We start from the raw sequence: 72,089 nt of genomic DNA, 5'->3' as shown, positions 1-72,089 counted from the left end.
ATCCATACCAAAACCATGCTTGCACTTGTTTTTTATGAATCCATACAATCATTTTTAAACTGATATACGGGCTGACATGGAAGTTGCGATGGCTATGCCGGTTCCAAAAGGTGAACAACCAAAGTCTGATGTTGAGGGTTGTTGCAAAAGTTCTTGCCAAGGATCGCCCATAGAACACATTCTTGAAGAATATTGGCCTCTAGTCAGGCTGCAAGAACAAGTTCAAGAATTCCAATGCAGTTGTATCTGCGCATGTCCTTCATCCCGAAGATCAGCTGAAGAGATCTGAAGAGACATGTGAAGAATTGACTGCCATCAAGAAGAAGTCAGATGAAGCTAAAACCGCACAAGCTCAACGTGACAAGGATTACCAGCAGCTGCTCAAGCGGATGGAAGAGAATGATGCAAGGTTTGGTCACATGCTGGCTTTGTTTGGAACTAACATGTCTGGGAACTATATGGGAACTTGGTGGTCCTTCCGCAAAACTTGGTGATATTTTGGTCCTGGAAATTTGGTGATTATTTTGGTGAACTTGCTATTCCGGGGAGTTGTCTTATGTTATCATGGGTACATTTTGATGAACAAGTTGCCGTGAAGTTGAACCTATCGGTCATTTTGGTCTGTTGGTCATCTTCTTGTTAACATGTTAATTAACTTATTGCGATGAATTTGAAGGTGATGTGACCAATATATTATGATATTGGTGTGAACATTGTGTTATGATATTGCCGTGAATTTGAAGATTTGCTGATTATGTGTATACTAGCACTATGCCTGCGCTTTGCTGCATGCCCAAAAAACAAATAGTTGAGAGAATATTTATACGGTATGCGCTTCACCAAAACTGCCTGCAAGATACATGCACGTCATAAGAAAGAAGTTAGGCCTCACCTTTTCAACAGTGCATGTTAGTCACTTATTCGAATTAGAAGCCTAATTATTGAGAAGCAGTTGCGTGGGCTGGCCCTGTAAATCAGATTTTAACACTATAAGATCCCTTCATTATAACAGTCTAACGATATGATTTGAATCATATCTCCTTAAAATAGGCAAATGCTTGACATGCTTGTATGTTGAATTAGCTAGGGGGTTAATCCAAGTTGTTATTTGCATACCAATACAGTTTACCTATATTTATTTTCTGCATATACCATTGCTTAAGTTCTGTAGAATGACTGACAAAGCTATGACTGAGAACACAAGAAAAATGCGACACGTAATAATAATTTGTGACAGAGGGTTAATTTGTTTTGAATTCCTGAATTTATATCCATAATGTATTCAAATCCCTAGCAGTTTACATTTTAATTTTGAGCACAGGAGGATTGAAAAACCAGAGTCCTATTCATGGGAAACACCATGAAAATCAGTGAGGCAACAACGAAATACCATAATTTGTGACAGTTGGACCACTTGCTTAATGGCTAGAAGGTCTGAAGATTATATAATGAGTTGTGATGACGAGTCAAAGAAGGTTACTCGGCTCTCCTTCTCTGGTCATCTCATGATCCATTGGAAGCAAAATCTCAAGTTCAGAACATGCAACATCCACTGGGACGCCGCCTGCTGCTAGCTCGCGTCCTGTTCGGATGTTTCGACCACGCTGCCGCTTCCCCAATGGCCTTCACCGACGCCTTCAGGCTGCCCTTTGCCACCATCCTCTCACCAGCTGTTTACGAGCTCCCATTCCTCGAAATAGGCTTTCGCCCCGCTTTATAAATAAAGCCACCACAGTCATACAAGATCCAGATACAACACGACGAGCACAGCACACACAACAACAGTCTGCTGGGGCAACAGCACAACACGCCCAGAAGAACTAGAAAAGCGATACAACCCCCATAGGAAGAGGCCACTCAGAGGCTAGACGACGTAGAAATGCGACGGGCCGCCGCAAGAAGATCCTCCAACATGTCGTCCAGGCGCTCCCTGTCCCGCTGTCTACACAGCGGGTACCACTGCTGCAACAAAGCCAAGAAAGAGAATAAGGAGTCAGAAGCGCGTCGAGGCAGGATACGCTCAATGACCAACTTATTACGCACAGTCCACAAGGTCCAGGTCAAGGCCGCGAACAATAACCAGAAGAGGCGCCTCCTCCTACCGGTGTTGTTCGCATGGGCCTCGATGAACTCCCCGAGGTCTGAGGCCTGCCACTCAGGCCCCAGCGCCTCCCGGAGGAAGCACCAGAGGAAACGGGCCGCAGGGCAAGAGAAGATTATGTGGGTCGTCGTCTCCGGGACCGCACACAATGGACAAAGCCCGTCGCCCGGCCCGTGCCTCTTCGCAACCTCCACCCCAGAGGGAAGGCGATCCCTAAGCAACTGCCAAAGAAACATCTTCGTCTTAAGCGGGATAGGCGCTTTAAAAAGAGGGGTCGTCCAAGGCAGCGAGGGACCCCTGAACAAGGCCCTATAGGCCGTCCGTACGGAGAACGAGCCGGATGGCGACAAGCGCCAAGAGGGCGAGTCTAGTCCTCCCGGCAGAGCGTCCGGGAGGAGGTTCCGCAGCAGAGTCAGGCTCAGGGCCTCTCCCTGGGTAAGAGCGCGACGGAACAAGATATCCCAGCCCCCCTCGGCGGTGTCGACGACAAGAATAGGGGGGTCGGCGCATATGGCGAAGAGGTCCGGGAAGTCAAGGCAAATGGGGCGCTCACCCAGCCACGGGTCAAGCCAGAACATGGTCCCTCTACCATCGCCTATGGAGAGGGAAAGTCCCGCTCTAATCTCCTGCTTAATGTCCTGAAGGGCTCTCCAAAACTGAGATCCCTCCCGGCGGTCACAAGCAAGAAGTGGCCGGCCCCGTAGGTATTTAGCCTTAATTAACTTAAGCCACCCGACCAGATCCTCCTTCGGCCAAGCTTCTGTTATCCCGACCTCCTCTTTTCCCCTATGCTGCGAACGGTTCGTCGCCGGCGTAAGATACTTGAAGATGTCGCTGCCACAAAGACACGACACACCTGTCAGGCATTGCCCTGGACCGCGCCAGCCACCACGACGTCCCCGACACCTCGCTGCAGATTGCCGGAATCGCCAGCGCCTAGCTTGTGGTCGGCCGACAACGGCATGAACATGCTGCCCCACCACCCTTCTGCTGATGCATCACACTTGTCGACGACGAAGTGGTGCGGGTGGTTCGGCATGTGCTCCACCACGGCCGTGGGCTCGCGTCCGCACCCTCCCGTCCGCTATCACCAGCCGCCACCGGCCGCCCAAGATTGGATTGTTCAATCCTTAATGGTTTATTTAAGGTCTCGGTGCAGGGAAGCGTTTTTTCTTCGGATAGGACAGGCACCAGCGTACGTCGCCGGGCTTTTTCTTCCGCGTCCCGTTCTTTTTGACGTACCAACACTACCGATCAGTAACTTGTTAGTAAAAATTTAGCTATGGAATATGCAATTTTACCTACTATTTTGATGATATATTTAGTGAATCTTAGCTGTAGATTTTGTTTTCACGTGAACCATGTCGGACCGAACCTCGAGGAACGTAAATAGGAACAATGGTTGTGACAACTTCGTCTTATTTCCACTTCGCAAACTGCGCGTCCCTGTTTGTATCTGTTAGAAGGTCATGGCCTGAATTAACATGTTGAAAGTTCACGACCCAAACTGCCAATTTCCAGGATTGGAAATCCAAGGTTTAATTTGGACTACATCTGCCAACCCACTTTTTTTTTTATTTGGTGAGACGGACACGTATTACCCAGGCCAGGTCGGTTTGTGTACTCCCTCCCATATAGCCATCTCTATCTCTATCTCTATCTCTACTATATAAAAAGGAGGAACTGGTTCTGTTTCCTCTGGTCCCAACTTTCGTCAAGCATATTTTTTTAGACCATTTTACCCTCCAACCAATTGACATACTACTACACTTGCCTTTACCTGTTCGCTAAATTCCCTCCCCTTTTCTCCTCAAACAACGGGTGCCCTCCCGGACGAACCGCCGACAAGACCCGCTCCGGGATCATGGCTCAGCCTGGTCGCGCTCGTCATCGCGTCAAACGAGCGTGACCCATCGTACCGGTCATCCTTGCCGCGGACGCATCCACTGCCCCATCCCACGATGCCGCCGCAGTGTGCACCTCCGCGTCGCCCGAGCTCTCCTTCCTCGGTCGCTCCCCGCGGGCGACCTGCGTGCCAACCCTAGCCGTCGGGAGCAGCTCCACCTCCACCCTCCTCCCCCACCGTCGCCGCCGGCAAGCGTTGCCGGGCAAAGCCCACGCAACGTGGGCGGCGACGAGATCTCCCTTCCCCGCTCGTGAGGCGGGCTGCGCGGGACACTTCGTCGAACGGAGGAGCGGGCGGCGCCTGAATTTGGCATAGGACGGCGCGGCGGAGTCATGCGAAGAGGTGCAGGCGTGGCTGTGGCGCGGGGATCGCTGCGTTCGGGTCCGATCTGGGCTTCGGCGGGCCTGCGTCCGGGACGACGTCGTCGTGGCCTGGGCTCCAGGCGGAGTGGCGGTTGGTGACCGGATCTGCCGCCTCCTACTGCGGTCTGGCCGGGACGAGCAACTCCGGCGAGTGTTGGGCATTTGGTGGTCGGCAACTAGGTCCCCTGCTAGGCTTGTCCATACCTCCACCACCAACCTACTGGATCCTCCGACCTGTGTGCAGCTGCTACCGCCATCACCCTCCCCGCCGATCTCGTCATGATGCGGCCATCGTTTCCTCCGGTCCCGCAATGTTGGGCACCCACGGCGTCACTCTCTACATCACCGACTTTCAGGGAAACCAGGTACTGCCGTACTGGTACAGGTAATCCTCGCGTGATTGTGGATTTCGGTGGTTCGTGTTGTGGCTCGCCATTGGATCGTCCCTGGAAGCTTTCCTCTCACGGGACCAGTATCATTGGTACTCTTCCGTTCTGTAAAACTAACTTGCTAGCAAATTGTCTAACAGGTGTCGCTGATGTTGAATTTTGTGGGATGGGTGTACGTGTTAGAGCTATGAATATGATGAACGAAATCATGGACGATTACTTGTGATGACTTATGCTGAAATTCAAATTAAATTCTGAGATCGAGTCAAGGAAAATGTGCTAAAAAGAGTTGAGGTACCTGTAAAACTAACTCTGAACTTTTTTAGTAAGCTTTGGTTGTACCTATATGCAATGATGATGACGGAGTCGGACATCCGGCCAGCCAAGTTCTGGATGTCGCCTCCAATGAGTGCTCGCCCAGTCTGCAATGTTGTCGTTCTGAGTGCCACCCACATGAAGATCCTGATTTCCCCTTACAAGGTTAGCCTTCATATTTGATATCTCATTTGATTTTGCTGAGAAATTTTATTTATTCATTAACCATCTGCTGGCCCTTTATTGCTAAATCAAACATCGGAAGATCAGCCCAACAATCAGTCATTGTCTCTTCGCCAAAAATTTCATGAGCCTGCAGACCTGGCCGCCATTGCGAGTCAAGAAAAAAAAAGATAACACTGGTTATCAATATTGACAATGGCTATACTCCTCTGAAACATCTCAATTAACTAGATCTTGCATTTGCAAAACTGTAGATGGCAAATGTATTGATGTGGTGCTTTAATGCGACGGGAAGATCCAAAGACTAGGCAGAGACAACAGAGATTATGTCTTAAATTCATCTAACCTGGAAGTTGATGGCAAAGTATTTGGCGGTATTTTCAATATTTTTTCAAACCACTTTAATGTAGAGAAATGCTGGAACGCAATATCAATTATACAAAAAAGACCCATTGTGTTCTAATTTCTAGATCCGGTATGGAATCCAATTCAAAACAGATCTATGTATTTTAGTTTGGCTGCCACTACTATCAATTATACGTGCTGAAAATGCTTTGCAGTGAGCTTGATAAGATTTCAGTAGTTTGGTGAGATATCAGTGTGACATTAGTGAAATCTCCAATAGACGATGGCAGGTAAATATATAGTAATGTATTTCTTTAAGCATTACTTAGTTGAAGCTGGCGATTCAGCCTCAGTGGAAAACCATTATATGCGTTATGCACTTTTTTTTTAGAACCAGCTCAATAAGTATATTTCCGCCACTGTTTTTGAAATGCCCCAGGGTCACATCATTCTCTCTAGAATCATGAACATGTCCAACTTAAGTATATTTTGTCCAGTGCATTCGAAATAATTGAATTAATGCAGATTGTTACAGATATGGTTCTATACTGATTGTTACATAATCATGGACATATACATCGCTCTGTTGATATGGTTCCATCTTAATACACTCTTTTTTTGCTAAATGTTGTATACATATTGATAGTTGTTGAACATCGTGGTCTATGCCATTTGGGCACTTGCTCTCATTCTACTTATTGATCTGGTTACATGAGAGTCTAATTGCCACGATGTATGACTATTCTCTTATATTTTGTAGAGTCATATGGGGTGCTTTTCAAAACAGATCTCCAAAGTATGTACCATAGAAACTAAAATATTGGGAATTATGTTCGAGTTAGTTTGGTGGTTTAAAAATCAGGTGAATGTCTTGTATATGCATGTAATGCATTACCTCTGCAAGAATTCTATTTGGCTGTGAACAATTTTTTTTCCTTTCTGAGGTAAAATTGTATTCTATTTGTGAACACTCGTGGATATTCTATTTATGTCAGATTATCTTTGTCTCATTATTCTTCATGATTCCATGTAGTCTAGCTTGGATTTTATGGTTTTTGTTTTGTATCAGGTATCAAATCCTCTCTGAGTTCATCAACTGCATGGAAAGCTATCCATTTGATCAAATAAATTCAATCAAGCCAACTGTTCTAATGCCATCATTTTCTTCTTTTGAGCAGCAACTTGTTGTGTTATCACATATGTCACCTTACGTTAAAATAAGGTTCTCACATGAATATATATGCATTTAACAATTACTTAATCAAATTCAGCGATCTAATGGTAAAGGAGACACTGCTCTTCTATGTTTTGTTCATGAAACAATCAGTGCGCAATTCTGCCAACACTGTTAGCTCATTTTTAAATCTCGAAGCTTCTGAAAGACTTCTAATTTTTATAGAATGATGTCCTACGTGAGTAAGTTTTTATGGAGGAACTCTGTAAAATAATGCACCAAAACAAAAAATTCTCTTTACTACATGTAGACTAATTCCAGTGTTTCAGTGTCATTGGAAGATTAGTATTTCAGTGTCAACTTTCGAGCATAATCTCTCTAAAGATAATTTATTTGATTAATCCAGGCATTATGAATCACTCTTGTGATGGTACTTTGGCCCCTTGGTCCTGGCCGTGACATTGACTACGACGGGGATGATTATATTGTGCCTGCGAGGTTGCCTCTCCTATGAAACCAGACCTTTTGAACCTAACTTACTTCGCTGGAGATATTCGTGTACTGTGTGAATCTTATATGAAGTTAGATGCTTCCCGGCAAGTTTTTCTTCCTTCTTCACAGAGGTTTGTTGTCAATTTGTTAATCGTTAATAAAGCCTTGCAATTGTTTCATTCCAGGCTGATAAATAAGCTTTTTTCTGACCATTGGTGAAACCTTTGGATGTAGCACCAATATGTTCTAAGCTCTGATTGTTGAGGGTCACATCGAATCTTCAGCTGCAGCTGAGCCGAGGTACCATTCATTTAGCCTGTATGCACTTCTTCTTTTCATAATCTAAAAGGCAAAAAGGAAAGCCTGAAAATGTGATTTTATAGCAGTAGATTGCACTACATAGTGGGCTTGAACAGATTATTTCAACCAGAACAACAATTTACATAGAAACGTCAGTTTGGACGTATTCCTGGTTTTCAACACGTTAGTACCTCAAATATTAATGCAAGTGTAACTAATCAGAGTAGTCGCGCATCAGTAGCTACTTAGGCTAGAAGAAATGCTCGCTCTACACCCTTGTCCACCTGTAGGTTCACCCAGGCGGGCACCCTTCCAGTTTCAAGGTAATCTAGCATTTATTGCTTTTACCTGAAAGATTGCATCCCTTTATATGCATTGAGAAAAGATATAGTTATGCTCTTTTAGAATCATGGTGCATTTGATCAGCTTGTGTTTGACACAATGATCATGCGAATTCCTCCAGTGATAGTGTGATTACATCATATCATTTCCGAATGAATTCGATTTGTCTCATTTTAGTGTTCATACTTTGCCAAAGCATCAGTGCTAGATGACCTAACATTCAATTGTTGCACTTGTTGTTTCCGTCCTTTTGGCCATTGCCTACTCCTGGCTGTTAGATAATTTCAAATTATTTTGGTCAGTATGCTTGCTCAACCATTTATTTATTTCCAGGGTGCAGTACCACATATTCTGATCGTTTACCAAGTGTGGTGTACTATACTCTTCAGTTCTTCAGAAATTTTTGAACTCGAGTGAGATTCTCCGACGAAAAAAGTTAAGGAGACAATGCTCAGTATCTACTTCGATCTCAATTATAAAGACAACATAATTGTGTGTTGTCAAGTCCAAACCTCTTGAGATTGATTTTATTGTCATGCAATACTTAAGGATCAAGGTTTTTGGTTGATACATTAAAATTCCGCTCTTTTGCTTATGGTGACATCCCATTGTAAATGGATCATTAGGTTTGTTATGTGCACTACCATGACCTCCATCGATAATGCTACCATCTCATACAAATTTACTATTGTCAGTCGAGTTATGCACATAGATCGGCAACAAAGGTGGAGTGTTGGAGCTGAAGGTTGATGTGAGTGGCACACACAAGAGAAATGAATGGAAATGGAGGCAAATCTGTTAGGAATATATACATTATTTTTAATTCAGGTTAGCGCTAGAGTGACTGGAGCTAGGTAATGTTGAGCCGCATCACCTGCTATATATATGTGTATAGCAGAGACGTTGGAATATCTTTCATGAGATTAATTAAGATATGTTCAAAATTATGAATTCATTTGTGTCATAAACTTTGAACCAGTGGATATGGAATTTTGTTTCTTCACTGCAGGTTTGAATCTATACCTAATCTGGTATGCTGGTATTGCAACTTTCTATCAAAGGATGTTGCTTTAATTATATATGAGATGTGGCCACATTCTTTGTTTCTTTTTTGGATGATAAGTAGGTGGGATCTTACCGAGGAGACATTTGCACAACACCACATGAAAGGAGCAATATTTATACCAACAAACTAAAAACCAATGTCTCGAGGAGAGAGTATTGAATGAGATGTCCATGTAAATATTTTGGATGTGGCGCTTGATGTTATACGATTAAATGTTTTTATATCCCGTGGCAACGCACGGGCATTTTTACTAGTACAAAAACAAGTCAGCCGTTCGCCGGCATCTCGAGAAACAAAATCAATCTAGTGAGGCGCGCCGATTGAACTTGAAGCGATGGAGATCGCCACCGACGCCGCCAAAGCCAAACTACGGAGGCGCGAGGACCGCATCGGCAAGCTCGGCGACGACGTGCTGGGCCACATCCTATCCTTCCTCCCGTCCCAGGAGGCCACGCGTGCGGCCGCCCTCTCGACCCGGTGGCGCGACGTCTTCGCCAGTGTCAACACCCTCTCGCTGGAGGAGCCGGAGATCCCCATCGCCGACGACAACGACGACGACAACTACTGCTACAGCCCCGAATACGGGCGGCCGCCCAAGGCCATGGACCCCGACCCGCCGACGCGATACACGGCCACCGTCACCGCCGCCATCGCCGCCCGCCACCGCGGTCCGGCCGCCGCGCCGCCTCTGCGCGCGCTCCGCGTGGCCTTGAACGAATACAGAAGCCGCGATTTCCACGCCGTGGACCAGTGCGTCTCCTACGCCATGAAGCAGGCCGGGCCCAGTCTCGCGCTCGACCTCTGCCTCCGCCGCGCTCCGCTCCAATGCGACGGCGCACCTTACAGGCAGCCCTGCTTCGCTGAAGCCTCCGTGATTGGCCAGAATACCCAAACCAGTTGTGAGGTCAGCAGCGGCGATGCTGTCGCGCTCAGCCCGGAGAAGGATCGCACCGTCGACGACGACGACGACGACGACGGAGATGACGCCGTCTCCTCCGAAGACGAGGGGGGTGAGCTGCCACCTGCAGAGTACGCCGTTCCGAGGGGGCTGTTCGCCTGTGCCGTGCTGCGATCACTCCGCATCGGGCCCTGCAGGCTCTCCCCGCCGCACACAATCAGCCTGCCGTCTCTCCAGGAGCTTCTTCTCTCGGGCGTATCCGACGACGGGCAACAAGTGACGAGGCTCATCTCCGCATGCCCGCGCCTCGCCGACCTCACGCTCGAAACCTGCCACACGGTGACCGGCCTCTCCCTCTTCGACACGCGCCTCCGCAGGCTCGCCGTCCGGTGCTGCCACAATCTGGCCACCGTCAGCCTGGACGTATCGGAGCTTGACGCATTTGAGTACCGCGGCGCCGTCCCTCGCAATCATCTCCTGGAAACGTACATAGTCAGCAGCGTGTCCGGCCGTTGGTTCACCGCACTGCCGTTGCTCAGTACGTGCACTATCGACATCTGCCGCCAGGAACCCATCTCCTCCTGGGAGGAGGTCGCCAACCTCAGCTGGTTCGTGCACAACCGCTTCCACTGCGCGAGGCACCTGCACCTCCGGTCTGCTCGCTTTGGCTTTGGCTCCGGCATCGGCGCTTTGCCAAGACAGTCGGCCTTCTTGGGCCTCCAACACCTCGAGCTGCAAGGGCACTTATTTCACCAAGACACCGCCACCATCGCCGCCGTCATGTATGGGATCCTCAGCCATGCTCCGAACCTGGAGGTGCTCTCGCTCATCTTCGAAACACAGCCTCCTCAGGTCAGCCATGCCCCGAACCTGTGCAATGAGAGGGTGTTCCTCGACGCGCACCACCTCGAGTACAACCAGTACAGCGTCATCAACGCGCCAAGCGCCATGATCACTTGCTTGACGTACAGCGTGAGCGAGATCAACTTCGTGCACTACCAAGGGGGTGAAGCCCAGAGGACATTGGCCAAGTTCTTGCTCTCCAACGCTCCGCTTCTTGATCGACTGTTTTGCCAGTTCGCCGAGGGGCCCTTGTGGATCCAGACCCAGTTAATGCACGAGATGAAAGGTTGGGTGATGAACAATGAAGCTAACATTATGTTCCGTTGATGGAAATTGATCCTTAAGGCTGCTCATAGTGGGGAGTAACATAGAGTACTAAATGCACGCGTTACTACTCTATGTTATTACATCTATAGTAGGTACGTACTAACATATGTGTGGTATCATGTAAGGTCATATTTATTAGGTTGTAGACTCATCTTATCTTGGGAAGTATGATGTTACGATAAGAAAGTTAGTTACATCTTAGTCTTTTTCTTCATTTATTGTCCCACTATGAGTCAGCTCATAGTGAAGAGTAGCTTAGACTAGTTACATATGTCATGTTACTAGTCTGAGTTACTACATCCATAGTGGGTAGTAACTTAGATGTGGTTTAATGCAATGTGTCATTAATTATATTGTAGACTCATATTGCTTTGTAATGTGTGATATGGTAACATAGCTAGTTATCACATCACTTTTTTTTCATTATTGTCATACCATAATCACCAAAATACCTTAAAATATGTGATTTTACCACCTATGTTACCCCGACTATGAGTAGTCCGAGTAAATGGGAGCTAAAAAAAATAAGACTTTGGAGTTGGTAACCAATTCTCTATAATTGTCTATTTTCCAAGTCTCTTCTTTCTTGTAGTCTTCCCATTTTCCCAAAACATATTCGTTGATCTTTACGATGGGCTCGTTTGCGACTCCATAGCAGAAAATAAAAATAAAATCCTTAAGAGCATTGAAGAAATAAACAACTTATATTTTTTCACACGTGATTTGTATCCAAGATAGATGCACTTAACAACCTTTAGCTCGAGGCGCCCTAGGTTTTCGAACAGGCGCGGGAGCTCGGTCCGCTCGGCGGCGGTAACAACAGCGACGTCCTCGAGGTTAAGGGTGTCAAGTGGGATCCCACTTTTGTCCCACTTGTAGTATAATTTGACTTTTTTAGTACAAATTTTGACATTAAAATTTAAACTACATAGTACAAAATGGCATCCCACCGGGATCCCACCTTGACACCCTACTCGAGGTGGTGGTTCAACTTCATCTCCTTGGCGTTGGTGAAGTTGTGAAGGAATTTCCAGAAAACCGCGCGTCCTAGTTTCTTGTCTATGATGTTATATCTAAGGAACATATCATGGAAAATGTGCACGTCCACACGTGCCAAATCTGGCGCGCGCGAGCTCAGCGAGATCTGCCGGAGAAACCCCCTGTACGTGAAACACCGCAGCCTCGGCGCGTCGATCTCCACGGGCGTTACTCTGTCAAGGATTTTGAATTTTTTTTTTGTAAAATTACATCCTAATTGATTGATGACAAACCTTTTGTCTTCATCCACACATGAAAAGCTAGGTACACCTACACCCTCCTGATTTTTTTGTGTACTGGAATTCGGTGTAAAAAAATTAGACGTGTTGTGGCATAAAGTTTTATTTATCTGTGAGGTTTGAGGTTAATAAATTGTGCTTTTTGAGAGAAACAAAAGAGATAAATCTACTGCATTTTGTATTCACATATACAACGTGTTAAGTTTATTTTGCAGACCACATATTATAAGTTTTCTCTTAATATTTTTGTGTGACATGGTATAATCTTGTAGTACACTCACCCTTTTAAACTTTTTTTGTTATAATTTATTTCCAAAACACATCAAAAAGTAGTGAGGGTCTAGATGTGCTCGCTCACAACTTTTCAACTAGGAAAAAGATGGAAAGGCCGCTGAGAAACCAGCAGATGACCCTGAATTATAATCATGAAACTTCCTTAAGAGCTCAAATGAGAGAAGTCCAATTTACTCCCCTAAACTCATCTCAAAGTTCAGATTACAACCATCAACTTTATTTTGATTCAATCTTCAACCCTGAATTCTATAATTAGTTTGGAATTGGACCTTATACCCTTTTTTGACATGTTTTGAACTGGTTTTTCTCGCTAGTTAGCGGGTTTTCTTCATATATACTGTACCAACTCATGAATATACAACATACACGGTACAAGAAAAACCAACTTAATACAATGCAAGGGGTGATTCTGAACCGTTTCTAGAATTTAAGGTTGAAAGTTGAACCAAATTAAAGTTAAGGGTTGAAAGCTGAACTTCGAGACAAGTTTAGGGAGGTAAATTGGACTTCTCTCGGCTCAAATTAACACGAAACAGCATGATGGAAAAAGGTCAAACTTTTGGCTTCCATTGAATAGTGAAACAAGTATTTTCTTCAAAGCTAGATCTAACTAGCAAAGTTGGACCACGAACCTGCGAGAACCTTCATTATCGGAACCATATATATCATGTTAGTTTTGCCTTTCTAGGGGCAAGACTCTCAAGCCCGTTTTACTCTTTTTGGGTGATGAATGAGCAACCCATCTTTGAACCTCGCAGTTCATGTGCTCGCACATCTTACCATTCCCACTGTCGATACGAATCTCTTCAAGAAGCAGCGCATTTTCAACAAAGAATTCGATCAACTTGCGCCCGAAGCATTTTGTCTTCTCCTGCCGGAATCGTATGCGCAGACATCTCAAGCTACTTTGCAAACAGGGGAAAACTCGTCCGCTCAAGGCAGGGAGATGAGGAACCTGATCGAGGACAGCATCATCATCGGTATCCTCATCATCTATGGAAACCATTGGCTCTATCATGCGGCGCTTGTAACCATGGATCGACTTGTCAAGATCATGCCGAAATTTTCTCTCCAAGAAGCAGGTCCAATAGTGAGGGTTTCTGAAGGAATGTGCCTGCGCCGGCCGTGGTCAGGCTGATCCGGAGGTCACGGACAACGGGGCAGCACCGGAGCAGGTTAGCGATCGCCACGGCGGCAGTCTTGCCTTTGGGCCTGTGCAATCCTTGTAGCTCGAGGCGCCCTAGGTTGTGGAACGGGCGCAGGAGCTCGGTCCGCTCGGCGGCGGTAACAACGGCGATGTCCTCGAGGTGGTGGTCCAACCTCAGCTTCATCTCCTTGGCGTTGCTGAAGTTGTGAAGGAATTTCCAGAAGACCGCGCGTCCTAGATTCTTGTCTACGCTGTTACATCCAGGGAGCATATCATCGAAAATGTGCACGTCCACCCGTGCCAAATCTGGCGCGCGCGAGCTCAGCGAGATTTGCCGGAGAAACCCCCTGTACGTGAAACACCGCAGCCTGGGCGCGTCGATCTCCACGGGCGTGCGCCGGTCTGCGTCGAACTCGCCCTTCCCGTAGATGTACTTCTCTAGCAGTAGCGCTGTAACCGACGGGCAACGGAGGCGCAGCAAGCCCTGTTCTTCCACCTTGAGATTGACGGACTGGAGGTGTAAAGTGGTGAGCGCCGGCGCGGCGTCGATGAAGCTCTGGAGATGTTGGATCAGGAATTCGCAGGAGCTTAGACGAAGCGACCCTAGCATCGGGAACACGCCGGCAGGCGGCTTGAATTTGAGGCCTTTACAACCGACGAGTTCCAGCACGCGGAGGGTCTCCGACGGCAGAGAGAGGAAGCTGAGATCGTATAAGTATAACCCTGCGGACATCCCTACTATGTCGAGCCGCAGCTCCTCCACGCGTCGCATTGCCGGGTGGGAGAGCAAGTCCGCGACCACGTCAATTCTTCTGTCCCTGCTCTTGGCGTGGTACAGGAACCTCTGCATCGAGTATTCCCTGTTGCCGCCCTCCACGCGGAAGGTGAGTCTCGTGACGGTGGCTTCGGAGGCAACGAGCGCCGCGCCTTGGCGGCAGAGACGAAAGCGTTGCGCCGCGACAACAGGGGGTCTTAGGCTTGGAGGAAGGAGACGCCGATGTCTTTCTCCACGCGCATCTCGAGGTTGACGGCGCCCGAGGAGCGATAGAGCCCGCGCCACCGGGTAGAGAGCGCGCTGGTGGACGCGGCCTCCCTTAAGGGGGCGAAGTGGAGGACGCGAAGGAGGAGGTCGTCGGGAAGGGCCGAGAGGCGGTCGCAGCCGGACATCGTTGAATTTTTTTTTTTAAACATTAGCCGTAGCCCTGCCTTAAATTAATAGGGATTTCTATTTTCGTACCCGCAGAAGCAGCTCAGACGGCAGGATTCCCGTTAAATCGACCGTTCCGTGCTGACGTGTGGGGCCGCGTCGTGTGGGGCCGCGTCGCGTGGGGCTGGTAGAAAGGGACTGCGTGGGACAGGACGAGATAGCATTTGGTTGCACGTGAGCAGGAGCTGGGTTTTGTCTCTCTCGGTTCAAATTGGCAGCAAATCTAGTAGCAAATCTAGAAGCTAGTATAAGATAAATTCGCAGCAGCATAATCAGAAAACTAAGTATAATACATAAACTGCATACAGCAGCCAAAAGCAGCCAATAATGTTGTTAATGTTCACGATAAACTAAGCTGAAAAAAATACAAGACGCACGCAATGTATGGACAACAAGAAGATTAGGATACCACAGGATGAATGAATTTGTTCTTCATTCCTCATATATTTCTTCGTCGCTCCATTCGTGCATTACCCAAGGAAATATTCATTGAACTCCTTCCGTCTTCAGTGTGCGGCCAATACATCCTCCAAACGGTATGGCCTGTGTTCATTTGTCATATTGTAGTTTCCTATTCTATCCACACGTAGTGGTCACTCATCCCAGGCCTTTGTATCATAAGAGTACTCTCTGATATAACCCAAATCCGTGTAGTAGATGCAGCCAGGTCGAAGTGTTGGGTGCACTCTGGTATCGACGGAGATACACCGGATATAATTCACGAAGAAGGCATTACTGCCAATGTTACTGACCGGATGGAGAGGGTGGCTCTGAGTGTCCACACGGTACACTAATGGTTTGCCCGCCAAAGCCAGGTTGACCAACAACACAAGCAGCAGATCACCATCCGACTTCACAAGGTAGAACTTCTCATTTCCAAGTTCTGGAAATGAAATTAGTGTCTCCATCTTGACAGTGCTCGCGCGCTGCTGCAACTGTACATTGGTGCACACTATTCTTCCGGACTCAAAATTGTCCGCAGCTACTGCATACAGTTCACCATTGAACGGGGTAATGCAACGCAGACAATGGTTCTCGATCGAAAATCTATCTTCTCCCCAATCTTCATATATATCCTTAGTTGGAGTGCTCTCATCGACCCAACAAATTTCCGGCGGGTAATGTGCGGCAACGAAGACCATAGTCGGGGATTTGATTACAGCGACTGAATCCAGAAAAATAGATGGCATCTGCGCCTCAAACATAGTGTTCGATTTCTTTGTGAGTGGGTTCAGAAGCCGTATCTTGTGCGGCGGGTTCTTCTGGGCAAGCACGATGACGCCACGGCAAAAGCCGACGAAGTAGTATCTAAAATATATTGATGAAGATAACATTCAGCACTAAGATGTTTAAGATTGAAAATAAAAAGGTAGATTAACCCTATAGATATGGAGGAATTTGAACCTTGCATGAACTTCCGATAGATCTATGGTGACGTAGCGTGATGTGCCGAGTTGGAGGAAGGTGAACTCAGTGACGCGTGGAAGGGCGTGGTCTAGCATGATCCATTCGTGCAGGTGCACGTCGGGCTCAGGTAAACCTGAGCGCCAATTTCTACAGATTTGTGATGGCGTGTATTTCACACGTTCGTTGGGCAACCCCAAGAGGAAGGTATGATGCGCACAGCAGCAAGTTTTCCCTCAGAAAGAAACCAAGGTTTATCGAACCAGGAGGAGCCAAGAAGCACGTTGAAGGTTGATGGCGGCGGGATGTAGTGCGGCGCAACACCAGAGATTCCGGCGCCAACGTGGAACCTGCACAACACAACCAAGCTACTTTGCCCCAACGAAACAGTGAGGTTGTCAATCTCACCGGCTTGCTGTAACAAAGGATTAACCGTATTGTGTGGAAGATGATTGTTTGCAGAGAAAATAGTAGAAACAAGTATTGCAGTAGATTGTATTTCAGTAAAGAGAATTGGACCGGGGTCCACAGTTCACTAGAGGTGTCTCTCCCATAAGACGAACAGCATGTTGGGTGAACAAATTACAGCTTGGGCAATTGACAAATAAAGAGAGCATGACAATGCACATACATATCATGATGAGTATAGTGAGATTTAATTGGGCATTACGACAAAGTACATAGACCGCCATCCAACTCGCATCTATGCCTAAAAAGTCCACCTTCAGAGTTATCATCCGAACCCCCTCCAGCATTAAGTTGCAAAACAACGGACAATTGCATTAAGTATGGTGCGTAATGTAATCAACAACTACATCCTTAGACATAGCATCAATGTTTTATCCCTAGTGGCAACAAGCACAACACAACCTTAGAACTTTCTCGTCATCGTCCCGTGTGTCAATGCAGGCATGAACCCACTATCGAGCATAAGTACTCCCTCTTGGAGTTAAAAGCATCTACTTGGCCAGAGCATCTACTAATAACGGAGAGCATGCAAGATCATAAACAACACATAAGCATAACTTTGATAATCAACATAACAAGTATTCTCTATTCATCGGATCCCAACAAACGCAACATATAGAATTACATATAGATGATCTTGATCATGATAGGCAGCTCACAAGATCCGACAATGATAGCACAATGGGGAGAAGACAACCATCTAGCTACCGCTATGGACCCATAGTCCAGGGGTAGACTACTCACTCATCACTCCGGAGGCGACCATGGCGGTGTAGAGTCCTCCGGGAGATGAATCCCCTCTCCGGCAGGGTGCCGGAGGCGATCTCCAGGATCCCCCGAGATGGGATCGGCGGCGACGGCGTCTCAGTAATGTTTTCCGTATCGTGGCTCTCGGTATTGGGGGTTTCGTCACGGAGGCTATTTGTAGGCGGAAGGGCAAGTCAAGAGGCGGCACAGGGGGCCCACACCACAGGCCGGCGCGGCCAAGGGGGGGGCCGCGCCGCCCTAGGGTTTGGCGCCCCGTGGCCCCTCTTCGTCTCTCCTTCGGACTTCCGGAAGCTTCGTGAGAAAATAGGCCTCTCGGGCTTTTATTTCGTCCAATTCCGAGAATATTTCTTTACTAGGATTTCTGAAACCAAAAACAGCAGAAAACAACGAATCGGCACTTCGGCATCTTGTTAATAGGTTAGTTCCAGTAAAATGCACGAATATGATATAAAGTGTGCATAAAACATGTAGATAACATCAATAATGTGGCATGGAACACAAGAAATTATCGATACGTTGGAGACGTATCAGCATCCCCAAGCTTAGTTCTCGCTCGTCCCGAGCAGGTAAAACGATAACAAAGATAATTTCGGAGTGACATGCCATCATAAACTTGATCATACTATTTGTAAAGCATATGTAGAGAATGCAGCGATCAAAACAATGTGTATGACATGAGTAAACAAGTGAATCATAAAGCAAAGACTTTTCATGAATAGCATTTCAAGACAAGCATCAATAAGTCTTGCATAAGAGTTAACTCATAAAGCAATAATTCAAAGTAAAGGTATTGAAGCAACACAAAAGAAGATTAAGTTTCAGCGGTTGCTTTCAACTTGTAACATGTATATCTCATGGATATTGTCAACATAGAGTAATATAATAAGTGCAATAAGCAAGTATGTAAGAATCAATGCACAGTTCACACAAGTGTTTGCTTCTTGAGGTGGAGAGAAATAGGTGAACTGACTCAACATTGAAAGTAAAAGAATGGTCCTCATAGAGGAAAAGCATCGATTGCTATATTTGTGCTAGAGCTTTGATTTTGAAAACATGAAACAATTTTGTCAACGGTAGTAATAAAGCATATGCATCATGTAAATTATATCTTATAAGTTGCAAGCCTCATGCATAGTGTACTAATAGTGCTCGCACCTTGTCCTAATTAGCTTGGACTACCTGGATTATCACCGCAATACATATGCTTTAACCAAGTATCACAAAGGGGTACCTCTATGCCGCCTGTACAAAGGTCTAAGGAGAAAGCTCGCATTTGGATTTCTCGCTTTTGATTATTCTCAACTTAGACATCCATACCGGGACAACATAGACAACAGATAATGGACTCCTCTTTTAATGCTTTAAGCATTCAACAACAATTAATTCTTTTCTCATTAGAGATTTGAGGATGTTTGTCCAAAACTGAAACTTCCACCATGGAACATGGCTTTAGTTAGCGGCCCAATGTTCTTCTCTCACAATATGCATGCTCAAACCATTCAACTCAGTGTAGATCGCCCTTACTTCGGACAAGACGAACATGCATAGCAACTCACATGAAATTCAACAATGAGTTGATGGCGTTCCCGATAAACATGGTTATCGCACAACAAGCAACTTAATAAGAGATAAAGTGCATAATTACATATTCAATACCACAATAGTTTTTAAGCTATTTGCCCCATGAGCTATATATTGCAAAAGTGAATGATGGAATTTTAAAGGTAGCACTCAAGCAATTTACTTTGGAATGGCGGGAAAATACCATGTAGTATAGGTAGGTATGGTGGACACAAATGGCATAGTGGTTGGCTCAAGTATTTTGGATGCATGAGAAGTATTCCCTCTCGATACAAGGTTTAGGCTAGCAAGGTTATTTGAGGCAAACACAAGGATGAACTAGTACAGCAAAACTCACATAAAAGACATATTGAAAGCATTATAATACTCTATACCGTCTTCCTCGTTGTTCAAACTCAAAACTAGAAATTATCTAGACCTTAGAGAAACCAAATATGCAAACCAAATTTTAGCATGCTCTATGTATTTCTTCATTAATGGGTGCAAAGCATATGATGCAAGAGCTTAAACATGAGCACAACAATTGCCAAGTATCACATTACCCAAAACATTTATAGCAATTACTACATGTATCATTTTCCAATTCCAACCATATAACAATTTAACGAAGGAGAAACTTCGCCATGAATACTATGAGTAGAAACCAAGGACATATTTGTCCATAAGCTACAGCGGAGTGTGTATCTCTCCCATAAAGTGAATGCTAGGATCCATTTTATTCAAACAAAACAAAAACAAAAACAAAACGACGCTCCAAGAAAAAGCACATAAGATGTGGCCGAATAAAAATGTAGTTTCGGGGAGGAACCTGATAATTTGTTGATGAAGAAGGGGATGCCTTGGGCATCCCCAAGCTTAGACGCTTGAGTCTTCTTGATATATGCAGGGGTGAACCACCGGGTGCATCCCCAAGCTTAGAGCTTTCACTCTCCTTGATCATGTTGCATCATACTCCTCTCTTGATCCTTGAAAACTTCCTCCACACCAAACTCGAAACAACTCATTAGAGGGTTAGTGCACAATATAAATTGACATATTCAGAGGTGACACACTCATTCTTAACACTTCTGGACATTGCATAATGCTACTGGACATTAGTGGATCAAAGAAATTCATCCAACATAGCGAAAGAGGCAATGCGAAATAAAAGGCAGAATCTGTCAAAACAGAACAGTTCGTATTGACGAATTTTAAAATGGCACCAGACTTGCTCAAATGAAAATGCTCAAATTGAATGAAAGTTGCGTACATATCTGAGGATCATGCACGTAAATTGGCATAATTTTCTGAGCTTCCTGCAGGGCAGTGGGCTCAGATTCGTGACAGCAAAGAAATCTGGAACTGCGCAGTAATCCAAATCTAGTACTTACTTTTCTATCAACGGCTTAACTTGGCACAACAAAACTCAAAACTAAGATAAGGAGAGGTTGCTACAGTAGTAAACAACTTCCAAGACACAAAATAAAAACAAAGTACTGTAGGTAAAAACATGGGTTGTCTCCCATAAGCGCTTTTCTTTAACGCCTTTCAGCTAGGCGCAGAAAGTGTGTATCAAGTAACATCGAGAGATGAAGCATCAACATCATAATTTGTTCTAATGATAGAATCATAAGGTACCTTCATTCTCTTTCTAGGGAAGTGTTCCATACCTTTCTTGAGAGGAAATTGATATTTTATATTTCCTTCCCTCATATCAATAATAGCACCAACAGTTCGAAGAAAAGGTCTTCCCAATATAATTGGACAAGATGCATTGCATTCAATATCCAAGACAACAAAATCAACGGGAACAAGATTATTGTTAACGGTAATGCGAACATTATCAACTTTACCCAAAGGTTTCTTTGTAGAATGATCAGCAAGATTAACATCCAAATAACAATTTTTCAGCGGTGGCAAGTCAAGCATATTATAAATTTTCTTCGGCATAACAGAAATACTTGCACCAAGATCACATAAAGCATTACAATCAAAATCTTTAACCTTCATCTTAATGATGGGCTCCCAACCATCTTCTAGCTTTTTAGGAATAGAGGCTTCGCGCTCTAGTTTCTCTTCTCTAGCTTTTATGAGAGCATTTGTAATATGATGCGTGAAAGCCAAATTTATAGCACTAGCATTAGGACTTTTAGCAAGTTTTTGCAAGAACTTTATAACTTCAGAGATGTGGCAATCATCAAAATTCAAACCATTATAATCTAAAGCAATGGGATCATCATCCCCAATGTTGGAAAAAATTTCAGCAGCTTTATCGCAGGCAGTTTCAGCAGTTTTAGCAGTTTCATTAGAAGTGGAAACATTGCTAACACCAATTCTTTTATTAGTATGAGTAGGAGGTGCAGCAACATGTGTAGCATTATCATTACTAATGGTGGTAATAGTCCAAACTTTAGCTATATTTTTCTCTTTAGCTAGTTTTTCATTTTCTTCTCTATCCCACCTAGCACGCAGTTCAGCCATTAATCTTATATTCTCATTAATTCTAACTTGGATGGCATTTGCTGTAGTAACAATTTTATTTTCAATGTCCCTATTGGGCATAACCTTCGATTTCAAAAGATCAACATCAGAGGCAAGACTATCAACTCTAGAAACAAGAATATCAATTTTATTGAGCTTTTCCTCAACAGATTTGTTAAAGGCAGTTTGTGTACTAATAAATTCTTTAAGCATGGCTTCAAGTCCAGGGGTGAATTCCTATTATTGTTGTAAGAATTTCCATAAGAATTACCATAGCCGTTGCCATTATTATAAGGATATGGCCTATAGTTATTACTAGAATTGTTCCGATAAGCATTGTTGTTAAAATTATTATTTTTAATGAAGTTTACATCAACATGTTCTTCTTGTGCAACCAATGAAGCTAACGGAACATTATTAGGATCAACATTAGATCTACCATTCACAAGCATAGACATAATAGCATCAACCTTATCATTCAAGGAAGAGGATTCTTCAACAGAATTTACCTTCTTACCTTGTGGGGCTCTTTCCGTGTGCCATTCAGAGTAATTTATCATCATATCATCAAGAAGTTTTGTAGCCGCCCCCAATGTGATGGACATAAAGGTACCTCCAGCAGCTGAATCCAATAAATTCCGCGAAGAAAAATTTAGTCCTGCATAGAAGGTTTGGATGATCATCCAAGTAGTCAGTCCATGGATTGGGCAATTTTTAACCAGAGATTTCATTCTTTCCCAAGCTTGAGCAACATGTTCAGTATCTAATTGTTTAAAATTCATTATGCTACTCCTCAAAGATATAATTTTAGCAGGGGGATAATATCTACCAATAAAAGCATCCTTGCATTTAGTCCATGAATCAATACTATTCTTAGGCGAGAGATAGCAACCAATCTTTAGCTCTTCCTCTTAATGAGAAAGGGAACAATTTTAGTTTAATAATATCACCATCTACATCTTTATATTTTTGCATTTCACATAGTTCAACAAAATTATTGAGATGGGCAGCAGCATCATCAGAACTAACACCGAGAAAATTGATGGTTCATGACAAGATTCAGTAAAGCAGGTTTAATTTCAAAGAATTCTGCTGTAGTAGCAGGTGGAGCAATAGGTGTGCATAAGAAATCATTATTATTTGTGGTTGTGAAGTCACACAACTTAGTATTTTCAGCGTTGGCCATTTTAGCAATAGTAAATAAAGCAAACTAGATAAAGTAAATGCAAGTAAACTAATTTTTTTGTGTTTTCGATATAGCAAACAAGATAGCAAATAAAGTAAAAATAGCAACTAATTTTTTTTGTATTTTGATTTAGTGCAGCAAACAAAGTAGTAAATAAAATAAAGCAAGACAAAAACAAAGTAAAGAGATTGAGAAGTGGAGACTCCCCTTGCAGCGTGTCTTGATCTCCCCGGCAACGGCGCCGTAAAAGAGCTTGATGGCGTGTATTTCACACGTTCGTTGGGCAACCCCAAGAGGAAGGTATGATGCGCACAGCAGCAAGTTTTCCCTCGGAAAGAAACCAAGGTTTATCGAACCAGGAGGAGCCAAGAAGCACGTTGAAGGTTGATGGCGGCGGGATGTAGTGCGGCGCAACACCGTAGATTCCGGCGCCAACGTGGAACCTGCACAACACAACCAAGCTACTTTGCCCCAACGAAACAGATGAGGTTGTCAATCTCACCGGCTTGCTGTAACAAAGGATTAACCGTATTGTGTGGAAGATGATTGTTTGCAGAGAAAATAGTAGAAACAAGTATTGCAGTAGATTGTATTTCAAGTAAAGAGAATTGGACCGGGGTCCACAGTTCACTAGAGGTGTCTCTCCCATAAGACGAACAGCATGTTGGGTGAACAAATTACGGTTGGGCAATTGACAAATAAAGAGAGCATGACAATGCACATACATATCATGATGAGTATAGTGAGATTTAATTGGGCATTACGACAAAGTACATAGACCGCCATCCAACCGCATCTATGCCTAAAAAGTCCACCTTCGGGTTATCATCCGAACCCCTCCAGTATTAAGTTGCAAAACAACGGACAATTGCATTAAGTATGGTGCGTAATGTAATCAACAACTACATCCTTAGACATAGCATCAATGTTTTATCCCTAGTGGCAACAGCACAACACAACCTTAGAACTTTCTCGTCACTCGTCCTGGTGTCAATGCAGGCATGAACCCACTATCGAGCATAAGTACTCCCTCTTGGAGTTAAAAGCATCTACTTGGCCAGAGCATCTACTAATAACGGAGAGCATGCAAGATCATAAACAACACATAAGCATAACTTTGATAATCAACATAACAAGTATTCTCTATTCATCGGATCCCAACAAACGCAACATATAGAATTACATATAGATGATCTTGATCATGATAGGCAGCTCACAAGATCCGACAATGATAGCACAATGGGGAGAAGACAACCATCTAGCTACTGCTATGGACCCATAGTCCAGGGGTAGACTACTCACTCATCACTCCGGAGGCGACCATGGCGGTGTAGAGTCCTCCGGGAGATGAATCCCCTCTCCGGCAGGGTGCCGGAGGCGATCTCCAGGATCCCCCGAGATGGGATCGGCGGCGACGGCGTCTCAGTAATGTTTTCCGTATCGTGGCTCTCGGTACTGGGGGTTTCGTCACGGAGGCTATTTGTAGGCGGAAGGGCAAGTCAAGAGGCGGCACAGGGGGCCCACACCACAGGCCGGCGCGGCCAAGGGGGGGCCGCGCCGCCCTAGGGTTTGGCGCCCCTGTGGCCCCTCTTCGTCTCTCCTTCGGACTTCCGGAAGCTTCGTGAGAAAATAGGCCTCCGGGCTTTTATTTCGTCCAATTCCGAGAATATTTCTTTACTAGGATTTCTGAAACCAAAAACAGCAGAAAACAAGCAATCGGCACTTCGGCATCTTGTTAATAGGTTAGTTCCAGAAAATGCACGAATATGATATAAAGTGTGCATAAAACATGTAGATAACATCAATAATGTGGCATGGAACACAAGAAATTATCGATACGTTGGAGACGTATCAATTTGCCTCATAGCAGAGTAGGTGTCCGCGTACTCCTCGTTCGCCAGTAAGCATTCGCCGATCTTGTGAAGTGGTCCATCAGCCGAGAGAGAGGCCCAGTTCACGGAGGCGCCGCGCTTGGATGCGCCGCCCTCGGAGGCGACGGGCTCGGCGGCGACGGGCTCGGATGCGACGGGCTTGGAGGCGACGGGTTCGGAGGCGACGGGCTCGGAGGCGACGGGCTCGGGGGCGATGGCCGCCGGCGCATTCTTCTTCTCCATCGCCGGCAGGGCTCGTACGGCGGTTGGGGTTTTCCTTCGATTTGGAGAAGTTGATGGGACGTGAGAGGCGTGGTTTCGTGCGTGAGCGAGAATGAGACGTACTGTGTGCAGAGGGAGGGAGAGAGGGGCTTACGCGTCCTAAATGCGACCCGCGTCCTACGCTTCCACTATTGCACGTCTGCACCACGACACGCGCCAACAATGGCACGTCTTCCACTTCTGCACCGCAACACGCGTCCTCGAGTCTAACCCTGAAAATTTAGATATACTCAGGTATACCCTCGAGTCATATACTAGCATTTTTGTGTGCTCGGTTTTCGCCTTGAGTGCTAATACCGGCTAGTGCAACATACTCAGTTTTACCCTCAAGTGGCTGGTCAACAGAGAGTCAACAAATGGGATTAACTAGTTAAATGAGTTATTTAATGTGCAAAAAATTCCGAAAAAGAGTGGCACTTACTCATGGATTCTTTACCACAAATTGCCACTTCTCAAATCATATATAAATCATAGATAAATCAAGTTTTACCACAAATTGCCACTTCTCAAATCACCTAGTAGCTATGAAGGTGCATGGTTTTCCATAATAAGCCCTACCCAAAACAGCTTTCCCCAAAACATACTTTGTCTGAATGAGGCCATAATTTTCACACTCATGTATATTTGTATTGCAAATAGTTTGAGGTAGGCCAAGATGGGTTTCATTGTACAAAACACGCATTTTCCATTTTTTAAATCTCATATTTGAATCCCTTAGTCTGTTTACTACTCACTTGCCCTTGGTTTCTTGATACTACTCAGTTTTGCCCTCTCCCTTAACAAACTCTCACAGACGCCCAGCATTGCCCTGATTGGTCTAGCCCATGTCACGCGGATCGTGCCCGCCGACCGTTGATCGTATGATCTAACGGGCAGGATAACCCCTATATCTCTCTCTCTTGTCGGGGCCACCACCCTCTCTCTCTCTCTCTGTCAGCGGTTAGCTTCCACCCTCTGCATTATTTTTCACGAGCTAAATTATAAACTCTTTTTAGGCATTACTTTTCACGCAAAAAATGATAAACCATCACCGATTTGTTGTAGCCATTAATTTTCACGCAAAAAATGATAAACCATCACCGATTTGTTGTAGCCATTAATTTTCACGAAAAAATGATAAACCATCACCGATTTGTTGTATCCATTACTTTTCACGCAAAAAATGATAAACCATCACCGATTTGTTGTAGCCATTAAATTTCACGCAAAAAATGATAAACCATCACCGATTTGTTGTAGCCATTAATTTTCACGAAAAAATGATAAACCATCACCGATTTATTGTATCCATTACTTTTCACGCAAAAAATGATAAATCATCAACGATTTCTTGTAGCCATTACTATTCAAGGTAAAAATGATAAACGAACCAATCTATCTATCTCTGTATTTGAAGTTTGAAGGGTTCACCATCTGCTTATGTTAACTTTTGACCTGAAAACAAATGGGTATTATAAAGGAAAATAAAAGTTCAAAAAAAATGTAAAAATGAAACAATCTACCTATCTTTGTATAGAAAATCGCATGTATGATTTTTGAGGTCATTTAGAGAAGGTAGAAAAAATCCCTTTTGAGAAGGTCGAAAAACCTAACTTGTTACAAAAGCTGGTTTCAGTGAGACCTAACCAAATTTGGCATACATTATGCCGTATCTATAACAACAAGGAATATATAAAAGGGAAAGTTTCACAAAATTTGAAATTTAGGGCGAAAATGATGCCATACATGATGCTGTTTTTCGAGGTTTTGATCTGAAAATCAATTGGGTATTATAAAGGGAAATAAAAAGTTCGAAAAATGTAAAAACGAAACAATCTATCTATCTATGTATAGAAGATCAGCTGTATGAAATTTGAGGTCATTTAGAGAAGGTAGAATAAATCACCTTGTTAGAAAAGTTGGTTTCAGTGAGACGAAACGGCATGCGTTTAAGCAAAGTGATTTTTTCGAACATCTCCAAATGACCCCAAATTTGCCATACATGATGCCATACGTGTAATAACAAGGAACCCTATCTAAAAAGTGTCAAAAATGTTTACCCAACCGTATAGCTCTATCAAAAAGAACCTCACCATGGCCCTAGTATAATTTTGGGCTTAGTTACAAACTTTTGTTACCTAACCTTCAACACGAAACTTGTTTCAAATCACTTTTGGAGTACAAGAAACAAATCCCACCTTGATTCGAGCACCACAGCCTCCAAACAATGCCGATGCCGATATCGGCATGGTCAGAATGGCTATGCTCGCCGCCACTGCTAGGACACCGTCGGGATGCACCCTCAATCCCGTCCCCTCATTCGATCACTGACACACGAGAGATACTGCCGAGGCCAATGCCGAACGTACATGCTGATGCCAATACCGAACATGCATGCACGCCGCTGTGGGTACGGCCACGCCGCCCCGCTATGCTGGACGCCACAGACCACCGTGAGGTCTTTCCCTTCGCCACCACACTCTTCTAGCACCCATCTATACACGCCAGAAAGGAGAGACACTAGTTTTCTCTACATTGCTCGCGTTCGTGTCGGACACGGTCAGTCAAAGTTTTGAGGTAGTCGTCGATGTCGTCGACCATTTCTTCTCTTCTTTGCATGGTTAAACGAGTCTAGTTCATATCTATCTAATGCGTCTAGTCTCGCCTCATGCAGTTCTTTGTGGACGTCGATCTCATCTCGGCACCCCGCAGGTCACCTCCTCCGTGCCATCGCTGTAGAGCTCCGTTTAAAAATCTATTCCGACCCGTGTATTGCCCCTTGTATCAGCGCCATGGCCCACTTATCATTCGATATACCGAAGCCCCACTCGTGCGCGTTTTGGTCAGAGATACAGCGATGCTTACGGTCAAACAAAGATGGATGGTCTGACGTGTCTTTGCGGGCTCTACGTGGCCCCACTAGTCAGAAGATAACGGTCAACCGTCGGGCAACCGGCCGTTACAGCACTTGTGATGGTTTCAGACAAGGTCTTGGGGAAAACTGAGGAAAAACTAAGGAGCTGCGGAAAACTTAGCACAACTAAGGACCTGAGGGCACGAAAATAGAAATCCTAAATTAATAAGGCCGTTGCCGGCAAGATGATACAAGATGCTGAAAACTAGCTAACAGGAACCAAAAACTACAAGCAAAACAAGAAAAAAGAGTGAAACACAGCTTGAGCTCCGAGGCCATTGTCCAGTCTTGTGATCCAACTAAAGAGGCGTCGAAGCTGGTGAAGAAGGCCGCCATAGAGGGACTCGCACCATCGTCAACCTCCAGAGGCCAAGCAAAGCCCAGGCACCATCCGTTCCCACCTCCAAAGAAAGCTCCCTGCTTTCTTGCCCCGGATTGGAGGGCATCGTACCTGTCGGTGGTAGATCGCTCTCCCTGAGCACGCATGGATAATGGAAGTTACCGCCATGGAGAAAGACTCCGAGCACTCGCCTCGCCGCGCCGCCACCCACGAACATCACAGCCACCCGCAGCACAAACCACCAAACGGGACCAAGCTGCCAGGAGTAAGGGAAGATGATGCATACCAACCTCCGCCGAGCTCATCCACCCAAACCCACTATCTCAAAACGGCGCCTCCAACGAGGGAACGGCGCCACCCGGGCGCCGCCACCGTCCAAATCAAAGCTTTGGGTTTTCACCCGAGATAGATATGGCAGGGAGGGAGGGGATATCACCTCGATGTCGCCTTCAGGAAGGAGAACGGCGCCATCAGCGTCGTCGACGTCGCGGCCGCCACCGTCGGCCAAGGGTTTCCCCCGGTCTAGAGCCCACATCCGACCACCCCCCGCAGCCACCGGAGGAAGTCCGGGGCCGGGGAGGTGCGACGAGCGTTGAATTCTCGATGCGAGGCGAGGCGATCTGGAATTCTCGACGCGGTCGGAAATTTCTAATCTGCAGCAGGCGATCATGGAACCGTATTGTGATTGATAGATTTCTCCTAGGAGTCGGTTTGAAGGTCGAAGGCTCGAAGCGGTCGGTAGGCTATTTATCGGGTCAGTTGCCAAGTAGAGAGAGGAGACGGTGGGCTCATCGGCGGGCCTGAAGGTGGCATTGTCCACTCACAAATCGAGTGCAGACATATTTTGGGCTTGGCATTTTGAGCGGAATGGACTTTTCTCTGTCCGATCATGCTATCCTGCCCTGTCCTGTCCGTTACAAAAAGGACGAAAATACGTATTTCTAGCGAGGCTCCAAAAATTCCAGCATGTAGAGGACGCACACATGTATGTGCGTGCCATTTTTCATACTCAAATTCGAAAGTAGGGAGCTTAGGGAAAAAAAAGTTTCAGATGAATAGAATGGAGGATACTCATGCGTACGGTAATTTCTATAACTTAGAGGTCGAGACAACTATGTAACTTACTGCTCGACTAAGTCTAATTGGGTTCCGCAGTATCTGGGTTCTAAAAAATCGAAGTGGAGTGGCTCTCTGGAAAGACTGCCTCATCCCGAATTCGCGATCAACAAAAAAAGGAAGAGGGTGCCCAAAGATATGGAGGATAGACGGGACAGAGATTAGTGATCTCATATTTCTACATTCCAAAATATTCTGGAAAAAAAAAACCATGATGTAGTCAGTAATGTATCTCACAACCGTGCAAATTTAGTAATGTATCTCACAACCGTGCAAATTTTTAATTGAAAATACTGTGTACTTTGGGCTACACAAAAATGAAAAAAGTATACATCCAAGAGCATCTCTAGCAGAGCCCGTAAGAGCGCAAACCGAAAAACTTTAGTTCAGTCTTCCAGAAACGTGTTCACGGGTCGTAAAACGGCTAGCGCAGAATAGACATTGTAAACTAAAACTGAAAAATAAAATATTTGAAAAGTCATTGTCTTCCTCACGAGAACTGTCTGCGTCACTGCCTAGGTCTCCCCGCGCGGCCACCGCCCACGCCCCTAGCTGGGCCTCCCCGCGCCCAAGAGCCCGCCGCCAGCGCCCCAACACTCACCGCCACCTAGCTAGCAAGTTTAATCGGAATAGTAGCACCACCCAATCAAGCCGTTGCAGGAAATTTGGGGGCGGATAATCCGACCTAAGTAAGGGTCGGATAATCTGCCCCTCCCCCCCCCCCCGATTATCCAGGGCAAACATAAATATCCGGCCTTGATCCATGGGTATACTGAGATCCCCGACGCCAAAGTCCTTAGCCGATTTTCAGGGGTCGGATATTTTGCAAATATCCGGCCCCGGATTATCCGGCCTAGATTAATTTTCCTGCTTCCTTTCTCTTATTTCTCAACATAAATTCAAGCATTAATAATTTCTATACTATATCAACACACATTAGTGTATCACACATATGTTATCAAACACACAAAATTATAATTAGAGATATGTTCTTTCACAAAGAACCCGCAGTTGCTCAGCTGGTGAAGTGGATAACTCATCCTTCAGATTGCACCAATATTAATGTGGATGCGGATGTTGCTAAAGTGACAGCGAAGTGAGCAGTGGGCATTGTTTGCTGCTCACATACATGAGTTTTTCTGGGAGCATGGACCATAGTTTTTTATGGCATAACTCATCCACGATCTCTTGAAGATTTAGCCTGTAGGGAGGCCTCGGAAATTGCTGATGATCTTCTACTAGGCCACATCTGCCTGGCATCGGACTTCGTGGAGGTAGGGTTGGAATTCGAGCCGAGCTGAGCCAGCTCGGCTTGACTCACTAGAGATCGGTCAACAATCGAGTTAGCTCGATTCGACTCGTTTAACAATTGAGTTCAGATTGAAACTCAGCTCGACTCGCAAAGATCGCGAGTAACTCATGAGTAGCTCGTTTCAAACTGTCAAATAGAACATGTAAACTGTACAATGCATTTTCCCGGATATTTGGGAATGAATGATGAACAACAAGCATTAGGATTATGGTACCAGAACAATATAAACCACAACAATCAATATATCATGAGAATAAGATTGCAAAGTTAAGAAACCACAAATATACTTGCCAATTTTGGTGGGCTCGGTCCGACTTCATTTTTATCGAGCTAAACGAGCTACTCGCGAGTTCGGTGAACTCGACTCATTTAGCTTGAACTCGTTTAACGACAAAATATGAAACTTAGCTTGGCTCGTTATACACCGAGTTTGAGTCGAGGCGAGTCGAATCGCGAGTTACTCGCTTAGCTCGCGAGTTTCGAGTTTTAATTAGGTCGGATTATCCGCCCCCAAATTTCCTGCAACGGCTCGATTGGGTGGTGCTACTATTCCAATTAAACTTGCTACACAGAGAGAACCTAGGTGTTTTCGAGAGCATTCTGACTGGAACAAAGAACATAGATCAACAAAGAGGAGGTACCTCCTTCAAGCAAGAGGACAGAGTCAAATATAGAAGCTCATCGCCTAGCGAGATTTGCATAGTCTCTTCCAATGGGAAGACATCTGTGGTTATTGGAGCCACTAGTAGGTCCAAACATGCCTCTAATCATCAACTCTATTTGAATAGAGGCGTGTGAGTTCACAAAAAAGAAACTACGGCATCGACAGCAGCGTGCATGTAGCTTCTGAGTCGGCCCAGGTATCGGCTTTCTTCCCTTCAATTTTCTCTCTACTCTTTTTTTTCGTTTTTATTTGTTATTTTTCTTTGAAAATTGTTCAGATTTGAAAGTTTTAGGATTTAGCAAAAAATCAGATTTGAAATTGCTATGATTCAAAAACGTTTGGATTTGAAAAATGTTTAGATTCGAAAATTGTTTAGATTATGAAAGAAAAATATTTTGATCTTGGATTTTTTAAATGTTCAAATTTGGAGATTGTTCAAACTTTGAAAATTCTTAAAAAAATCAAGTTTCAAATTGTTTAGACTTTTAAAATGAAAATGAAAACAAACGAACAAACATGCATATAAAAAAGGGTGTAGCTATTGCTCATTCGACTGAGAATTAATTTCGTTCTCAGTCAGATTATGTCATCAAATCTCAATTGCAGCTCATATTGCAACTGATACCTAGCACGTCACGATGCAAATCTAATAATGTAGAACTTGACTGAGCATGAACTTAGTTCTCAGGTAGCTGAGAAGTAACAAATCCCTATAATAAAACACCAAACAAATTGAGGTAAACCAGACCGAAAGGTTCTAGAACCTTTGCTAGAACTGAAAATACCAAAACACTAGGGATCCTAATGGGCCGGGCCGGTTAGAGATATTGGTAATATAGGGGTATGTATTGCGTTGTTAAATAGGTTCACTGCCTCTTTGCTGACAATGAAGGAGAAGCAGGCTGAACAAAAAAGTTTTAGAGGTCGTTTGGTATCCATCATTTGAGTCTGGAATCCTGAAATTCATTTTAAAATTTCATAGGTGGGTTGTTTGGTTGCCACAGAATTGGGCCATCATTTCATTTAGGAAATCCAGCAAAATGATGCCATGTGTAATCACAATTTCGAGCTGAAACTTGTCATTCACAATACCTGTGGCAACCAAACAAATTCAATATTGAATTCTACTGTCATTTACAATTTCTGTGGCAACCAAACAAGTGTCCATTTCTAGAATTACAATGTAAATGAAATGAATACATGTATTCATTTCAAAATGCTACAAATGAAATGAAAACCTGGCTTTCAAACGACTTCTTAGTAGAATTGCCAAGCTAAACTGAGAATTTAGGTAGAATCTACACGGGTATATATCACGATTGGGATTCGACTTGCAATTTATTCGATTTGTTCACCATATATAAGACACGAGATTGACGCTATGGTTTCAAAAGGTCATTTTGGGAGGTTCTCAAAGGAAGTTCAAGTGAGCTGTAAATCCGTGAATGTCCTCTAATTTGAAACTGAGATTAGAGAAAAACTTCTGCGACTTTCTTTGCTTCACTCATTTGATTCAAACGGAAGAATAGCTCCATCAAAGGTAAACCTCATGCCCTATACTTTTTCTCTACTTTTCCTACAAACCAAAGAGACCCTGCGATTTTTTAGAGGCGTACAATGTGCAACTAAGGGGTAAGTAAACCGATACTAGGTTTAAAGGCGTAGATATGGGAATATTTCACTCAATCCCGAAAATATCATTTGTTAGACTCATAAGTTGGAGAACCATCTACAAGGTTATTAGAAATAGACACAACACATATAAATATAAAAATGATATAATACAACATCCAAAGTGGTAATACTTAATATATGAAATAAGAGATCTTGTCTATTTAAGCTTTGTTAGACTAAGATGAAATTAGTTTAGTTTAGTGAAACAATTTCATACTGAACTTAAAAATATATGAAGATCTAAATTAAAAATACAATTTTACTTTGGTACTATGTATTAGCAAAACACACTATAAAACTACAACATCTGATATTTCATTCCATGAATGTATTATTACCAACGTAAAAATATAGTAATTTCTGGTCGAGAAGATAGAAAAATACTACGCCCTCCATATGTAAAGGAAGTTTCTCAACTTCGCCTAGATATTGATGTATATAGGCATATTTTAATTATAGATATAGCCATATCTAGAAAAAGTTAAGCAGCTTTTGTTTAGACGGAGGGAATAGCTAAAGTTGCATGTCGATATTCACATGAACAACAAAATATATATGGTGAAAAAATGAGCCATCTCTAATTAAAACATTTTGTATATAGAAATAATGGAAATTTATTTAACTTGTCCTAGTCCAACTAACAATAAGATAGGCAGTAATAATAATATAATAATAGCTTGGCTATGAGATTAGTAGATTGGTTGAAATATCGAGAAAAACTGGGCGTGTGTGTTTTTTGCACTCTAAAATTAGGTGTTTGTAAGAAAGTTATTTTGTTATAACTCAAAGTCCACCATATTTCTACTTCGAGAATATTGAACACGCCACAAAAGAAGTTTGGGTAGGATATCTAAGTCTCTATATGATGTAAATTAAGAATATGTAGACTCAAAATACTTATCTACATGGGCATAAAAAAGTGTTATCTTCACAATATGTGTATAGTCAAAAAATTAAGAAATAGACAAGATAATTTCCCTAGGACACGAACGTGGTGGCTGCCTTAGGATATAGGGGCGCACTTGAATTTTATAAAGTCAGCATAGACCCTTTAACAACATAAAAGGTAGTGCGAATGGTGGTCACTTATTATGTATCTTGTTCCGAGCTATCTTTAAGATTTTATGTACCTCTTCCAATTTGTCTTACTATTTTCCATTTATAGTTTGAGATTCTTTTTGAACATTATTCGCGCTTCTTTTCAGCACTAAAGAGCTCAGATTTTTATGGACTAATAAAAGTGTTTCAGTTACTGCTATCGACCATTAGTATTCTGGTTATTTTATCTTAGTTAAGATTGCCCCCAACATTAACATTAGTGACTAAAAACTATAGATGTGCGTTAAATAATTTTCTTTAGAAAAAACTATGCATTTCAAGAAATGGGGAACAAAAAATAGTTTAGTGTTCTCTTTAAGCATCTCAACTTTAGTTTCTACCTGTTCGAATTATAGTGTTTTGGGCCAGGCCATTAAAATATCCAATGATTTCTGGTGAAAATACCAAAGACCAATTTGACTCATTCATGTATGGCAAGAGGTGAAACGAAAGTTTGATCCTACATTAATAGTTTATAAGGAGGTGGACCTCCTGCTTATAAGGGTTGCTCTTTCCCATGTTGTATGAGCATGAGAAAAGGATACTTACTTGCATGCTCCTCCTCCGCATCCCGCAGGTCTCGTCACGACGTGCGTTGGTTTTCGGAAATGAGTCGAACTAAGAAACCATCTATGCAACATGTATGAGTTGCCTTTCTTTTTTCATGCATGTTTGCAGAAGCTAGATGGTTTTTCAATCTGCAGTTGAGGATGAAAGGATCAATCTGATTCGTTCAACTCATTGGCTTTCCTATGATCATTCGTTTTACCTCCGCTATCTATAAAGAGGCTGCTCCTCGCCCAGGTTGTATACCTTGTGTCGCCATCCATATCTTCCTTATCCCATCTTTCGGCGTACACCGCAGGATAGGACGGTAGCTAGGCCTCTGGAACCCCACCTCTCATGGATCTATATAGGCGAGGGGCGGTCGGATTTTGGGGAGCGTGCTCGCGCAAATACTAGCAACACCTCGTCGGGGAAGTTTTTCCTTCACGGCAACTTCTTTCCGAACGTCAACAACATCTTCGACGACATGGCTAACGAAACCAACACAAACGCAAAATGCCCGCATCATGTGTGATTTTGTCCTCTCCCTTCGAGATCATGCTACTGTTAATTGTTCTAGCAACCGGATTAGATGTGAAATGTTTTTATTCTATTTAGACGACTTAACATGTTCATCAACTTTATCAGTTCGCATGACTATATCATTCTAGTTGGCATAGCATACGGTGCTACCTAAATTACTCTCACTATGTGTAGTCTAATTAAGCTACGGCGTGCCTGGATGGCCTGAGACTTGCTGCTACCTGGGCTCACCACCCTGTGGCGATGGAATCTGATGCTGCTAATGTCGCCACTTGGATTCAGAGCCAGGGGCAAAACTTCTCGGAGCACAGCTTTTTACGCCAGGAGATCAGGGCCGTACTCTTTAATGTCTTTGGTGGCCGTAATGGAATTGTATTTTTCAAGCTGGATAAAAACTCCCCAAGTACCGATGTACTGGTTCAGTTCAGGTTCAGCTACGCAAAGCGAACAGACACGGAAAAGATGCGCAAATTTTGAGCTCGAAACCATCTCGGATTCGTACTACGCGATGATATAAGGCCATGAACCATGATCACTGACATGCATATTCCTCGCTTCCTGACCGAGCGTGTCCCCGACGCAACTTCTCGTTCGCCGTAGCTGACCGACCAATCTCCAGGGAAGGAGATCGATGGCGGTGTACTACCGGTACAGGAGCGGCGTCGACACGTTCTCCCTGCCCATCGCGGCGCCTTCCGTCTCCGTCGCCGAGCTGAAGCGCCTGATCATGGGAACCAGCCGCCACGGCCACGGCCGGACACGCGGGCGGGGTGCCCGGGAGGGCATCGCCATCTCCGACGCGCAGACCGGCGAGGAGTACGCGGACGACAACGCCTTGGTCCTGCGCAACTCGACGGTGGTGGTGCGCCGAGTCGCCGGGCCTCCGGCAGGTACCATCGTAGAGCCATCCACCCAACGCCCTAAAGCGAACCAAGACTCATCATCGGATTCTGCTGCCTCCACGTCGAGCGCGTCGGCGGGAGCCGAGGACGACGACGAGGCCAAGGCCATCAGCGCGGTGATCAACGCCGCGGAACTCAAGTGGGAAGGGCCGTCTCACTACGGTCACCGTGGCCCTGTGTGGGCGCCGCCGCCGCCGGCCGGGTACGTGTGCCACAGGTGCCGCGTCCCGGGACACCTCATCCAGCACTGCCCCACCAATGGCGACCCAAGATTCGACTGCGGAAAGGCCAGGACGGTGCTTCCCCAGGCGCAGGCCGACGACAACGATGACGACGACGGCGTCCCGGCGGATCTGTACTGCAAGATCTGCAAGAATGTGATGGCGGACGCGGTGATGACGAGCAAGTGCTGCTTCAGCAGCTTCTGCGACCGGTGCATCCGAGCGCACATCGTCGCCAACTCCACGTGCGCGTGCGGGGCACGCGCGCGCGCCGACGACCTGATCCCCAACCCGACGCTGCGCACCACCATCTCCAACATTCTCGCCGCCAGGGCCACCAGCGGCTCGTGTGGAAGAACGGAGAAGCAGAGAAGCTCCGTCGGCAGCAACGCGGAGACTCAGAGTCCAGCCGCCTCGCGACACAGCCACGCATCTTCCAAGAAGGGCGCCTCCTCGGAGCACAGTGACGGAAGCGAATCCTCCACGTCGGCTCCTGCGGCGGCGCATGAGCCAAGAAAGAAGGAGCGAGAGACGACGGACACAGCCGGAGCGCGCGCCGCCAAGCATGCCGATCATCAGTACGGCTGCCACGACCTTCATCCGTTCCCTCCGGCGTGCTACAACCCGTTCTTTCCGTGGTCAGCCGATCCTTCCATGTACTACGGGTACGGCTACGGCGGCATGCCTTACGGTTACGGTGGAGGTTACCCGATGGGGCCGCACCATGTCGACGCCATGGGCAACAGGGAAGCTTCGTATGGCTACCACGGCGAACGCCCCGACGGCAGGAAGAGGACGGCGTGCGAGGATCAGAGGCAGCAGGACCGGAGTTTCAAGAGAAGGTGCGGCGGAAGCAGATCACAAGTTGCTCTAGTTCTGACGTAAAGCACTGAAGCTGATCTGGTGGCCAATGCTGATAGTCTGCTAGGATTTGATGATTTTTGTAGTTATTAGAATATCTTGCAATGTAACTAGTGTATTATGGAGTATGATTCAAAGACCTCCATGCCTACGAGTGTACTTGAATTTGCAGCTACTGTCTTCCACTCTTCCCCTTGTCAATAAAAGGAACTTGTGTGTGTCTCTTGAATTCCAATCTGTCAATAAGGGATCCATGCGGTACTACATGTAGCAACCCAACTGGAAAACAACCGGAATAAGAGATCCATGCTGTAACCAGTGGATTATGATTCAAATAGCTGGGTGCCTACTAGTGTTGTTTCATGTGTGTACCTGGGCATTTGCAGCTTCTGTCTTCTGCTCTTCCCTTGTCAATAAAATTAATTCATGTTTCATGAATTCCATCCTACCAGTGCCAATAAAGGATCCATAGCGTAGCTTCCGAAAGTTGAAATCTACTCTTACAAGTGACGAATTTTATTTTTACGTTTGAAAATTCCGGATGTTCAGAATTTGGAATGTTGGAGCACACCTAACCATATAGTAGTAGCAAGCTAGTTAGCAGGAAACAATAACATCGGCATGAATCTGACAAACTTGTTCACATTTAAAAATTCTTATGATCATCATCAATCCATTGGACACAACACCATCAGATATCCAAACCAACACATACGTGCACATGCTGACAGTACGTATGTGTGCATCATCAATCAGGGGTGGACTGAGTGCGCGCGTAGCAAATATCAAGCTAGTCAGCATGAAACAATAACATTGCCGTGAATCTGACAAACTTGTTACAAATTCTTCTGATCATCATTAATACAGTACTTCGGACACAAACCAACAATCAACGAAACCAACACATGTACATACACACAGGCACACACTATTATACATAATGACGCCATGGTGGGAGCTGCAGCTCATTTCTCCGGCTTTCCGCCGGCGCCGAAGCCCTTCCTGCGCGCCTCGATGAAGTTTGATGACTTCTCATTGATGTTGGACGGCACCCTCAGGTTCGCCGACGGCATCCTCGGCCGGAGTCCCCACCTCAGCGGTGGCCTCGGGACCGGCTCCTCAACGCCAGCGCCGCTTACTGACGACGCTTGCCGCTTCTTCGACAGCGACTTCTTCGCCTTCTCCTTGTCGCCGGCGGGCTCCTCCTTTATGGTCACCGACTTCCTCACCTTCTTCCCCTGTACTGCCGGCGCCGCCGCCGAGCTCGTTTCCGTCGCCGCCGCCAAGCTCGCTTCCGTCGCCGCCACCTTGCGACTAGCTTCCGCCACAGCCTCCTTATGCTGATCACTTGTTCTCGCATCAGCACTCCCCCCTTCTAGGATGGTTGCAGGGAGGCTCCTGTGCTCTTCCTCCTCGCGGTTGAACTTGCAGTCGGCCTTCTCGATCTTCACCGCAAACTCGTCCTCTTCATCCTCTGCATGGCTCTTATGATCGCCGTCATTTCTTGGCCCCTGGGCGATGTTCTTCTGCCTGTTAATCGACAGGTTCTTGGCCAGGAACGTCAGGAATCGGTCACACATGCCGACGGCCCTCGCCGAATCGTCGCCCCCATCCACACATTTCTCCATTGGAAGCACAAGCGTGCTCTGTGTTTGATTCTTGAGATGCAAAAATGGTGGAACGAACTTTATAGACGCACTTCAGTGGATAAGGAAGGGACAAGGTAGCCCAAAGTGCAAGAGATGGGAATCCATTCCTTGCCGCTGGGATGATGTTCCTGGTGGAAATGGATGTTGGAGAAAGATGGAGAAACAAAGGTTCTTTGCTTCCTGATCACAGGCAAAGATTCTGGCTTCACTTTTATCCTTGTGCTTTATTATTCCAGATGCCACAGGAAGCAAATCCATTTGGAATTGGAATATCACTATCCGAAGCAATTCCAAGCGTGACAAAAGAGATGTACTCTCTTGCAAGGTATCTTACTAAAAAAACTGATAGAGGCAGACAGATAAGGGTTTAAATTTCTATTTCAAATTTTGCTTCAAGATAGGCCAGTAAAGAAGTAACAACTGCAGCAAAAAGGTTTGTTTCTACATCACTAGAATCATATACATATTCAAGGGAACAATTCACCAGTTCAATTTTATTTGGTTCACCACTATGAGTTATACAATTGATACAACATCTAATTTGGTTCAACAATTTTGGGTTTCATACAACAACTTTTCTGGAGATTATGTAAGGTATGAAGTGTAGCTGCTTTGTAAAAACTAAATAACAAAGAAGTTTTATACAACACAACTTTTTTTCGTTTGAGGCTAAAGCCCAGTGCAGAGAAAGGATAAGATGGGTCCTGCCCTCCGCCGCGTTCTCTCGCTGACCTTTGTCTCCTCAACGAGGAGCTTCTTCAGCCTAGGGCAGCTCGAGACGACAGTCGCTACCCCAGTGCTGGTCACTCGCTTACAGTACACCAACTGACATGTCTGCAGTTGCAAGCACCCCCTGACGAGGTGTCCCAGACCAACATCAGTCGCCCCTGGGCAGTGCGAGAGTGCAATGTCCTTAAGCTGGGGGCAACCTTCACCAATCTCTGCTAGCCCCATGTCCCCTATCAGCTGCAGTTTTGAGGGAAATCAGCAAGAAGGATAGCAGAACTTGAATGCTACTTACTATTGGGATAATCCAAAATGGACCTCACCACTTCTTATAAAAAAACACAATCTAGCAAGATTAGCGCCAAATTCCTTTGTAGTGCAGGTTCCAGCTAAGAGGCTTACATTTTTAATACTCCTTTGTTGTACCTATACTTACTGAACGATGCTAATGATCCCTTGCGTACAAGGCAACTAGACTTACTGAGATTGCTGTTGATCCCTTGCATGCAAGGCAGTTAGTAGTCAAGTGTAAGATTTCCATGTTAGTGATGCAGAAGAATTCATCTCATGACAATACTTCATTTTTCTTTTGGCGACCAGCATAGTTCATGTTTGAACAGCCCATATTGGTATCTCGCCTTGTTTTACTGAGGTACAAAAATCATTTTTATATTTGTTATGTTCCACTATTTTAAATATATAGATATAACTGATAAATCCAACTGCTATGAACACAATGTACTCTTATAAAGTTTCAAAGTTTCCTATATATCAGAATCTGGATCTGAGACTGAACTCTGAGTTGTATCCAGTCGCTATGAGTTCTTCGGGTAAGAAATAAGAATGAAAATACATTTAATTCGAACTCATAACGGGCTGTGCTAAGGAAACTAGTTAACCTCCATGAAAGACCATGTATAGGATCAAAACAAGAGGAGCAAGTTTTCTCTTAGCTGAAATCAAGCTAAAGACAGTTTTGGATAGTTTCCGGGACTTGGTTTGGACAAACACAATTGAACTAGAGGCCATTTTCATTCCAAATTATTGAATGATTGATAGTACAGTAAATTGAGTGTCATAAGTATGTACCGGGAGAACACTTATATCCAGAAAGAGAATATCAGGGCATCCTCTTGCAATGAAAGTCAGTCCTTTATCAGTGATTAATTGGCATCCACACAAATTTAACTTTTCAAGAGAGCAACCATCAGCAATGGCAGCTAGCCCTGCATCAGATACCCTGAAAAGAAAGTTGGGAAGAAATCACAAACTGAGATGTCAACATATCATCAAAGAGATGTACTTCAGTACAGGAACAATATACATCGGCAAGAGAAATAAAAATGATAGGATAAATGTGTGACAGTATTTACCTCTCACAAAATTGTAGCGATAACTCTTTAAGTGACTTACAATTCTCGGCAACTGATATCAATGCTTTGTCTCCTATCTTCATACAAACAACAAAACACATATCAGTTCTGGATTTCAAAAGGTGCATGTAACTAGATCATGATGCTCCATCTAAGCACATCCTATTTCATACTTAAGAAGCAACAAATTGCGTAGAAAGTAGAAACCGGAAAACCATGTGAAGTTCTAGGTTAAACAGAAAGAACACATAAACTAAGCATACGCAAAAAGTTCTAATCTGTCTCCATATACGCAGTAAGTCGATGCAAACTTGGAACTTACCTCATAACCACGCCGAATGGAAATTTCTGTCAAGTTCTTACAGCCTTGAGCTATATGGCACATAGCATCATCACCTATTTTTGAACAGTCAACTAAATAAAGCGATCGGAGAAGGGAGCAGCCTCTACCAAGCTCCAGAAATGCACTATCCCGGACCCTTGGGCAGTAAATCAGAGAGAGTTCCAAAAGGCCCCTGCTTTCATAAGACGAAAAAAGCATGTAATCATTACCACACACACAAAAAAAAATACATAGCTAAGAAGTGCAGGTAAGCTAACACTAACATAGTAATGTGAAAGAGTTACTTTACGCACAGTTGCATACTAGGATTGCCCATACTTTTCTTGTAAAGTTATAATACAAAACCAACTTGTTATTACATGGACATGGATCCAGTTTTCTAACAAATTCCTTTTAAAAGTCAATTCTTCTACCATACTAATTCACTTACTTGAGCTGCAACACACTTGATTAATATACGATAATCAATCTACATAAATCATAAATGTCAAATGAAGGAAGAACATACGGGCACCACCGTCCAATGTGCTCCAGTGCAGCAGTATCCATATTCTGACAACCGTTGATCTTTAGACGTGCTATTTTCTTGCAGCTGCGTGCTACAAATTCAAGGCTTTTATCAGTTAGTAACATGCAATCATTGAGAGCAAGATCAGTAAGATTCTTGCACCCTTTAGCGATGGAAGAAAGGCTCCTGCAAATGCAAAAGGAGGTCAGCAAATCATTAAGAGAACTACAAAACTAACAAAAGAAGCACAAGTTGGAACAACGAGAATTTAGAGATGGTCAATAAATTCAATTGAGAAATCATAATTCAATGGGAAACAACAGATGTGTGTCCTCCTAACATCCTAGTAAAGTAAATTTCGCAATGCCCACTATGTTACATCGAATTGAGAATCATATAAAGGATATCAAATATCTTTGCCCTAGCATAGAAAGTCCAAATAAAAATTTAATAACAAACAAACAAACAAACAAGCATACGCTACAAAAGTGGAGGTTGTGCTTCAACAGATTAGACTAAAATTACACTCGGTACCTGTCTGTGAATCTTTCAAAGTTATTTAGCGATAAGCTTTCTAATAACGAACAGTATGAACCAATAGCTTCTAGGGCCTCATCACCAGCACCAATGCATTGCAGCTTCAAAGTTTTCAACAAGCGGCATCCTTTAGCAACAGATATCACTCCTTCATTTTTAACATGTTCTGCTTCCAGAGACAGGAACTCAAGGTTAGGACAGTGGGATCCAACAGCACGCAAAGATGCATCAGTCATCCAAGCACAAGTAGCAACACCCAGAGAAACCAGTGATTGACCACAGTTTTTTACTAGGCCAATCAAGCCTTCATCCGTCGCGCCTTCGACAAAGCGCAGGTTCAAATTGTTAAGTAACTTGCAGCCTTCCCCAATAGCAACAAGTCCTGTATCTCCAATATAGCAAGCCTGCACGTTTGATCCAAAAGTAGGTATTGACTACTGAGACTTCTGAAGAAAAGTTATATATGTATTTGGTCTACAAAATTGCGGATGGGAACTATTCCAGTATATAAATATATGTGCTGCAAATTTATATAAAGCAGAAGTGTTTTCCTCTGATTAACTAAAAGACATGATCACTCACTGTCCAATCTCAGATAATGTTACATTCAATTGACCACAATGCTTGTAAACTCTATGTTGGGAATTGACCATTTATACAGTGGACTATACAGAGGCTGATGATCCAAGTCTTCTTATGAATACACATGATAGAACACAGATCTCATGAAGTCAATAACAGACCAAAAGATGCAGAACAGATAGCACAACATTTACCTGGATATCCAAAGAAGTCAGTTTCTTGCAGTTCTCTGCTATTCTCACCAAGCCTGTTGAAGATATGGCCGAACACCATACTAGACTTAGTTTTTCAAGCCCTTTGCAGCCTCTGGCTAGACTAGTTAGGCCAACATCAGTCAAACAAGTGCTCTGTATCCCATCAGCAGCGGTTGTGAGGTTGGATCGGGGTGGCGATATAAACCTTGCAAAGCGTGGCATCCGGTAGATCCTTGTACGGCGCCCAGATGGGTTGGTGCTAATCCCCTGCATCAAAAATCAGAGTTGGGATTTTAGTGCACCATTCATATTTTGCAGCATTGCTAGTCAGTGAAGTAGCATTGTCCCTTGACAGGATCACAATGCATCACCCGTTCACACTACAATTTTCAGCAATGTATTATTCAAGCTATGGAAATGCAAGTCAAAACCAAAAGCCTAAAAATTTCACAGCTATTTTTTCCAAAATAGAGTTCTTTAGCATGTTTGATCTGATATATAACCGTAAGGAGCGAGAATTCCAACGATACGCGTACGGAAGGACGGTAAGGGGCAGCTCCGGCTATCAGATCGAGGGTACTCACGGGGCGGCGCGATCTAGGAACGGTGCCGGCGGCAGCGCCGGTATCAGCAGAGAGGCGCTCGTCGATGGAGACGTCGACGAGCGCGGGGAAGCGCTCCGCGAAGAGGCCCACGACCTCGTCCGCGTGGGCGCCGGAGGCCGGGAGCCTGGCGGAGCGGCGCGTGGCGCGCTCGAGGGCGCGCCAGCGGGTGCAGACGAGGGCGCATGCGTCGAGGTCGCGCTTGTCGGTGCCGACGCGGCGGAGCACGTCCTCCAGGAGGTCCTGCGGGAGGAGGAGGTTTATGAGGTCGGAGCCCCTCATCTCACCGCCGCCGTCGCTGCCGGAGAAAAGAGCGGCGGTGGAGAGATGTGAATTTCGGACAAGTTGGAGGGTACGCCGTAGGTGAATGTATGCGTACAAGTAGGTGGGGTTTCCTTCCCGGGATTTGGCAATATATGGGCTACCGTAGTTAAAATGGGTTTGTGTAGACGAAATATCAATCAGCTGGTTTGCCCGAGTGGTTAAGGGGGAAGACTTAAGATCTTCTGCACATAAGTGCGCGTGGGTTCGAACCCCACAGCCAGCAACCTTTTTCCGACTTTTTAATTTTTGTTGGAACTTGATCGGCAAACACTAATTTTTTCGTACACACTGAAGAAACAAAGGTGAATGGGGGCATACTCGCTTGAATCAAGAGAAGTATTTTTCGTGCAAGGGTTGCCAGGTTATGGTCTGATAACATTGAGGTAAGATATCATATTTTCCGCGCTAGGAGTAAACATGTTGAGGCTCATTACCACTTTGTGCGAGAAAGGGTAGCAAATAAATTATTGGACATTCGGTTTGTTCCTACATATGATCATGTTGTGAACGGTTCACTAAACCTATAGCATGGCTACAACTCAAAAACATCTTAATTTGGTGTAGTGCTAGAACTCGTTATTCTATTGTACAGTTCAATGGAATGTGAGAGGAAGTAGACAGATATGATCTTATAATTCTAACATTTTATGTTCTCCAAGTTGTGGTCTAACATGTGTAACAAACCTCTTAGTGGGTTGTGTAGACGGGTGTAAATATAGACGAACTTGAGACTGATGGGATCTAAGACCTAGTTTGTGGCCCGATCTCGCGATTGACCCGAAATCAAGAGGGGAAAAGAGGAAGGGGAGGAAGAACACGAAGAACAAAACCACACACGCCAACCCGGTACAATCGAATCTTACTCTCATGGCTCGATGGACCACGCCAATAGAATCAACCGGAAGAGACACGAGGTAGAATTCCGGATTGAGAGATCGGGGTTGGAGACGGAGACCGGTGAGGGAGAGAGAGTGGAGCACACTTGAATCTCACTCACAAGTAGCCAAATCCTCAACAAGAGTAGCCTTGATACAAAGGGGATCTAACCCTAGGGAGACAAAGCTCAAAAGTAGTTTTAAGCCAAATCTTGTCTAAAGAGCAGGGGTGGGCGACCTGGGCACTTATATAGGTTTACAGGGCGACTCGGGCCGAAGAGGTACAAGTAAAACCGACCCAGAAAAGTCTGGTCGAGACGGACACGTGAAATCCGGTCAGGGGGCGGTTGGACCGGGTCTGGGGCCGGCCCATCCCGTCCAAACCGGATGCTGAGCCGGACGGGGACCGGGTGGGGCTCCCGGAGCCCCAGAACTGCTCCCGGTTGCAGCAGGCCTGGAATCCGGTCTAGACCGGGTGGCCCGGTCTGGAGGCCGGATGGGCCGGGTCCTGGGCCGGCCGGCTCCCTTCCTCCCTTCGCGCGCTTCGGAGGACGCCGGGTCCAGCTCCCTGCCCATCTTCACGTCCAGCTGCTCCTCTCCTCCCCTTGACCATGGTGTGCCTTCCTCTCCGGGGTCTTGATGCATTGACGCTCCCTTCGGGTCCTTGATGAGATTGGTACCTAATGACATATAGACATAGGTATGAGGTAGCAAACCATCCAAGGTTATGTCGTTTTCAAGTGTATAAAGGAGTGAATTCACCTTATCATGTATGGATATCACTCGGGCTCGGGTCATTGGTTCACTTGGGAGAGAAGTTGGCCATGATGTAGCGTCGACGATAGGCGGGGCTGCATCATCTCCCCCCCCCCTTGGGGAAGAGTCGTCCTCGACTCTTGTTCCTTCTCATCTCCATGATGTGGCGAGAGGTCCGAGATGGTGAACGTCTTGCTCACCAAGTACTTGGAATCTTGTTTGTCGATGATGTAGTCGTTGATTCTTGTAGCTTGGTGAAGGACATGTTCTTGTATAGTTGCCCTTGTATCCTTGGGGATGTTCGTCGTTGTGCGGGCGTCCTTGTTGTAGTCCATGACGGTTCTCCCATGAAGTGGTGGAGGTAGAAAATCGTGGTCGAAGAAAAACTTTGGGAAAAGCGACTTGCGAATAGAGAGCTTGTGTATGCCAATTTTGTTATCGGTGAATAATAAGCTCGCATGCAAATACGAAGCATCAAGTCCTTTCTCAAGGTGGCATTTGGCAAAAATGGGAACAAAAAGAGTGTTGTTGTATTCAAAATTTGGTAGAGCGAAAGTTTGTGCAAAATTCTTGTGAAAGTTGTCAAAAATGTGTTGTGTAGCGTTGTCCCAAACAAATGGAACATTCAAAAGGCAAGAAATTGTGGCAAAATTTTGGGCAAAATTGCTATGTGCAATGGCAAAGCTATGGAAACTTTTAGCTTGGGACATTATGGTTGGCGTGAGCCGGGTATGAGTATCCTCAAGTTTCAAAGAATTCATTTCAATTGTCATAGATGATATGAGAAATCCAAAGGAGAGCAACTTTTTGTGTGATAAGTGGCACAAGATGCATAAGGTGTCTCTCACATGTATGACATGGTACTTGAGATTCTCGGAGTGTATGATGATATCATCAAGACATACAACAATCATTGTGCCAACAAGATGTTTCAAGATATGTTGCATAAGACGTAAAAGAGGTGACGAGACATTGGACCAAACCGGAAGCTCGACAAGAAATGTCGGAAACACACGAGGGCGAAGGCTTTTGTGAACATACCCGTTGGTGTGAATCTCACGGGTTGGATGATGTATTTCGTCCTTGTTGGGGTAGCTCTCGATGGCGCGTTTCGTTAACTCATGCTCTATAGCGGTGGAGGTTTTCGTTCGTGTACCTATACACACAATAGAGAAAACAAAAAGCGTGTGTGCATGGTAGATGAACACATCATACATCATGATGGTCCATGTCTTGTGCACATCACCATTAGTGTCAAGCAAGATAGTATGAAATGCATGGCGATAGTGCATATGGCATGAAGGTGCATTCGTGGCATGTGGTAACTTAGGATCATCAAAAATTGAGAAGGCTATGGGGGTCATCTCGTGGACAATGAAGTAAGCATTCTTGCATAACAAGCATAAGAATGAGCAATTTGTGACAATCTTGGATGCAAGGATTATGGAGTATTGCAAACATTTAGGGCAAAGCATGCGAAAGCTAATGTCATCATTGTTAACGACACATGTGAAAGAGCAAGTTGTGCTCATATTGCAAACAAGTGGAAACAAGTCATCATGTTTCATGTCCACAAGGGGGATCATGGTCTTGATACGTCTCCAACGTATCTATAATTGCTGATGTTCCATGCTAGTTTTATGACAATACCTACATGTTTTGCTCACACTTTATAATGTTTTTATGCATTTTCCGGGACTAACCTATTAGCAAGATGCTGAAGTGCCAGTTCCTGTTTTCTGCTGTTTTTGGTTCCAGAAAAGTTGTTCGGGCAATATTCTCGGAATTCGACGAAACAAAAGCCAAACCTCCTATTTCTCCGAGGGACACACGGAGCCAGAAGGGAAAGCCAGGGGGAGGCCCACAGCCTCCAGACCACATGGGGGCGCGGCCAAGGAGGGGGGCGCGCCGCCCTATGGGGTGGGCCCCCCGGGCACCCCCTCGCGCCGCCCTTTCGCCTATATATTCCCTCGCGACGGAAAACCCTACATCAACAAATCATATTCCAGAAAGACTCCCGGAGCGCCGCCGCCATCACGAAACCTAGTTTCGGAGGTCAGAAGTTCCTGTTTCGGCACCCTGCCGGTACGGGGATCGACCCCCGGAAGCTTCTCCATCGACGCCACCGCCTCCATCATGCTCCGTGAGTAGTTCCCCCGTGGACTACGGGTTCTAGCAGTAGCTAGTTGGTACTCTCTCTCCCATGTACTTCAATACAATAATCTCATGAGCTGCCTTACATGATTGAGATCCATCTGATGTAATCGGTGTTGTGTTTGTTGGGATCCGATGAATTGTTACATTATGATCAGTCTATCTATAAAGTTTGTGAAGTTATTGTTGTTGCAATCTTGTTGTTTTTAATGCTTGTCACTAGTGCACGAGTGGCATGATCTTAGATTTAAGCTCTATAATTATTGCTTAGATTGTATCTACAAATTGTTTGGACATGTCTATGTCCGGAACCCGAGGCCCCGGAGTGACAGCAACTGGGATAACCGGAGGGGAAGGCTTAGATATGAGGATCACATGTTTTCACCAAGTGTTAATGCTTTGCTCCGGTGCTCTATTAAAAGGAGTACCTTAATTACCAGTAGATTCCCTTGAGGCCCGGCTGCCACCGGCTGGTAGGACAAAAGATGTTATGCAAATTTCTCGTTGCGAGCACGTATGACTATATATGGGAAACATGCCTACATATAATTAATTGACTGGATGTTCTGTCTTAATGCTATTTCAATCCTATCAATTGCCCAACTGTAATTTGTTCACCCAACACTTGTTATTGGAGAGTTACCACTAGTGTAGATAGCTGGGAACCCCGGTCCATCTTTCATCATCAAATACTCACTCGGTCCTATATACCATTAGAAGTAGTATCAACTATTTTCTGGTGACATTGCCTCTGTGTTATCATGTACTCGCTGATGTGTTACTCGTTACTATTGCTCTCATATTATCTGCTGCTTTCACATCACCCCCGTTACTAGTGCTTTTCCGTGTGCGACTGAATTGACAACTCGATTGTTAAGGCTTATAAGTATTCTTTGTCTCCCCATGTGTCGAACCAATAAATTTGGGTTTTACTTCCCTCGAAGACTGTTGCGATCCCCTATACTTGTGGGTTATCAAGACTATTTTCTGGCGCCGTTGCCGGAGAGCATAGCTCTACTCATAAGTTCACCTTGGGAGTACACTCTACCTCTCTCTCTGTTTTTATTTTATTTTGTTTTGATTAGTTTACTTTTGTCTAGTTTATTTATGCTTAGTTTATTTCTGTCTAGTATTATTTTGCTTAGTTTACTTTTGTCTAGTTTGTTTTTGTCTTGTTTTATTTTTCTTATATACCCGAAAATCCATAAAAATTTGAAAAATCGAAAAATTAAAAACTGTTGTTATGGGAGAACCCATAACCTGTATGGAGCTTATAGAATTATATATGAGTTATAGAGAATCAAGAAAGGGTAAAGTCATGAGTGCCGTTATAGAAAAATTGAATACAATTGCTAAAATCTTGATTAAACGCCATGATATAAACTGTTGCTCTAAATAGGATACTAAACATCTTAAATTCCAATGTGGTTTTAGTGAAGAAGTTTTAATTGTGAACTATCATTGGAATAACTATATTCATCTTGGATTTGAAGAAGTAGAACAATTTTGATTTATTTATGGGAGCTTCTGAAATAGAATCCTTCATGTCTAAAAATTATGAAACCTGTGTTGCTTGTAATGATCTTAAAGATTATGTCTCTTCTATCCTTGATTATTGCATAGAACATTACAGTAATAATCCTTATATCATTGATTATAAAGAGAGACTTATTCATGCACAAGAATGCACTCACAATTTGCAGGAACCTGTGGAAGAAGAAATTGATGAACCTGAAAGCTCATTGGATGAAAAAGAGGAGGAGAGTGATGAACAAAAGGAGGAAGAATGGATTAGCTACCCATGCCAACCTTCTAATGAGAGTAACTCTTTATCTCTTACACTATTTGATTGTCCTCCATGCTTACCAAAGGAGGATGAATGTTATGTTCCCGTGGATTCTCTTGAAATATTCCCTATGAGTAAAACTTGTGAGAATAATTATGCTATCTAGTTATCTATGATAATCCATGCTATTTTGATAAATCTTATGATAATGCTTTGTTTGTGCCTGATATCGAAATGCATGGTACTAAAGAGTTTTGCTTAGCAAATGTTTATGATACAGCTCTAGATGATGGTCCTATGTTACTTGATAATATTAATGAAAATGGGATTGGAAAAGTCTTGACTTCATCTACTAGTCCCATATCTTTTGAGATTGATCAATCATCTTGTTATATTATTGATAAAAGTGGGTTTGAAAGTTTTAATCCCATTATTTTTGAGCTTGATAAAAAATTATGTGATTGTAGATCATGAAAAGCATGTTGTATGTGATAGTTATATTGTTGAGTTTGTTCATGATGCTACTGGAAATTATTATGACAGAGGAAAATATGGTTGTAGAAATTTTTATGGTACTAAAACACCTCTCTACATGCTGAAAATTTTGAAGTTACTCGTGTTTTATCTTCTTATGCTTGTCACTTTGTTCTTCATGAATTTATTTGTGTACAAGATTCCTATGCATAGGAAGTGGGTTAGACTTAAATGTGTTTTGAATTTGCTTCTTGATGCTCCTTTTGCTTCATTTTCTATTTTTCATGTGAGCATTGATACGTCTCCGACGTATCGATAATTTCTTATGTTCCATGCCATATTATTGATGATACCTACATGTTTTATGCACACTTTATGTCATATTCGTGCATTTTCTGGAACTAACCTATTAACAAGATGCCGAAGAGCCAGTTCTCGTTTTCTCGCTGTTTTTGGTTTCGGAAATCCTAGTAACGAAATATTCTCGGAATTGGACGAAATCAAGACCCGGGGTCCTATTTTTCCCGGAGCCTTCCGGAACACCCGAGAGCCGCCGAGGGAAGCCCTGGGGGCCCCACACCACACCCTGGCGCGGACAGAGGGGGGCTGCGCCGCCCTATGGTGTGGACCCCCCAGGCCCCCTCCGAGGCTGCCCTTCCGCCTATTTAAAGCCTCCGTCGCGAAAACCCTGATACGAAGAACCACGATACGGAAAACCTTCCAGAGCCGCCGCCATCGCGAAGCCAAGATATGGGGGACAGGAGTCTCGTTCCCGGCACCTCGCCGGAGCGGGGAAGTGCCCCGAAGGCTTCTCCATCGACATCGCTGCCATCTCCACCGCCATCTTCGTCACCGCCGCTGCTCCCATGAGGAGGGAGTAGTTCTCCATCGAGGCTCGGGGCTGTACCGGTAGCTATGTGGTTCATCTCTCTCCTATGTGCTTCAATACAATAATCTCATGAGCTGCCTTACATGATTGAGATTCATATGATGATGCTTGTAATCTAGATGTCACTATGCTAGTCAAGTGAGTTTTACTTATGTGATCTCCGGAGACTCCTTGTCCCACGTGTGTAAAGGTGACGAGTGTGTGCACCGTGTGGGTCTCTTAGGCTATATTTCACGGAATACTTACTCACCGTTATGAATGGCGTAGTGAAGTGCTTATTTATATCTCTTTATGATTGCAATGTGTTTTGTATCACAATTTATCTATGTGCTACTCTAGTGATGTTATTAAAGTAGTTTATTCCTCCCGCACGGTGTAATGGTGACAAGGTGTGCATCCGTGTTAGTACTTGGCATATGCTATGATCATGATCTCTTGTAGATTGTGGAGTTAATTATCATTATGATTGTATTGATATGATCTATTCCTCCTACGTGGCGTGAAGGTGACAAGTGTGCATGCTATGTTAGTACTTGGTTTAGTCATGTTGATCTTTCTTGCACTCTAAGGTTATTTAAATATGAACATTGAATTGTGGAGCTTGTTAACTCCGGCATTGAGGGTTCGTGTAATCCTACGCAATGTGTTCATCATCCAACAAGAGTGTAGAGTATGCATTTATCTATTCCGTTATGTGATCAATGTTGAGAGTGTCCACTAGTGAAAGTCTAATCCCTAGGCCTTGTTCCTAAATATCGCTATCGCTGCTTGTTTATCGTTTTACTCAAGCGTTACTACTGCTGCGTTACTACTGCTTGTTTATCGTCCCGGGCAAAGCACTTTTCTCGGTGCCGTTGCTACTACTTATTCATACCACCTCGTATTTCACTATCTCTTCGCCGAACTAGTGCACCTATTAGGTGTGTTGGGGACACAAGAGACTTCTTGCTTTGTGGTTGCAGTGGTTGCATGAGAGGGATATCTTTGACCTCTTCCTCCCCGAGTTCGATAAACCTTGGGTGATCCACTTAAGGGAAACTTGCCGCTGTTCTACAAACCTCTGCTCTTGGAGGCCCAACACTGTCTACAAGAATAGAAGCTCCCGTAGACATCAAGCACTTTTCTGGCGCCGTTGCCGGGGAGGAAAGGTAAAAGGCACTCATACTCCGGTCTCAGGTAAAGCACTTTTCTGGCGCCGTTGCCGGGGAGGAAAGGTAAAAGGCTCTCATACACCGGTCGCGGGTAAAGTATTTTTCTGGCGCCGTTGTGTGTGTGCTCAAAGCTATTTCCTTTAGATCCTGCAATTGCATCTTTTTGTTTCTTGTTTACACTAGTTTGGCATAATGGACAACAATGAGCTTCTTATTCTATTTCCTGATTTAAAACATGGATTGTTTGATGCGAAAATTAAAAAACCTATGGAATCTTATTTGCATGCCGGTAGTAATATTAGTATGAACGCTTTGAACACCATTGTTGATAATAATATAGAAAGTTCTAAGCTTGGGGAAGCTGGTTTTCATGATATTTTTAGTCCCCAAGCATTGAGGAGAAAATTTTCTTTGATGATACTTTGCCTCCTATTTATGATGATTATAATAGTGGTCTTTTGGTACAACCTACTATGGAGAGTAAATTTTGTTGTGATTATACTATGCCTCCTACACTTGATGAGAATAATAATGATAGCTACTTTGTTGAATTTGCTCCCACTATTACTAATAAAATTGACTATGCCTATGTGGAGAGTAATAATTTTATGCATGAGACTCATGATAAGAATGCTTTATGTGATAGTTATATTGTTGAGTTTGCTCATGATGCTACTGAAAGTTATTTTGAGAGAGGAAAATATGGTTGTAGAAATTTTCATGTTACTAAAACACCTCTCTATGTGCTGAAATTTTTGAAGCTACACTTGTTTTATCTTCCTATGCTTGTCAATTTGCTCATCATGAACTTGTTTATTTACAAGATTCCTATGCATAGGAAGCATGTTAGACTTAAATTTGTTTTGAATTTTCCTCTTGATGCTCTCTTTTGCTTCAACCACTATTTCTTGCGAGTGCATCATAAAAACTGCTGAGCCCATCTTAATGGCTATAAAGAAAGAACTTCTTGGGAGATAACCCATGTGTTTTTAATACAGTACTTTGTTTTTATTTTGTGTCTTGGAAGTTGTTTACTACTGTAGCAACCTCTCCTTATCTTAGTTTTATGTTTTGTTGTGCCAAGTAAAGTCTTTGATAGTAAAGTAAGTACTAGATTTGGATTATCGCGCAGCTCCAGCATTTCTTTGCTGTCACGAATCTGGGTCTACCTCCCCGTACGTAGCTCGTAAAATTAAGCCAATTTACGTGCATGATACTCAGATATGTACGCAACTTTCATTCAATTTGAGCATTTTCATTTGAGCAAGTCTGGTGGCCTAATAAAATCCATCTTTACGGACTGTTCTGTTTTGACAGATTCTGCCTTTTATTTCGCATTGCCTCTTTCGCTATGTTGGATGAATTCCTTTGATCCATTAATGTCCAAGTAGCTTTATGCAATGTCCAGAAGTGTTAAGAATGATTGTGTCACCTCTGAACATGTGAATTTTTATTGTGCACTAACCCTCTAATGAGTTGTTTCGAGTTTGGTGTGGAGGAAGTTTTCAAGGATCAAGAGAGGAGTATGATGCAATATGATCAAGGAGAGTGAAAACTCTAAGCTTGGGGATGCCCCGGTGGTTCACCCCTGCATATTCTAAGAAGACTCAAGCGTCTAAGCTTGGGGATGCCCAAGGCATCCCCTTCTTCATCGACAACATTATCGGGTTCCTCCCCCGAAACTATATTTTTATTCCGTCACATCTTATGCACTTTGCTTGGAGCGTCTGGTTTGTTTTTGTTTTTGTTTTGTTTGAATAAAATGGATCCTAGCATTCACTTTGTGGGAGAGAGACACGCTCCGCTGTAGCATATGGACAAGTATGTCCTTAGGCTCTACTCATAGTATTCATGGCGAAGTTTCTTCTTCGTTAAATTGTTATATGGTTGGAATTGGAAAATGCTACATGTAGTAATTCTAAAATGTCTTGGATAATTTGATATTTGGCAATTGTTGTGCTCATGTTTAAGCTCTTGCATCATATACTTTGCACCCATTAATGAAGAAACACTTAGAGCTTGCTAATTTGGTTTGCATATTTGGTTTCTCTAGAGTCTAGATAACATCTAGTATTGAGTTTTGAACAACAAGGAAGACGGTATGGAGTCTTATAATGTTTACAATATGTCTTTTATGTGAGTTTTGCTGTACCGTTCATCCTTGTGTTTGTTTCAAATAACCTTGCTAGCCTAAACCTTGTATCGAGAGGGAATACTTCTCATGCATCCAAAATCCTTGAGCCAACCACTATGCCATTTGTGTCCACCATACCTACCTACTACATGGTATTTATCCGTCATTCCAAAGTAAATTGCTTGAGTGCTACCTTTAAAATTCCATAGTTCACCTTTGCAATATATAGCTCATGGGACAAATAGCTTAAAAACTATTGTGGTATTGAATATGTACTTATGCACTTTATCTCTTATTAAGTTGCTTGTTGTGCGATAACCATGTTTTTGGGGACGCCATCAACTATTCTTTGTTGAATATCATGTGAGTTGCTATGCATGTCCGTCTTGTCTGAAGTAAGAGAGATCTACCACCTTAATGGTTGGAGCATGCATATTGTTAGAGAAGAACATTGGGCCGCTAACTAAAGCCATGATTCATGGTGGAAGTTTCAGCTTTTGGACACATATCCTCAATCTCATATGAGAATAATAATTGTTGCCACATGCTTATGCATTAAAGAGGAGTCCATTATCTCGTTGTCCATGTTGTCCCGGTATGGATGTCTAAGTTGAGAATAATCAAAAGCGAGAAATCCAAAATGCGAGTTTTCTCCTTAGACCTTTGTACAAAGCGGCATGGAGGTACCCCATTGTGACACTTGGTTAAAACATGTGCATTGCAAAGATCCGGTAGTCCAAGCTAATTAGGACGAGGTGCGGGCACTATTAGTATACTATGCATGAGGCTTGCAACTTGTAAGATATAATTTACATAACTCATATGCTTTATTACTACCGTTGACAAAATTGTTTCATGTTTTCAAAATAAAAGCTCTAGCACAAATATAGCAATCGATGCTTTCCTCTTTGAAGGACCATTCTTTTTACTTTTATGTTGAGTCAGCTCACCTATTTCTCTCCATCTCAAGAAGCAAACACTTGTGTGAACTGTGCATTGATTCCTACATACTTGCATATTGCACTTGTTATATTACTCTATGTTGACAATTATCCATGAGATATACATGTTACAAGTTGAAAGCAACCGCTGAAACTTAATCTTCCTTTGTGTTGTTTCAATACCTTTACTTTGAATTATTGCTTTATGAGTTAACTCTTATGCAAGACTTATTGATGCTTGTCTTGAAGTACTATTCATGAAAAGTCTTTGCTTTATGATTCATTTGTTTACTCATGTCATTACCATTGTTTTGATCGCTGCATTCATTACATATGTTTACAAATAGTATGATCAAGGTTATGATGGCATGTCACTTCGTAAATTATCTTTGTTATTGTTTTACCTCGCTCGGGACGAGCAGTAACTAAGCTTGGGGATGCTGATACGTCTCCGACGTATCGATAATTTCTTATGTTCCATGCCATATTATTGATGATACCTACATGTTTTATGCACACTTTATGTCATATTCGTGCATTTTCTCGGAACTAACCTATTAACAAGATGCCGAAGAGCCAGCTCCCGTTTTCTCGCTGTTTTTGGTTTCGTAAATCCTAGTAACGAAATATTCTCGAATTGGACGAAATCAAGACCCAGTGGTCCTATTTTTCCCGAGCCTTCCAGAACACCCGAGAGCCGCCGGAGGGAAGCCCCGGGGGCCCCACACCACACCCGGCGCGGCCGGAGGGGGGTCGCGCCGCCCTATGGTGTGGGCCCCCGAGCCCCCTCCGAGGCTGCCCTTCCGCCTATTTAAAGCCTCCGTCGCGAAAACCCCGATACGAAGAACCACGATACGGAAAACCTTCCAGAGCCGCCGCCATCGCGAAGCCAAGATATGGGGACAGAGTCTCTGTTCCGGCACCCCGCCGGAGCGGGGAAGTGCCCCCGGAAGGCTTCTCCATCGACATCGCCGCCATCTCCACCGCCATCTTCATCACCGCCGCTGCTCCCATGAGGAGGGAGTAGTTCTCCATCGAGGCTCGGGGCTGTACCGGTAGCTATGTGGTTCATCTCTCTCCTATGTGCTTCAATACAATAATCTCATGAGCTGCCTTACATGATTGAGATTCATATGATGATGCTTGTAATCTAGATGTCACTATGCTAGTCAAGTGAGTTTTACTTATGTGATCTCCGGAGACTCCTTGTCCCACGTGTGTAAAGGTGACAAGCGTGTGCACCGTGTGGGTCTCTTAGGCTATATTTCACGTAATACTTACTCACCGTTATGAATGGCGTAGTGAAGTGCTTATTTATATCTCTTTATGATTGCAATGTGTTTTGTATCACAATTTATCTATGTGCTACTCTAGTGATGTTATTAAAGTAGTTTATTCCTCCCGCACGGTGTAATGGTGACAAGTGTGTGCATCCGTGTTAGTACTTGGCATATGCTATGATCATGATCTCTTGTAGATTGTGGAGTTAATTATCATTATGATTGTATTGATATGATCTATTCCTCCTACGTGGCGTGAAGGTGACAAGTGTGCATGCTATGTTAGTACTTGGTTTAGTCGTGTTGATCTTTCTTGCACTCTAAGGTTATTTAAATATGAACATTGAATTGTGGAGTTTGTTAACTCCGGCATTGAGGGTTCGTGTAATCCTACGCAATGTGTTCATCATCCAACAAGAGTGTAGAGTATGCATTTATCTATTCTCGTTATGTGATCAATGTTGAGAGTGTCCACTAGTGAAAGTCTAATCCCTAGGCCTTGTTCCTAAATATCGCTATCGCTGCTTGTTTACTCGTTTTACTGCGTTACTACCGCCGCGTTACTACCGCTTGTTTATCGTCCCGGGCAAAGCACTTTTCCGGTGCCGTTGCTACTACTTATTCATACCACCCGTATTTCACTATCTCTTCGCCGAACTAGTGCACCTATTAGGTGTGTTGGGGACACAAGATACTTCTTGCTTTGTGGTTGCAGGGTTGCATGAGAGGGATATCTTTGACCTCTTCCTCCCTGAGTTCGATAAACCTTGGGTGATCCACTTAAGGGAAACTTGCCGCTGTTCTACAAACCTCTGCTCTTGGAGGCCCAACACTGTCTACAAGAATAGAAGCTCCCGTAGACATCAAGCATCATTAAAATCTGTAGGATAACGTTGCATAGAAAACAAAAAATTTCCTACCGCGAACACGCAATCCAAGCCAAGATGCAATCTAGAAGACGGTAGCAACGAGGGGATGATCAAGACTAACCCTTGAAGAGATTCCAAAGCCTATAAGAGTAGGCTCTTATTGCTGCGGTAGACGATCACTTGCCGCTTGCAAAAGCGCGTAGAAGATCTTGATCACGATCGGTTCCGGCGCCACGAACGGGCAGCACCTCCGTACTCGGTCACACGTTCGGTTGTTGATGAAGACGACGTCCACCTCCCCGTTCCAGCGGGCAGCGGAAGTAGTAGCTCCTCTTGAATCCGACAGCACGACGGCGTGGTGTCGGTGGTGGTGGAGAAATCCGGCGGAGCTTCGCTTAAGCGTGCGGGATGTGATGGAGGAGAAAGACCGCTAGGGTTTGGGGAGAGAGAGGGGGTTGGGCGCCGGCCCTCTAAGGGGTGCGGCCAAGGCTGAGCCAAAGAGTGGTCAGCCCCTCTCTATGCCCCTCATTATATAGGTGGAAGCCCCAAGAGTTCTAGTCCAAGTCTTCGAATAAGACCCCAACACTAAAACCTCCCATATGTGGGAAACCTACTCAAGGAGGGAGTCCTACCCAAGGTGGGACTCCCACCTTTCCTTGAGGTGGGTTGGCCGGCCACCCTAGGGGAGTCCACCTTGGACTCCTCCCCTTTAGGGTTGGCTGGTCATGCAAGTGGAGTCTCTTTGGGACTCCACTTTCCAAAGTGCCATTCTTCCGACTTTTCTAGAACCTTCTAGAACCTGCCATAAATGCACCGGATCATTTCCAAACTTGGAATATGACTTCCTATATATGAATCTTATTCTCCGGACCATTCCGGAACTCCTCGTGATGTCCGGGATCTCATCCGGACTCCGAACAAATATTCGAACTCCATTCCATATTCAAGTTCTACCATTTCAACATCCAACTTTAAGTGTGTCACCCTACGGTTCGTGAACTATGCGGACATGGTTGAGTACTCACTCCGACCAATAACCAATAGCGGGATCTGGAGATCCATAATGGCTCCCACACATTCAACGATGACTTCAGTGATCGAATTAACCATTCACATATGATACCAATTCCCTTTGTCACGCGATATTTTACTTGTCCGAGGTTTGATCATCGGTATCACTCTATACCTTGTTCAACCTCGTCTCCTGACAAGTACTCTTTACTCGTACCGTGGTATGTGGTCTCTTATGAACTTATTCATATGCTTGCAAGACTTAGACGACATTCCACCGAGAGGGCCCGGAGTATATCTATCCGTCGTCGGGATGGACAAATCCCACCGTTGATCCATATGCCTCAACTCATACTTTCCGGATACTTAATCCCACCTTTATAACCACCCATTTACGCAAGTGGTGTTTGGTGTAATCAAAGTACCTTTCCGGTACAAGTGATTTATATGATCTCATGGTTATAAGGACTAGGTAACTATGTATCGAAAGCTTATAGCAAATAACTTAATGACGAGATCTTATGCTACGCTTAATTGGGTGTGTCCATTACATCATTCATATAATGATATAACCTTGTTATTAATAACATCCAATGTTCATGATTATGAAACTAATCATCCATTAATCAACAAGCTAGTTTAAGAGGCATACTAGGGACTTCTTGTTGTCTACATATCACACATGTACTAATGTTTCTGTTAATACAATTATAGCATGATATATAAACATTTATCATAAACATAAAGATATAAATAATAACCACTTTATTATTGCCTCTAGGGCATATCTCCTTCAAAATCTTCTGCGCCTAGCTGAAAGGCGTTAAAGAAAAGCGCTTATGGGAGACAACCCATTATTTTATTTCTGCAATTTTGTTTTATATTTGAGTCAAGGTGATTGTTACTACTGCCTTTGTATATTTATTTTCTTGCATTATTGTGCCAAGTAAAGTCTCTAATAGAAAGTTGATGCTAGATTTGGATTTCTGCGCAGAAACAGATTTTTAGATGTCACAAATTTGAGTTGATCTCTCTGTAGGAAACTCGTAAAATTCTGAAAAACTTCATGCGTGATCCTCAGATATGTACGCAACTTTCGTTAGTTTTGAGTTTTCTGATTTGAGCAACTGAAGTACCTCGAAAAAAATCGTGTTTATTGGCTGTTCTGTTTTGACAGATTCTGTCTCTGGTTTTTGCATTGTCTCTTGTGGACTTTAAGTAAGACTTTCTAGACGTGGAGAGCTGTAGCTAATGTTTTATTGAGTTCTTGCAATATGTCACTACAGAACTAAAGTGGATTAAATTTTTTTGAGTACTAACCGCTCTAATGAAGTTTATGAGAAGTTTGGTGTGGCAGAAGTTTTCAAGGGTCAAAAGAGAAGGGTGATATAATGTGATCTAGAAGAGTGAAGAGCCTAAGCTTGGGGATACCCCTGTGGTTCATCCAACCATATTTTAAGAAGACTCAAGCGTCTAAGCTTGGGGATGCCCAAGGCATCCCCTTCTTCATCAACAACTTATCAGGTCATCTCTAGTGAAACTATATTTTAATTCTTCCACATCATATGTGCTTTACTTAGAGCGTATGTGTGCTTTTATTTTTGTTTGTGTTTGAATAAATTCGGATCCTAGCAATTCTTGCGTGGGAGAGAGACACGCTCCGCTTTTTCATATGAACACTGGTGTTCTTCGTTTTATTTTTCATATTCATAGCAAAGCTGAGAGCCGCAGCGCTTATTGATATTTGGTCGGAAACAGAAAATGCTTCATATTATCTTGAATAATTTGATACTTGGCAATTGTTTTGAGCTCTCAAGTGGATCATGTTTAAGCTCTCGCATCATGTAGTTTAAACCTATTAGTGGAGAACTACCGTAGAGCTTGTTGAAATTTGGTTTGCGTGATTGGTCTCTCTAAGGTCTAGATATTTTCTGGTAAAAGTGTTTGAGCAACAAGGAAGACAGATGTAGAGTCTTATAATGCTTGCAATATGTTCTTATGTAAGTTTTGTTGTACCGGTTCATACTTGTGTTTGCTTCAAACAACCTTGCTAGCCAAAGCCTTGTACTGATAGGGAATGCTTCTCGTGCATCCAAAACCTTGAGCCAAAACCTATGCCATTTGTGTCCATCATATCTACCTATTATGTGGTATTTCCTGCCATTCCAAGTAAATACTTCATGTGCTACCTTTAAACAATTCAAAAGCTATTATCTCTTATTTGTGTCAATGTTTTATAGCTCATGAGGAAGTATGTGGTGTTTATCTTTAAACCTTGTCATTTACTTCGACAGACTTTCACCAATGGACTAGTGGCATATACATCCGCTTATCCAATAATTTTGCAAAAAGAGCTGGCAAGCGGGTTGCCCGACCCCCAATTAAGTAGCTTTCATTAATAATTCTCTTCACATGTTTTGCCCCGATCTATCGATAAGCAACTTAATTTTGCAAATAGACACTCCTCCATGGTATGTGAATGTTGGAAGGCACCCGAGGATTCGGTTAGCCATGGCTTGTGTAAGCAAAAGGTTGGTAGGAGTGTCATCAATAATGAAACTAAAATACATGTGTAAACAAAAAAGAAGAGGGATGATCTACCTTGCTGGTAGAGATAACGTCCTTCATGGGAGCCGCTCTTGAAAGTCTGGTTGATAAGGTAGTTAGAGTACTCGCTACCATTCGTTGACAACAACAAACACCTCTCAAAACTTTACTTTTATGCTCTCTATATGATTTCAAAACTTGAAAAGCTCTAGCACATGATTTAATCCTCGCTTCCTCTCGCGAAGGGCCTTTCTTTTACTTTATGTTGAGTCAGTCTACCTACTTCTTTCTATCTTAGAAGCAAACACTTGTGTCAACTGTGTGCATTGATTCTTACATGCTAACTTATTGCACTTATTATATTACTTTGTGTTGACAATTATCCATGAGATATGCATGTTGAAAGTTGAAAGCAATTGCTGAAACTTAAATCTTCCTTTGTGTTGCTTCAAACCTCTTATTAAGAATCCATTGCTTTATGAGTTAACTCTTATGCAAGACTTTTTGATGCTTGTCTTGAAAGTACTATTCATGAAAAGTTTTTGCTATATGTTTAGTCATTATCTATTCGTTAGCAAACTATAGATCATTGCCTTGAGTCACTTCATTCATCTCATATACTTTATAATAGTATGATTAAGATTATGTTGGTAGCATGTCACTTAAGAAATTATTCTTTTTATCGTTTACCTACTCGAGGGCGAGTAGGAACTAAGCTTGGGGATGCTTGATACGTCTCCAACGTATCTATAATTTCTGATGTTCCATGCTAGTTTTATGACAGTACCTACATGTTTTGCTCACACTTTATAATGTTTTTATGCATTTTCCGGGACTAACCTATTAACAAGATGCCGAAGTGCTAGTTCCTATTTTCTGCTGTTTTTGGTTCCAGAAAAGCTGTTCGGGCAATATTCTCGGAATTTGACGAAACAAAAGCCAAACCTCCTATTTCTCCGAGGGACACACGGAGCCAGAAGGGCAAGCCAGGGGGAGGCCCACAGCCTCCAGACCACATGGGGGAGCGACCAAGGAGGGGGGCGCACCGCCCTATGGGGTGGGCCCCCCCGGGCACCCCCTCGCGCCGCCCTTTCGCCTATATATTCCCTCGCGACGGAAAACCCTACATCAACAGATCATATTCCAGAAAGACTCCTGGAGCACCGCCGCCATCGCGAAACCTAGTTTCGGGGGTCAGAAGTTCCTGTTTCGGCACCCTGCCGGGACGGGGATCGACCCCCGGAAGCTTCTCCATCGACGCCACCGCCTCCATCATGCTCCGTGAGTAGTTCCCCCATGGACTACGGGTTCTAGCAGTAGCTAGTTGGTACTCTCTCTCCCATGTACTTCAATACAATGATCTCATGAGCTGCCTTACATGATTGAGATCCATGTGATGTAATCGGTGTTGTGTTTGTTGGGATCCGATGAATTGTTACATTATGATCAGTCTATCTATAAAGTTTGTGAAGTTATTGTTGCTGCAATCTTGTTGTTTTTAATGCTTGTCACTAGTGCACGAGTGACATGATCTTAGATTTAAGCTCTATAATTATTGCTTAGATTGTATCTACAAGTTGTTTGGACATGTCTATGTCCGGAACCCGAGGCCCTAGAGTGACAGCAACTGGGATAACCGGAGGGGGATGCTTAGATATGAGGATCACATGTTTTCACCAAGTGTTAATGCTTTGCTCCGGTGCTCTATTAAAAGGAGTACCTTAATTACCAGTAGATTCCCTTGAGGCCCGGCTGCCACCGGCTGGTAGGACAAAAGATGTTATGCAAGTTTCTCGTTGCGAGCACGTATGACTATATATGGGAAACATGCCTACATATAATTAATAGACTGGATGTTCTGTCTTAATGCTATTTCAATCCTATCAATTGCCCAACTGTAATTTGTTCACCCAACACTTGTTATTGGAGAGTTACCACTAGTGTAGATAGCTGGGAACCCCGGTCCATCTTTCATCATCAAATACTCACTCGGTCCTATATGCCATTAGAAGTAGTATCAACTATTTTCTCGTGTCATTGCCTCTCGTGTTATCGCTATCGCCGCCGTGTTACTCGTTACTATTGCTCTCATATTACTCGCTGCTTTCACATCACCCCCGTTACTAGTGCTTTTCCAGGTGCAGCTGAATTGACAACTCAGTTGTTAAGGCTTATAAGTATTCTTTGTCTCCCCTTGTGTCGAATCAATAAATTTGGGTTTTACTTCCCTCGAAGACTGTTGCGATCCCCTATACTTGTGGGTTATCAGGTCTCATCAATACCTTTGGTTTTACCTTGGTAGTTCGACTCATTTGATGTAGGTATTGTGGTAGTTGTATGCTCCACATGGTTGACATCGTCATCGTCATCAAAGCATGGTGTGATGTGATCTTCTTGCACCATGTACATGTTCTTCGCCATCACCAAGAACTCGTCCTCCATGGAACCTAGCGCAACATAAGAAGACACAATCGAGGGAGAGGTTAATGTGTTAGCAAATGTGATGTCCTCCATGGACCTATCAACTACCTCTCTCAACGCACTTGGTGTATCACTCATGTCCTCCAAATGGAAGCACTGAAACTCACATATGGGGTGGGAGACACTCAACTCACTATCACTCTCACTCAAGTGGGCTAAGTGGCTCTCATGCTCACATGGGATTGGTACCCACTCATCAATCAAGCATATAGGAGTAGGCTCGACTTTCTCATCTCCATGCGCCTCCTTGGTTGAAGGGAAATTCCCATGCTCAACCATCTCAACTCCATCGCCTCCCAAGTCGTCCTCAAGCGGATCCACATCATCCTTGAGTTGACCTTGTTGATCTCCATCTTGAAGTGTGGGCGCCAAAGGCTTCTTGGTGGCTTGGGCTTGTAGCTCGTCGAAGTAGAGCATCTTGGCGCTTGGGGTTGCGCATTGCCATGCCACGTGACCCTTGGCCTTGCACACCTCACATAGGAGATTGGGACATTCCCGTGGAAGGTGGCCTTATTGCTTGCACTTGTAGCATCGGAGTCCATAGGCATGTGACGAGCTAGGGGCCATTGTGGTGGTGGCACAAGAGGTGGAAGTCGCCTTATGAGGAAGGTATGCGCGATGTGCACTTGCCATCCTTGGAGTGGTAGACACCGTATGATGGTGTTTGTCGCCGTCATGTTGAGGCTCTCGTCGTCGCGCATCACCACCATGTCTTGATGGGTGTTGTCGAAGATCCTTGGAGGATGTAGGTAGATGGCGATCATGAGGTGGCTTGCGGTGGCGATGATCATGTGGTGACGTATGTCGATGGAGACCATGATGTGGTAGTGTTCGACGTCTATCATGAGATGGTGTGTGTCGATGACGGTCCTCGGCATGCCTAGGAGATGGCTCACGTGCCTTGGCATGTTGTTGTTGGCGCCTTGTTGAGCTCGGAGAGGAGTATCAGTGACGATCATGTTGGGGACGCTCTTGATGATCCATATGATGAACTCGATGTAGATGATCATGTGCATAAGCACTCTCATGGTTGCGCCATCTTGGAGGTCCTCTATCTTCATATGTAGCTCCATTGGCCAAGTAGGGGTACGCGTACGCACCGGCGTTGTTCATGGTGGAGTTGAGGTGAGGCTCCGCCATGGTGTCGATGTCGTAGTCGTGGCGTTGCTCCACCATGTCTTCGACGTCGTACTCGTGGTGGTGCTCCACCATGTCGTCTATGCTTGTTGAGCCATTGTCGATGTAGAACTCCTCGAAGTCGGTCATGTCCGCGATGCTTGTGGAGCCATAGTTGGTGTCGAGCTCCACATGTTCCTCCACATCCGCGGTGCTTGAGGAGGTATCCTCCTCAAAGTGCTCCATGTAGTCCTCCGTATCCTCTTCTTCGCTATCCATGTTAGCACGACAAGCTCTATATGGTGGATGTTAGTGGAAGAACACTACCTCGCAACCTTACCGTGGTATGATAAGATCGGGACGATCCAACAAGCCGAGAGCAAAAACAATTGTATCGGGCACTCACACAAAGACACACGCAGAAGCTAGCAAATATGGTGTTAGGTGAGTATGGTGGAAAACCAAAAGATGAAATCCAAAATCAAGTTTGTTGTTAAGAGTGGGAGAAATCAAAAAATCGAATGTCAAAGTGATGATCACTAGAAACACGGAAAAGATGTGGAACTCACGCACGAGATGAATGGGGTTAGTGCGACCAAGGAATGAGCGGAAAAAGTGTAAGTACCCGTAAGCAAGGGTGCTCGGTGTCACACTAACACAAGGAGAGGCAAAGCTTTGGTTGCAACATGAGAGACAACAAGAGTCACACGCGGCCTCTCTTCTCTTTGCTCTCTTTTGCTTAAAAGCTTTTTATCTTTTTGTATTTGGTGGCATTTACACTCTTTGTGTATTTGTATGTATGATGGCACTTGCACACTTTTGCTCTTTTTGTGTTTTTCTCGCACTATGTTAGCGTTAGCTCGCTTTTGCTATTTTGCCACACGAGTATTGCTTAGAAGCTTGACTCCACACTACACACACACCTCACAATCGGGGCCACGTGCAATGTCTCGCAACATTTGACAAGCAATGCTCGATAGGATAGATCGCAAAAGAAGAGGGGTTACAAGGGTAATGCAAGTTATACCTAAGATGTGTAGGCGGTGATGAACACGCAACTTGTGATGATGGCGGTGGTGTCAAGAGTACGGTTGCAAGTTCGGGGTGCCGAGGATGTCATCGCTTGATTCGGAGCTGCGGGTTAGTTTCACAAACAAGGCACTCAAACCGGAACAAACAAACACAAGTTAGCGGAGAAGTCGGGTCGAAGTAGCTTGGCGTTGGTGGCGGTGGTATGCCGGTGGTTGGTGGTTTCTATGCCCTTGTGGGTGCGGCGGTGGTGGTGGGTCCGCGACGGTGTTTACCGGTGGGTATGGGGGTGGCGGTGCTTGCCGGCGGTGGTGGTGGTAGGCGTGGCGCCCGGTCTGGTGGCCGGTCTGGCCGGGCCAGGGGCCGGATGCTCCGGTTTGGCGGCCGGTTGGCCGGATCCTGGGCCGGTCGGTTCGGTCTGGGGGCCGGTCAACCGGTTTCTGAACCGGCTGGTCGTTTTTTCTCTCCTGTTCTTCCCCAAATCAAAACCAAAAGATCAAATCGAAGGGAAACGATGGAATTGGAGGCTAAAAGTGGGGGGAAATAGTAGATCAAGCACAATAACACCGAATCCATGGACCAAAACCACTCAAAACTCAACAAAATCGTAGATCCATCCAAAGACAATTTAGGGCTATATTTTGGGGATTTTTTTGGAAAATTTTCAGAGACGAAATTGGGTGGGTGGGGGGTCAAAATCGCGGTAACCAAGAGCTGCTGATACCATATGATGGGGTCTAAGACCTAGTTTGTGGCCCGATCTCGCGATTGACCCAAAATCAAGAGGGGAAAAGAGGAAGGGGAGGAAGAACACGAAGAACAAAACCACACACGCCAACCCGATACAATCGAATCTTACTCTCGTGGCTCGATGGACCACGCCAATAGAATCAACCGGAAGAGACACGAGGTAGAATTCCGGATTGAGAGATCGGGGTTGGAGTCGGAGACCGGTGAGGGAGAGAGAGTGGAGCACACTTGAATCTCACTCACAAGTAGCCAAATCCTCAACAAGAGTAGCCTTGATACAAAGGGGATCTAACCCTAGGGAGACAAAGCTCAAAAGTAGTTTTAAGCTAAATCTTGTCTAAAGAGCAGGGGTGGGCGACCTGGGCACTTATATAGGTTTACAGGGCGACTCGGGCCGAAGAGGTACAAGTAAAACTGACCCAGAAAAGTCTGGTCGAGACGGATACGTGAAATCCGGTCAGGGGGGGCGGTTGGACCGGGTCTGGGGCCGGGCCATCCGGTCCAAACCGGATGCTGAGCCGGACGGGGACCGGGTGGGGCTCCCGGAGCCCCAGAACTGCTCCCTTCCTCCCTTCGCGCGCTTCGGGGACATCGGGTCCAGCTCCCTGCCCATCTTCACGTCCAGTTGCTCCTCTCCTCCCCTTGACCATGGCGTGCCTTCCTCTCCGGGGTCTTAATGCATTGACGCTCCCTTCGGGTCCTTGATGAGATTGGTACCTAATGACATATAGACATAGGTATGAGCTAGCAAACCATCCAAGGTTATGTCGATTTCAAGTGTATAAAGGAGTGAATTCACCTTATCATGTATGGATATCACTCGGGCTCGGGTCATTGGTTCACTTGGGAGAGAAGTTGGCCATGATGTAGCGTCGATGATAGGCGGGGCTGCATCAGAGACCAAAGGGTATCGATTCGACCATAGACAACTTTCACCTTGGTCGTCGTTTGCAGTGAAGTGGGAGTCTTTGGACCAAGCTAGGGCGATGGTTGATGATGATAATGATGATGACTTTTTTGAAAGGGGATGATGATCATGACGATGATCCAAGGATTCTCCTTTTGGCCTTATATGTGGAATCTATGTTGGTAGCCAGGTCATCCTTTGCCTTATGTGATGTCATGTTGATTTTTTAAATGTTTTGATAATTACTTGGGCATTATTCTTCCTAGTCAATGCGATGGAAAAAGCTTTCTCCTTTATTTTAGAACAAAATTCGAACTTGGGAGTCAATGGGCAAGTGTTAGATGACATGTAATGCAGATGCAGGGGTGAGGAGGTTTGGGGGAAACAATGGGTATAACACATTCATAGTTCAAACTTAACAAACACATATCACAACACGATTAATATATGCAGTATTTCCTCCATCCGGTTTATATGTCATGTGCATATTTCTAGATCATCAATTTACCAACATAATGAGCATGTATTAGAAATGATATATCATTAGAAACTTTAGATGTTATAAAAGTTATATTCTATTGGTAAAAATAAGGATATAGCGATATGAGACCTATGTACTTCAAAAAATAAAAGGGATATAAGACCTATAAACCGGAACATAGGGAGTAGTGAAAGTTCATCACAACATACAACGATAATACATCAATGTCACCAAATAAACTCAATAAGAAAGCCACAGTTGTAACACTCGTGGTTTGATAAAAGTGAATGTATGCCTAAAGGTTCTAAACGAATATTCTAGCCACCTTAAGGCTCCGCTTGGTTCACCTTTTTAGTCAAATTCGATGTAAAAAATACAGGCCATAACATAAAACCAACATAGGGTTTTGTCGCCCATGCGGGCAACACCGGTAGCCCGCTCCGCCTGCGATGGCCTTGGAGGCGTCACAGACCATGGCCCCTCACCGCAAGGAGGTTCCCATTCTTTGTTTAGGTTTTTTCAGTGTTGAGGTGACGGATACATCTCGAAATCAGAAGGTTGATATCCGCCCAATCCTCTCTCTCTTGTCCAGTATCTAGCACCGGTGAAGGGTGTGTGTCCTGCATCTAGCACCGGTGAAGGGCGTGTGTAGTTACCTCTTTGCTGGTGTGGTTTCGGGTCTGGCTCTTCTGATCTACGGATTTCATCTTTGACGATGGTTGTTACTCTGGTGCAGGGGCGTAGCTATGTGCAGGTTAGGGGGGCCACCGCCCCCCCCCCCCCCCCCGCTTTTGATAATTTTCTGAAGATTTTTTTAGGATAGGCTTAGATGGGATTTTTTTAACCTTTTGCCCCTAAACTTACAGATTTTACATTCCTCCCACCCCCAGCAGTTCTTGTCAAGCTCCGCCACTGCTATGATGTGTTGGTCCTTTGTGCTTTAGTACAACAACTTCCCGCTTGCCTACGACATCAAGCTCTAATAGAACGAGCTTTATAATTGTTATTACTTTTTGCGTTACTTCTACAACTATATAGATAATTATCAATAGACTGGTTGACTTTTTCGGATAAAAACAGTTTCAGAAATCTGCACTTGGATCGATGTTTATTTCGTGGCTCTGACTTTCCCGTTCTTGTTTCCTACATCATGAATCCGTAATATCTCACAGACTAGTTGTGGCTTTTAGCAACGAGAGCTCCGTGGCTCAGCGCATCACAAGGGGAGCTGGAGAAGAAGAAAAGAAGTTCTATCCGAACAAAAACTAACCTCGATCGTCATGGGCACAACGAAACACATCAGAAAATATTCACAAGTCCGAAATTAAATATACATTCCAATTTGGGAATAAGTAAAAAAAACAAAATCGATTAAAAAAATAGACATGTTCGAAAGTTTTAGCATAATATGGACCGGATTAAAACAAATCCGACTTTTCCGCAAAAAAGTGGAAATGTGAAAATGGAAACGGAATTTTGCAAAGAATGGAACTTTTTTGTTGAAAACGGAAACAACGTTTAGCGGAGGAGACATTCCGGCGGAGCAGACATGGAAACAGAATTTCCGTTTCTGGCTAATATGGAATTTCTGTTTTAGGGTTGATGTGTATCGCCTAATTCCACATGTCCATCACATGACCTTGCCAATCCGAAATTCCAAAGCGGCGATTCCCAAAATTGGCCATCATGTAATCCCTTCATGAATTTGAGGAGGCTTCTAAGGTTTGAGCTTTCCTTATTCCATAGTAAATCAAGGAGCATGCTAGAATTAGGGAACAACTTTGCTGGCTGTTTGAATGCTTAAGATTTTTTTGCAGGATTCAAGGGTTTTCTTGGTTTCAGCCAATATTTGCATCACTCCGTGTCCGCACCGTATTCGGTCTGTATCTGTTTCTGACAATATTTTGTTCCGTTTTCGTTTCAGGGGTTTCTGTATTCATTTTCGCTTCCGCAAAAATGTGAAAACAAATGTGGCACCACTCAATTGTCCGTATCCACTCTGTTTTCATCCCTAGGCGTCACAATGGATAACTACCTCAGAGTGTCATACCAGATGGGCATCATGGAAAGAGGCCAAATTTTTAAGAAAAAAAAATCAAATCTGGCCTATATTTTGCTGGAGTTTTCAAAAAGAGCCATTTTCACGGTATTTAGAAAACTGGTCCGTACAACACCATTTTCAGAAAGAAAGGCAGATGAGCATGTTTTTGACTTCCAAGTGGCATCTGCTCAGCTAAGACGAAATTTCTGTCTGCATACTGAAAAAGAGAAACGCACTTTGGTCTACATCCGTACAGGGTCGAACCTGTGAATTTTGGCAGTGTCCAATCACAGGAAAATCATCATCGTGTAGCTTCTGGAGGAGAGCCACAACTTGTTTGGTTAACTCTATTCAACCTAAATCTGCTTCTGGAGACGAACATATTGGCACAATATTTTGGTCTAAGCAAGGCGAAGCCAACAATTTCAATAATAAATTAGAAAGTCAACATGATAAACATATCAAATTGTATCAAGCTTGTTCACAAAGGCAAAAAGAAAACATGGGAAACAACCAAAACACCTAGCTACTCTTGAAATATATAGTTCAGTACGGCATCGCAAGAGCCCTAGTTGCCTCCAGGCGATCATCCCTCCCATTATGGACAGCCCACACCATTGGTCTCTGTTCAACACTCCTTGCCGGCGTGTTGCAACAAATTATTGATTGTGCCCTCTTGTGCAAGAGCTTGTCACGCATCTAGTCCTGCAATGTTTAGGTTTTGTCTAGTAAATAAGATGCAAATCTAGTGGTGTAGAACTCGACTAAGAACAACTAGCCAAACCGTTTTAGAAATCTAATTTGGCTTTCTAACAGGCTTGTATTTTAAAGCGGATGTAATACTAGTAAATTTTAATTTTTAACTAAATTTATAGTCTTATTCATTGGAATGGAGGTAAGACTGGCTAAATATGTTTGCAAATGAAATTTAGAAGCTATTATATTATATAGTAGTAAATAAAGGATTAAACTGGAGGTACCTGGTGTGGAAGTGGAATGCAGAAGCCCGTGAAGGGATATAGTTCTTGAAAGTATCCTGGCTCAATCTCACACACCTTCTTTGGCTGCAACTGCAACAGCTTGAGATCAAGGACGTAGACGCCAAGAGCCATGGTTGCGAAGATAACATCGGCACCCTCCAGGGAGCCAACCAGCTCAAGTTTGATCGCGGGGTTCCTCTTCCTCTTGGCGGGCAGAAACGGCTTGAGGTCAATGACTCTACGCCGTGTCCATGCCGCAGCTCCGTCGAGAGCTGACTCCCGGGACCACACGTAGAGCTCCAACTTCTTCTTATCCAGGTGGGCGATTCCAAGCCCGCCATCCTCGGCCGCCATGAGGATGGGGCCTCGCCTGCACCCTGCCATGCCCGGTGGCATTTCGATCAACGAGAGGTGATGTGTATCTAGATGGTACTTGAGAATTCTGGAGCCATGTTTAGTAAGGAGGAAGTGCAGGCCGTCTCCGACGAGCACGCTGGGCCACATGTCGAGGTAGCAGTTCTTGACGAGCTGAAGCTCGGAGGTGGGCGTGCCCCACTCGCCGGTCTCGGAGGAGTAGACAATGGCGAATGCACTCTCGTGTGAGCGGACGCCGACAAAGACGACGCGGAAGGGGCCGTCGTGGCAGGCGGCGTGGTCGCAGCCGTCCACGGCGCAGAGCACCGCGGTGCCGACGTAGATCGATCTGTCAACATGGTCGCTGGGGCACAGCGGAGTCCGGAGGCCCGTCATGGGGTCCCATACCACGAGCCGAATAGGCGCTGCACCATCGTCGAGGAGAACGCGGCCGTGGCGGCTGTCACACACTCCGTAGTGAGCCGGGCTGCGGTCGGGGATGGGCTGGGGGCAGGAACTTGTGGTAGGGACGAAGCCGCTGGCCATCATCCCCCTACCATAGAGCGTGTGGAAGAAGCCACGCATTGGAGGTTTCCGGTGGAACTGGCGGTAGCGACGGTGGAAGGAGGTGTCGGCGAGGAGGAGGCGCCAGGGCTTGGAGAGGAGAGAGAGGCGGACGAGGCCCGCGGGGTCGTCCGGCGGGAGACGGAAGAGGATCTCGTGGACAATCTCGTCCGGCAGGTCTGGAGACAGCCGCGTCGGAACGTCCGCCATGGCCATGGTCGGGCGGCGGGCAGGCTGCGGGAGGCGAGGTGGCGGCGGATCTGAAAGTGGACGCGCGTCCTCGATCGCCTTATATTACGGGATCGTCTAATAAATCACATGTGAATGAAACTAGGAAAGAACTCCAGTCACCATTTCTACGGCACGGCGTCAGCTGACCATTGTCGTTCGGCTACGCGGAGCAACAGTCTCGACCGCGTCTCAAGGCGCCCAAGCCTACATGTTCGATCGCCACGATCCCGATGATCTACATCTACACTGCATGTACTACGGAGTACATCATAGTACTCCGCACTCTAGCTGA

At 44.4% G+C, this 72,089-nt stretch overlaps 3 protein-coding genes, 1 long non-coding RNA gene and 1 other non-coding gene across 5 annotated transcripts; 3 read left to right on the top strand and 2 right to left on the bottom strand.

Annotated features, from left to right (window-relative positions):
• Positions 1–6,533: 6,533 nt before the first annotated feature.
• LOC124699019 lies at positions 6,534–8,796 on the top strand. The gene is made up of 3 exons (XR_007001225.1): positions 6,534–7,398; positions 7,502–7,567; positions 8,243–8,796. It is a non-coding gene; the product is annotated as an uncharacterized LOC124699019 (long non-coding RNA).
• Positions 8,797–35,805: 27,009 nt separating this feature from the next.
• Positions 35,806–37,219, top strand: LOC124700260 (E3 ubiquitin ligase PQT3-like). Its single transcript, XM_047232413.1, has one exon. It carries the CDS (start codon positions 35,806–35,808, stop codon positions 37,180–37,182), a length of 1,377 nt encoding a protein of 458 aa, XP_047088369.1. The 3' UTR covers positions 37,183–37,219.
• A 752-nt stretch (positions 37,220–37,971) lies between these two features.
• LOC124699018 lies at positions 37,972–38,920 on the bottom strand. The gene is made up of 2 exons (XM_047231394.1): positions 38,071–38,920; positions 37,972–38,038 (listed from the first exon to the last, which is right to left on the bottom strand). The coding sequence occupies exon 1, from the start codon at positions 38,784–38,786 to the stop codon at positions 38,124–38,126; it is 663 nt and encodes a 220-aa protein (XP_047087350.1). The 5' UTR covers positions 38,787–38,920; the 3' UTR covers positions 37,972–38,038; positions 38,071–38,123.
• A 353-nt stretch (positions 38,921–39,273) lies between these two features.
• LOC124703050 (F-box/LRR-repeat protein 4-like) lies at positions 39,274–44,012 on the bottom strand. Its single transcript, XM_047235259.1, has 8 exons — positions 43,655–44,012; positions 43,071–43,337; positions 42,292–42,698; positions 41,758–41,943; positions 41,229–41,421; positions 40,907–40,983; positions 40,623–40,773; positions 39,274–39,773 (listed from the first exon to the last, which is right to left on the bottom strand). The coding sequence occupies exons 1-8, from the start codon at positions 43,952–43,954 to the stop codon at positions 39,477–39,479; spliced, it is 1,878 nt and encodes a 625-aa protein (XP_047091215.1). The 5' UTR covers positions 43,955–44,012; the 3' UTR covers positions 39,274–39,476.
• Positions 44,013–44,136: 124 nt separating this feature from the next.
• TRNAL-UAA lies at positions 44,137–44,219 on the top strand. Its single transcript has one exon. It is a non-coding gene; the product is annotated as a tRNA-Leu (tRNA).
• The last annotated feature ends 27,870 nt before the right edge of the window (positions 44,220–72,089 follow it).

Source organism: Lolium rigidum, chromosome 3 (genome assembly GCF_022539505.1).
Source record: "Lolium rigidum isolate FL_2022 chromosome 3, APGP_CSIRO_Lrig_0.1, whole genome shotgun sequence".
NCBI classification, from domain to species: Eukaryota; Viridiplantae; Streptophyta; class Magnoliopsida; order Poales; family Poaceae; genus Lolium; species Lolium rigidum.
This window is presented reverse-complemented; position numbering and strand designations above follow the sequence as displayed.

Excerpts from the sequence above, each read along its gene's own strand:
- LOC124703050 (XM_047235259.1), bottom strand. The coding sequence starts at position 43,954 with ATGAGGGGCTCCGACCTCATAAACCTCCTCCTCCCGCAGGACCTCCTG. Across the intron at positions 43,338-43,654 it reads TTCCTAGATCGCGCCGCCCC|GGGATTAGCACCAACCCATC; the intron begins GTGAGTACCCTC and ends TTTTTGATGCAG. Across the intron at positions 39,774-40,622 it reads TGGATATAAGTGTTCTCCCG|CTGATAGGGGACATGGGGCT; the intron begins GTACATACTTAT and ends TCAAAACTGCAG.
- LOC124699018 (XM_047231394.1), bottom strand. The coding sequence starts at position 38,786 with ATGGAGAAATGTGTGGATGGGGGCGACGATTCGGCGAGGGCCGTCGGC.
- LOC124700260 (XM_047232413.1), top strand. The coding sequence starts at position 35,806 with ATGGCGGTGTACTACCGGTACAGGAGCGGCGTCGACACGTTCTCCCTG.